Source organism: Lygodium microphyllum, chromosome 3 (genome assembly GCF_053477565.2).
Source record: "Lygodium microphyllum isolate KBCC chromosome 3, Lygodium_microphyllum_v1.1.10, whole genome shotgun sequence".
NCBI classification, from domain to species: Eukaryota; Viridiplantae; Streptophyta; class Polypodiopsida; order Schizaeales; family Lygodiaceae; genus Lygodium; species Lygodium microphyllum.
Genome location: NC_141137.1, coordinates 180,330,446 through 180,402,534, shown reverse-complemented (window position 1 = coordinate 180,402,534; position 72,089 = coordinate 180,330,446). Strand labels below are relative to the sequence as shown.

The 72,089-nt window shown below is 41.3% G+C and overlaps 1 protein-coding gene across 2 annotated transcripts; it reads right to left on the bottom strand.

Annotated features, from left to right (window-relative positions):
* Nucleotides 1-23,943: 23,943 nt before the first annotated feature.
* LOC148039264 (uric acid-xanthine permease-like) lies at nt 23,944-30,081 on the bottom strand. 2 transcript variants are annotated; one of them, XM_087675150.1, is made up of 12 exons: nt 29,363-30,081; nt 28,534-28,603; nt 28,191-28,280; nt 28,033-28,083; nt 27,622-27,764; nt 27,298-27,465; nt 26,859-27,005; nt 26,629-26,748; nt 26,102-26,232; nt 25,618-25,799; nt 24,332-24,796; nt 23,944-24,209 (listed from the first exon to the last, which is right to left on the bottom strand). In XM_087675150.1, the coding sequence occupies exons 1-12, from the start codon at nt 29,738-29,740 to the stop codon at nt 23,944-23,946; spliced, it is 2,211 nt and encodes a 736-aa protein (XP_087531276.1). In that variant the 5' UTR covers nt 29,741-30,081. The 2 variants fall into 2 exon arrangements, with proteins under 2 accessions (XP_087531276.1, XP_087531277.1); XM_087675151.1 differs by having other exon boundaries at nt 26,629-26,700.
* Between the last annotated feature and the right edge of the window lie 42,008 nt (nt 30,082-72,089).

Below are 72,089 nucleotides of genomic sequence, written 5' to 3'. Positions count from 1 at the left end.
TTGATTTAAGTCGATGTACATTAACATGACCAATGCGTTTATGCCAGATATCAATATCTGCAACTACACCGGTCCCATGTGCAAACATTGCTGCACTCAATTCAGACATGTCTGCATCCAGTGTAAACATTCTGCCCTTCTTCTTTCCTTTTGCTATCAAGCGACCTTTATTTTTTATATCCTCAACAAAGCATCCATGAGGATTAAATCTGACCTACAAGCCCTGCTCAACCATTTGACCGACAGAAACCAGATTCTTGGTGATATTCGGGACATGAAATACATCGGACAAGTATTTCTTTTTCCCATCCTGCATAGACAATGGAATTTTTCCAATCTGCACAATAGGATGTGCAGTATCATCACCAATCTCCACAAATCCTGGTTTTTCCATTTCCCTTGCATCCTCCATCCATTCTGCATGACCTGTCATGTGGTTTGATGCACCTGAGTCAACATACCATACATCATTTCTTTCTTCTGCACTTGTCACAGAATTGTTCATGTGCTGCACCATGAACAAATGCTCATTTCTGTCATCACCCTGTCTGCTAGAAGATGCATAATTCCCTTGTTGCAGTTTTCCATTCATGATGTCATTCTGCTTTTTATAGCAGTCTTTAGCCATATGACCCATTTTACCACAATAGTAGCATTCAACATTACTGTTTGCATTTTGGCCTCTTTGCCATCCACCACGACCTCTTTGGCTCCCCCTGCCTCTAGAGTTACCACGTCCTCCTCCATAGGACTGGTTTTCTTGAGTTTGCTACATACTCTGATTTCTACCACGGCCTCCAAATCGGCCTCCTCTACCTCTGCCTCTACCTCTTCCAGCATTTGAGTAGAAGACAGCTTCTTTTGAAGTTCCTCCTGAAGAAGATGCACCACCATTTCTCTGCTCCTCAGAAATTAGAAGAGCAATCAACTCCTCAAAATCAGGAAATCTTTCACGAACTGAAATGGATGTCCGAAACTGTGCATAATCCTTTCCTAGACCATTCAAGGTCACGGAAACTAAATCATCATCTTCCACTGGCGACCCAATGGAAGCAAGTGCATCTGCAATCTTCTTCACCTTCATGTGGTAGTCGTTGATGCTCATACTTTCTCTCTGCACATTATGCAACTCTTGCTTGAGCTGCATTTTCCTGGCTTGTGAATTTGTGCTATACATTTTTGACAAAGTATCCCATGCCTCCTTTGGCGTACTTGCATCCTGAATATGCACAATCATAGAGTCCGAAATACTGATAGACAGCCAGTACATAACTTTCCTGGCTCTCTCATGCCATGCTTTGAATGCCTGCATTTGCTGTTGATTGGGAACATCAGGAAGAACTGGTTCTTCTTCATTTCCTGCAACAAATTCCCAATATCCTTTTCCCATAAGGAAATTCGTCATTCTAAACTTCCATGCTTGGAAGTTGTTCTTGTCAAGTTTTTCAGTGACAATCTGGGAAAGAGAATCAGATGCCATTACAGAAGACTGCAAAAAATTCTGTCACTGCAAAAACCACAGCTTCACCCTCACAAGGGAAAAACTGCAAAACTGGCGAAAGTGGTATTTGACCACACAGTCACTTCCTAGTGACGATTTTGCATAAACAGGAACCAAGGATGATTCTGTAACCCAATGTCTCTGCACACAAGCATACGATGCAATTTCTGTGGTAACTTTTCACCAACCTGTAGAGCAGTGGTCGCAAAGCATAAAATAGGGCTTTCTCCTGAGTGCGTGCAGAAAACTTCCGCCTCCAAAACAGGCCCCGAAATGGCCTCAAATCAAAAAAACAGGGTCGCCAAGGGCAAAAGCCCTCACCTGCAGTATATACTGCCCTCTTGCTTCACCGCGAAGGGCGTCTCAACCTGAGACAATGCACTCCTGCAATTTTCGATTGTGCTGCCTGCAAAGATCTGCTCCCAAAACAGAAAATGAAAGCAACACTGCTCCTCTTACCAGAACACCGCGAGCTTGGCTTGCTTTCTTGAGCTCCTTACCACGAACAAGGCTCTGATACCATGTCAAGATTGTGGGAGAGAAGGAAGGAGTCTCGCTCGAAGCTTTCTCGCTTGCACAATGGGGGAAGACACACAGAGATGGAGGCTGAAAACGTTTTTCTCTTCTTAGTTGTGTGTAAGCCAAAAGAACTCAAGTACAAAGAGAAATAGAAGAACCCTAGATATAGGTCTCAAACCAAACTCAACTAACTAAAGTGGCATACTAACTGAGCCACGAACTAGAGTAGATAAGGATAGCTATCATGTGGCTATTATTCATGGGCGGTGTACCAACCGCATCTGCAACTGACAAGTCGGTGACATAAATACACAATGGTCACCCTGGCGTATCACGAGTGGAGCTCGATATCTCAACAAAAAATGGGGTTTTTGGTGTAAACCAATACATGTGGGATAAAATGCCAATAAAATCTATATTTCTGCTATTCTAAGAACTAAGAGCCATAGATTTGAAAATGTATTAGAAAAATAGAGAAAATTTTGGAAAAATAAGAGATAAATAGGAATATGCCTTAGAAATATATTAAAAAATATAATAAGTGGTTGTGGATGTATGGTAGGGCAAACCATGAGTTTTGGCCTCAATTTTCCCTATCTTTTTGTTACAGTGTGTGATTTATTACTCTTTATACATTAAACCATGGCAAAACAACCTCCATACACTTATGCAACGAGGCAAAACTTAAACGATGAGGGGGAGGAGGATTTTGTGCAACAATTTGAGGGCTGAAATAATACAAATTGTGATTGGTTTTCTATGCATAGCATTTAGGAGAGGGTTTATTTGAAAATTAGGGATCTAGTAGCACAAGGTTTGCCTTGGTGCTAGATTCTTGCAACGAAGCATTTACATATTAGTTGGAATTCATGAAAAGACTGTTTGCATACTAGCACATAGGCTGATTTCGAAACATAACTGTTTGTGCACGATGAGACATCCACTATTGCATTGATCATACATGTGGTATCAACCCTTGGAAATGCATAACAATTGTTTGAATTATAGTTGACCCACGCTTGAGAGGGTGAGATTCCCCTAGTCGTAGGTTAGCCGTTCATTTCTTAGGGGAGATTATTGGTGAGGAAACATGGTATCTCCTGGATCTCGTTGAAAAAGAGAGGAGTCTTGTGTGAATGTGTTTATATGTAAAAGCAGCACATTAAGGGGCCAATCCCCATGATGTAGGAGAGCTGCAGTGGGACCATGACAATCAGCTGATGAGATGCCTCCCGTGTTTGTGATGTGTGCCACTTATTGCCAATATGTGGGGGATACCCTCTTTCAGGGGTTTTGGAAAAGGTGCCATTGGACTCTTATCTAGCTACAAACGCAATATTAGATGTATCTAGTGTGTATTTAGTTATTACAGACACTCCTGGTCCGCAAGGCCGTGTGGTGGTGGAGTTGTCTGTTGTGTGCATGAGGTTTGGCTAGTGCCATAGCCAATGGCGGCCCATTTTTGGTCCCATCAAGGGTGCATTTGCCGGGATCTGCATCAAAGTGGTGGTTTTTGAATCTAGGGTCTATTGGGACCTACTTATTAGTTTATGTCCTTTGAAGAGATCCGTTAAGACGAACTCCAAAAACAGGAGAGAGCCGAGAGGGCTAGACAGAGGGCCAAAATCAATAGGCATTATTATCCTAAAAGGAGTAGTCCTAAACCTATTCAAGGGCGGGGTCTTAGTAACCTTAGCCTGAATCAAATTCTGTCAAGTAGTGGAAGCTCTAGTACTTCCCCCCTCCCAATTAATCTGCCCACTTCAAGTGGTGTGACAGCTTTGCATGTCCCGATTCCATTAGCAAATCCTATCATTGCCATGGCGCAACCTATCGCAATCCCTGCAAGAACGGCAGATTTTCTAGCCCTAGATTTCCCCTACGCATTTTTAATGGGTTAGTGGAAGAGGAAGCGGAGCTTCATATAAGGGAGTTCCAAAAGCTAATGTTTAACTGCCGCATCTAAGAGGAAGGGCATCTAATGATGTTCTTCAGCATGACCCTGAAGGGGAGGGCAGCTATATGGTACCACGGCCTTGAGGTTGGAACCATATAACTAATATTTAACTGTCGCATCCAAGAGGAAGGGCATCTAATGATGTTCTTCAACATGGCCCTGAAGGGGAGGGCAGCTATATGGTACCACGGCCTTGAGATCGGAACCATAACCACTGTGGACTTATTTTATGAAGCCTTTGGAAGGGAGTTCGCCCTTGAGAGGGGTGGCCAATATTAGCTGCCCATGTTGAACTTGACACGCCAAGAATCGTATGAAGATATACGAGAGTATGCCAAGAATATTAAAGAGGTTTTCCATAAATTGGATGCCTCTATCCCTATCCCACCTGCTACCCAGTTACAATACTTCTTGCACAGTCTTGATTTTAACATCTAGGTGCAGTTGAGTAGTGTCACCTTGGTAGATATAGACACTGCCATTAGTCGAGTGCAAGAAATAGAATCCTGACTGTAAGCAGCCTATGCTTCTCGAATCAATCCCAATAAGGGTCCAGCGTCGGGAAATAATTTGCAACTCATTAATGGCAGTGGAAGCCAAGGGATAGGGATGGCCAACCCTAACGGGAGAGGGAACGTGGTGCCCAATGTGCCTTTATTGCCAACTCTGCCTAGTGTGACTAAGCCTATGGCTAGTCAGATGCCTCCAAATGTGGGAGGCCAAGCAGTAAACCCTAACGTCATTCTTGTGGGTTAGCAACCAATGCAATCAATGCGTCCACAGCTTTCTATCATTAGTTGGATATTATCAATAGTTCATAAACGCTTTGGCAGAAAGAACATTGCCATTAACAAATGTGTTGTCCTTCAATTGTTTGTTTATGTGGAATGACCCTTGTAAGGTGGCTTTTAAGGATGTAAAATAGGAACTCGTAAGAGCACCTATGCTGAAAACACCAAAGAGGAGCGAAATTTTTTATATCTTTTCAGTAGCTACCATGCATAGCATTAGTTAGTGTTTAGCGCAGATGTGGGAAGAGAAGTGGTATCATCTGATTGCTTTTGCTAGTCGAAAGCTAGGTGTATCCGAAGTTAATTATACTTATATGGAAAAGTTGTGCCTTGCAATGGCTTTGCGACTAAAGAGTTCAGACACTTCATCCTTTATGAGAAGGTTGTTCTTTATACGAAGGTGGAAGGGCTACAATTGCTAATGAATAAGCTACAACTATCCAACCGTCTGGCAAAGTGGTTAATCACTTTGCAAGAGTTTGATAATGAGGTTAAGAGTAAGCCACCTAGGTTACAGGGTAACGTAGAGTGCCTTGTGGACTTTCGAGAGCCAAAGGAAGCTCAGGCTGAAGGCAGTGATGACTATGACTCATTGTTCAAGATTGACACGGGATCTATTCCATCCTGATATGCGACGATAACGCATTATTCACAGTTGTCACAAGCACGTTGTATCAGCAAGGGGTAGACGATATCTACCGCCGATGCATAATGCCTGATGAGGTCCCTTTCATCTTAGAAGAGTGCCATGACTCTACTTGCGGATGTCATTTTGTTGGGCGGCTAACTACGAAAAAAGCCTTGAGGGCGGTATATTGGTTGCCGGCCATCTTCCAGGATGCATTTGAGTACGTTAAAAGATGCGACATCTGCGAATGATATGATAGCCAAGAGAATAGGAAGTGACCACTCACTCCTATTATGGCGATCCTTCCGTTCGAGAAGTGGGGGATCGACTTTGTGGACCCTATTACTCCATCGTCCATTGCACAGAAAAGATATATTATCGTAGTGATTGATTATTTTACTAAGTGGTCAAAAGCACATGCAACATAGACAGGCTATGCAAAGGAAACTGCCAATTTCCTATTAGAGCAAATAGTATATCGATTTGGTCCACCAAAAGAAATAGTATCAGACCGGGGGACGCATTTTCTGAACAAAGTGATAAAAATCCTGACTAAGGCTTGGCACATCAAGCATAATAAAACAATCCCCCATAACCCACAAGCCAATGGGCAAATCGAGAGTACCAACAAGCAGCTTGTGAGCATTCTGTCTAAGGTAGTTTTAGAAAAGAAATGAGATTGGGACAAAAAGCTGTACGTGGCAATATGGGCATACAATACGATGTTCAAACGAGCTACTGATCACACCCCATTCAAGTTAGTATATGGAGAGGAGTGCATCCAACCTCTAGAGATCGAGTTTCCGACAATAAGATTCGCGTTCAATCATTCCTTGGGTGACGGGGATGTCCTCTTAGAGCGCTTTACGGCTCTGACACACCTCGATGAGATTAAATTGCAGAGCTTGCTACATCAGGAGGTGACCTCCATGACCTAAAAGTAAAGAAATACACTTTTAAGAAAGGACACCTAGTGTTGTACTATGATGCACATAGATAATTATTTCCAAGAAAGCTAGAGTCTAAATGGAACGGTCCTTATAGGATTATCAGGATCAGGAAGAATAAATCCACAACATTATTGACAGATCTTGAGGGTGTGGAGTTTAAGAATAAGGTTAATCTTAATAAGATTAAACCTTATTATTTTTTATTGTGCTAATGATATAAGTGCCTTGCAGGTCTATGCGCGTTTGATTAGACATCTGCAAGGAAACAGCGATAGAGGTTGATGGGTCGACTGATTCCTTATTTTGAGCACCCATACTTAGAGCAGCGATATCATCAGGGAAAGCTCATCTAGTGGAGTAAAGGCTATAAAGTGACTAAGCAAGACGACGAGACATTCGTTTGGGAGATTAAGGTCTTCTGTCACATCACTGTTTATAGATTTTGACGAGCGTCCTTGTAGTCTTTAATGCAGAAGGTGGGATGGAGTCGTCATTTCATCCTCTCAATATGTTGAATTTTGACTATCATAATTACAAATAGGGGAGTTGTGGATGGTTGGCTGTGTAAACCCATTGTGGACATACATATTATATTTTGATGGGACGTCTAGGGGCCCTAATAAAAAAGGGAGTGTTGGAGTAGTTATCTGAGATCCCCAACGTAGAGTTACAATGAAATTAGCTACTTATCTCAAGATAGGATTCACTAACAACATGGCAAAGTATAAAGCCTTAATTATGGGACTGAATATTTCCAAGAAATGTGGTATTCAGCAGTTGTTAGTAAAGGGGATTCCAGAATCCCATCCTTCGTATGTATCATCGAACTACTATAACCCTATTTGATGAATTTGAGAGTGTCTCTCTTTAGCTGATTCCACATTATTGGAATTAGTTTGCAAATTCATTAGCCAATTTTGCTTATGAAGAGGACCTCTTCTTCAATTGTGGTCCTAGTCTGGATGTTGCTCTTGATAATGAGACAAGACCTAGTTGTTTGTGGGGAATGTTATCAGACCACACGTTATATGGCAGGTGATGGTTAATGTGGGTAATGCGAAGAGTAGCTGAGACTCATCCACCACTATTATCCTAGACCCATAGGTTGGTCAATCGACATGTTATGCATATGCCTCTTTCTGTTGTATATGCAGGAGGTATGGGTCACAACTTGATGTATTTAGTTTAGGGCTAAGAGTCCTATTTTTCCCCTTGGAATAGAGCATATTTTCGTATATCTGCCTTCCTCCAATGAGGGATTTATATGAGCTAGTTTGTTTGATTTCTTTAGGCCAAGAGGGCCAATTAGTTTGCAGTACAAATGTGCTATTTCTTCAGGCCAAGAGGGCCCTATGTCTATTTGATGCAAGTACGGTTAATGGTTTGTTGTTTAGTGATTGCATCATACAGGTTGATGAAGTTGTTGGAGGGAGCCTTTGCTGTGGAGAAGCTTCTTGTGGCCATTCTAGGTGGTTTGGTCCCCTTTCCGAGTTTTTTTTTTTCCTTAAGCAAATAACGATACATGTGTAAGGGGGTACATTCTTTTTGTTTGTTCGGGACCAGCAATCAAGGCATGAAGTCTCAGGTTTAGGTTATGCATGTTTGTAGGAGGTCTGAGTAGTCATTGCCTCCTATAAAGACATTATCAGGCACTGAAAGACCTGCTTTCGAAGGGAGTTCTAGTGACCCTGTTCTGCTGACCTGCTAGGTGGCCATTCTAGGAGTTTATGTTAGTTGTGAGGCAGTTAGAGAAGCCTGCACTTGAATATCAAGAGAAGAACAAGTTCTAAATCTAGCTAAAAATACATATATAGAGGCGTGTAAAAAGGGGTTCTAACCCCTATGAAAAAAATAGAAAAGGAAAGAAAGAAAAATCCTTGAGCAGTTGTTTATCACCTTGCGAAGACCTGGTAGGTTCCTAGGGACAAGTCAGACCCAGGGCCGATGCCTTATCTTCCTAGGGGTGGCAACTGGCTGAAAAGCAAAGCAAATAAAAGAATATTGAAACAAAAATAAATGTGAGCATTAGAAAAGGATTAAGTGTCGCCTCGTGAGGGCTTGGTAGGTTCTTGGATACCAAGACAAGACCTGAGATCGATGCCTTGTTCTCCTTAGATCACTATGCTTAGCTCCCACCTTTTTACACGCCCAAGTATGGAAAATAAGAGGCTAAAGGACCAATGTACTAAAAGATAATATTTATTGGTCAGGCTATAGGAGTCCTGGCCTAGTAGGAGCTCCTAGTTGAGTTGTCCTTAGTTAAGTAGGTAGTTCAAGCCACCACTTAGGATGACCTCTTCGATTATTCTTTTTAGCTTGGTTGTGTTGGAACAACAGGTTAGTTACTAGCTTTAGGCTCTTATCAGATTATACTAGGCCTACTCCTTGTGGGTTTCATGCCTTGGTTTTTTCAAGGGGTAGGGTGAGAGCTGTGATGTGTTTCGTTGCTTATATTTTGGATTAGCTTGATGCTCTTTATGATTGTGTATGTGCAGATCTGTTCATGGGATTCGACAGGCTAAATCGCCCTATCTCATGGGTTGCCAATGACAAATGATTTTTGACACCGAGAAGTGCTAAAAAATAGCGAAAAAATCCGAATTTCAAGGGAAAAATAGACTTTGTTGAAGGCGGCAGCTGCAATCAGTATGATTTTAAACGGCAATACCCCAAAAGTGCTTTAAAGACCCACTAGACAATGGTTAGAAAATTTTCATAATTTTTTGGCATGTGAGACAGGAATTTTGGAGATACTCACCAGTGCGAAACTTCGAGACAAATGCCCAAAATTTTTCAGCGGCCAAATCCGAGGTTGGAAGCGGGAGATAGGCAAAACGGGAGGCCAAGGGCCAAAATGGCCAAGTGGAAATGGACTTGGGAGGGGCCAAAGGGCGTGCCTTTTGGGAGCCCCTAATTTTTTATTTTCATTGGGGGGGGGGGGGGGGGGGGGGGGGGTGTAGGGGGTTTCGGCAGCTGCAGAAAACGAACGCCATGAATGGCAACGTTTGGTGGAGGAGGGTTGGAGAGCTTCAAAGCACCCCCCCCCCCAACAAATTTGATACATGATTTCCCTCTTGCCTAAACTCCCTATCGCTTGTCTCTGCCCATGGAATGGATGCCTAAAGATGAAGAATGAAAATTAGTATTTCTCTCTCCTCCCTCTCTCTCTTCCAAGAGGCAATTCATGTGGGAAGAACCAAGAAGAGAACTGGTTGAAGGATGCTTGTCTGGCATGGTATCGGATCACTCCGGGATCGATGGAGGGCTAGATTGGCTATTTGGAGATGGGCTGAGCCTTGAATGAGGGCTGATCTACAGTCTTGCATTAGATTTTAAAACCCACAAAGAAGGAAAAAACCAGTAACTCTAGTTTACAAAGGAAAATTGCTTGTTTTATATATTTGATTGAGCCAATGTTGTTCTTATGGAGTGAAAATTGATAGGCATGCTATTTACTATTTGTTCTATGCTTGCATAGTGAAAAAAATAGAAAACATAAAGTCAAGTTGCTGGAAGTAATTTTTAGAAACCCGTAAAACACGGTTTTTATGAGAAAAATGGGATTTTTGGTGTTTTCGAGTGGGATAAACCAATACACATAGGATAAAATGCCAATAAAATCTATATTTCTATTATTCTAAGAATTAGGAGCCACAATTCTAAAAATATATCAATACTTTTATTAGAAAATAGAAAAAAATGAAAAAAATAAGAGAAAAATAGAAATATGCCTTAGAAAAATATGAAAAAATATAATAAGTGGTTGTGGATGTATGGTAGGGCAAAGCATGAGGTTTGGCCTCAACTTGCCCTATCTTTTTGTCACAGTGTGTGATTTATTGCTCTTTATACATTTGGCCATGGCAAAATAACCTCCATACACCTATGCAACAAAGCAAAACTTAAACGGTGAGGGGGAGGTGGATTTTGTGCAATAGTTTGAGGGCTGAAATAATACAAATTCCGATTGGTTTTTCTACGCATAGCATTTAGGAAATGGCCTATTTGGAAATAAGGGATCTAATAGTATAAGGTTCTCATTGGTGCTAGATTCTTGCAATGAAGTATATACATATTAATTGGAATTCATGAAAAGATTATTTACATACTAGCACATAGGTTGATTTCGAAACATAACTGTTTGTGCACGATGAGACATCCACTATTGCATTGATCATACATGTGGTATCAACTCTTGGAAATGCATAGCAATTGTTTGAATTATAGTTGACCCATGCTTGAGAGGGTGAGATTCCCCTTGTCGTAGGTTAGCCGTTCATTTCTTGGGGGAGATTATTGGTGAGGAAACATGGTATCTCCTGGATCTTGCTGAAAAAGAGAGGAGCCTTGTGCGAATGTGTTTATATATAAAAGCAGCGCATCAAGGGACCAATCCCCAAGATGTAGAAGAGCTGCAGTGGGGACATGGCAATCAACCAATGGGGTGCCTCTTGTATATGTGATACGTGGCACTTATTGCCAATATGTGGAGGATACCCCCTTTAAGGGGTTTTGGGGAAGGTGTCGTTGGACTCTTATCCAGCTACAAACGCAATATTAGATGTATCTAGTGTGCATTTAGTTATTACAGATGCTCCTAGCCCGCGAGGCCGTGTGGTGGTGGAGTTGTCTATTGTGTGCATGAGGTCTGGCTAGTGCCATAGCCAGTGCCGGCCCATTTTTGGTCCCATCATACAAGTATCGAGTTTTCATCCTAAAGGTCAAGCTCAATGATCTTAATTGCCCATATTGCAATGGGTGGTAGTGCCAATGGGGGCTTGTGTGTAGAGAGTGTCCTAGGGAATATTATTTATTTATTTGAATGCCATTAAAAAAGCCTAAGCATTTTTCGTCAGGCATCTCAAGTTCAACATTGCTAGTTTTGCTAACAGCATGCATGTGGAATGGACCTAGACCTTTGAATTTCATTTTTTCCTTGTGTCCTTAATGGATTGCATTAGCAAAAAGTCACCCTTTTCATAAACTTATTATTTGACATGTTCATCAAACCAAGCCTTCCATCTTGCTTTTTCACAAATGCGTGCATCGGTAGGTAGTAATCATGTTTTTGAAAGTCACTCTAACTCAAGCAAGCGCTTAGTCCATGCTCCTCATCCCTCCCATCTTTCCTAAACAACTATTCTTAGACTTGGAGAAAATAATTCTATAGGTAGTCCATAATGTAATGTGGACTTCACATATCTCAATATGCGTCTGACTGCATCCAAATGTGGCTTTCTAGGTACGCATAAACTGACTCACAAGACCAACAGTGTAGCTCAAGTTTGGCCTTGTAATGGTCATGTAGATCAAACTCCCCACTATCCTCCTGAACATAGTATGGTCTTCTATCTCATCCCCAACATCAGCACTCAACTTTGCATTCTGCTCCAATGGGACTGAAAGTGGTTTGCATGCTGTCATACCATACTTGGACAACATATCCAAGCCATACTGTCTTTGGGACAGCCATATACCATCATCACATCTGATCACCTCAATACCAAGGAAGTACCTTAGCTCACCTAAATCCTTCATCTCAAACTTCTTCTTCAAAAATTCCTTGACTTCAGCAATCCCACTATCACTATTACCTGTAATAATCAAGTCATCCACATAGATGACTATGATGACCAAACCTGCATCTCCCTTTCTCACATAAAGTGAGTGATCAGCATCAGAAACATAAAAGCCAATATTGACAAGATACTCTTTGATCTTGTTAGACCATGCTCTAGGTGCTTGCTTGAGCCCATAGAGGGCCTTCTTCAAGGTGCACACATACGCGGGATGCTCTAAATCTTCATAACCTGCTAGATGATCCATATACACTTCTTCCTGCAAATCACCATATAAGAAGGCATTCTTCACATCCATTTGCTGCAACCTCCAACCTTTGGCTACTGCCAAAGCAATCACACATCTGACAATTGCCACCTAGAAAAACTGGATTGAAGGTTTCTTCATAATCAATGCCATATGTCTGGGCATAGCCTTTTGCAACCAGCCTAGCTTTGTACCTACTAATAGAACCATCTGCATTGTGCTTAATCTTATAGACCCACTTCCTTCCAATAGCTTTCTTTCCCTTCGGCAATGATACTAGCTCCCAAGTCTTATTGGCCTCTAATGCAACCATCTTCTCATCCAATGCTGCATCCCAAAGAGTATGACCAACAACATCCTCAAAAAAAGTGGGCTCAACATCCTCAACTAGTTTCACCATATAAGCATAATGGTGAGCTGCATAACCTTCAAAACCAAATCTTTTAATAGGGTATCTGACCCTGCTAGAACTGCGTACCACGGGATCACTCAATGGAGCCTTTACATTATTATGAGCTCTCTATACACCTGGTGTCCTAACAGAAGGAATACCAAGCTCATCATCCAAGCTCTCAGAGCCACTGGAGTCTCCATCAAGAACTACATCAATGCCATGTGGCACTTTATTCTTTCCTTTGTCTTTACATGTAGTGCTACTAGATGCACCTAAAGATGTAGAGCTACTCCTTAGTTTCCCAGACCAAGGACTACCAGATGTCTTCTCTGGTCCACTAAGAGTCTGTGATTCTTGCTTTTCAGTCTGCACATGAGTGTCATGATTATCATCATCATCCAATGCATCACCACTAGATGCATACCAATTGCTCATTTCATCAAAGATGACATCCCTGCTCACTCTGAACTTACATGTGACAGGGTTATAACAACGATACCCTTTTTGCTCTAAAGAGTATCCAATAAAGACAATTTTTTCTGCCTTTGGATCAAGCTTCTTTCGTAGCTCATCTGGCACATGAACATATGCAACACAGCCAAATACCTTCAAGTGCGATACATCGAGCTTCTTACCAGTAAAGCATTCTTTAGGAGTCATCCCATGGACTGCAGCTATGGGAGTTCTATTGAACAGCCTCAGACCAAAAATGCTTAGGCATATTCTTTTCAGCCATCAAGGCGCATGCAACTTCTGCAATATGCCTGATTTTTCTTTCTACAACCCCATTTTGCTGTGGGGTATACCTACATGTGAACTATCTCTTTATCCCATGAGACCTCAGAAAATCACTGAACTCATTCGAGAGGTACTCTCCCCCTCCATCTGACCTCAAGCACTTTACTTTCAAGCATGTTTCTCTTTCAACTGTAGCCTTGAAAGTTCTAAAGTGCTCAAACGCTTCACTCTTTTCCTTCATAAAATATACCCACAGCTTTCTAGAACAATCATCAATGAATGTGACAAAGTATGAACTGCCTCCAAGAGATACATTTTGTGTAGGCCCCCAAATATCTGTATGCACAACATCAAGGATATTTCTGCTTACATCTCTATCATGTGAAAAAGGTTGTCTTGCCTGCTTACCAAACTGACATGGTTCACATACCTTATGAAATTTTGCAACTCTAAATGTAGGCAAACCTGTAACCAACCCTTTGGACTGTATTAATTTCAGCCTTTGTACATTTGCATGTCTAATGCATTTGTGCCAAATTTCAATATCTGCAACAACACCTTTTCCTTTAGCACACATATCAGCATTCATAGTAGGAATTCCAACATCCAGAGTAAACATACGTCCAACTCTACTTCCCTTTGTAACCAACCTGCACTTGTCATTGAAGTCTTCTACAAAGCAGCCCTTTGCATTGAATCTGACTTGCAGCCCTTGCTCTACCATCTAACCGACTGACACCAAGTTCTTTGTAATACATGGCACATGCAATACATCTAAAAGACTCTTTGTCTTACCATCATGCAAGGATAAGGGAACTTTTCCAATATGTGAAATTGGGTGGCATGAATCATCACCCGTCTGCACATAACCTATATTTTGCAAATCCTGCATCTCTCCAAACCATTCTGCATGGCTGGTCATATGATTGGATGCACCTAAATCAACATACCAAACATCATCATGTGTTCCCTTTCCTGTAACAGCATTCAGCATATGCATATAACAAACAGACGTTCATTTTTGTCTTCATTCTATCGTGAAGACGATGCATAGTTTCCTTGCTGCAACTTACCACTACGAATATCATCTTTCTTAGCATAACATTGGGCTACAATATGACCTGTTTTGCCACAGTAGTGACACACAATACCAGAGTTGTTAGAACCTCTGTTCTTCCATCCACCTCTTCCTCTAAAGCTCCCCCTGCCTCTAAAGTTACCATGACCTCCTGAAACCTGCATATCGCCAAATTGTTGATTCAATCTGTTTTGCTGGTTGTCACTATCACGTCCTATACCACGGCCTCTTGAAGAGAACCTACCACGTCCCCTTCCTGAACTGGAGTAGAAAGCTTGGACATGTTCACCACTTTTTTCAGATGTCTCACTCTGCATGTTTATCTCTTTAGTGATCATAAGGAAGACCAACTCATCAAAATCTCGAAATGGCTTTCTGGCATATACGAAAGTTACAAAAGACTTCCAAGCCTTTTCATTGTTAAGTCCACCCAAGGTAGACGACACCAAATCATCATCATCGAGTATTGCATCAATCACTGCCAAGGCATCTGCAATGCTCCTTACCTTCAGTGCATACTCATTGATAGACATCTTCCCTTTCTTCAATGTATTCAACTCTTGCTTGAGTTGAATCTTTCGTGCCCTTGTATTTATGGAATACATACTTTCAAGTATGGTCCAAGCTGCATATGAATTCTCTGCATTTCTAATATGTCCTAGCATATTATTGTCAATTACTGCAGACAGCCAATACATGACCTTTTTGTCTTTTTCATTCCATTCCTTCCGTGCCTTTGTCTCTTCTGTAGTTGGAGGATCACTCACCTCTGGCTCCTTTTCTTTACCTGAAACAAACTCGTAGAGGCCTTTTCCAATAAGGAAGGTCGTGACATGGAACTTCCATGAAGGGTAGTTGTTCTTGTCGAGCTTCTCAATGATGGGTTTTCCACTGTTCTCTGCCATTATCACAAAACTAATACCAAATAGCAAGCAAATATTCTGCAACCCTCGATCTGTAGTGCACAACAATACACTAGACAGTCTTTTTCACTGTCTGCTCAACAATGCATGCAATTTGCAACCAGTTTGCAGATAAACCTTGTGTTTATTCGCTGATAAACACCTTTGAACTTACAGATCTGAAATATGTAACCTGTGCACCTGTATATGGCAGACACAGCTGAAATTGCAAGATACCTCGAACTGCTGTTCGCAACCTTGCGAGTCTAAAACGGGGCCTAATATGACCTCGAATGACGAAAATAGCAGCGACATATCCCTAAAGGGCTTATCTATAGAATACACAATGCTCTTCGCGCACACCAAATCTCACTGCAATCTGAGATCTTTGCTTTGCCCTGCTTCCGGTGCCTCCACAGGCACTGTCCAAGAGAAGAAGTAGAGAATGGAAGAGCTTCTTACCCATTGCTTGCTTGCTCGAATCCTTGGCTCCTCTCCTTCGCTTTAGCCTTCAAAACCAACCTCAATCAGTGGTGCAACTCTAATACCATTTCAAGAATCACGTGGTGGGGGGACTTGCTCAAGATGCTGCGTCGAATATGCACAGAATGCACAAGGAGAAGCTCACTCAAGAGACAAGAAGATAGATGGAGGCCAAAACGTTTTCTTGCTGGTTTTTTCTTCTTCTTCCACACACTTTACAATGTACACAAAGTATAGATAAGATACAACATAAAGGAAAGTGGCCTACTAACTCAAACAATGCATAACCGACTACACTAGTCGACTGGCGCTATAACTATGCCAACTGTAAATAGGTGTAATGACCTGAATATAATAAGTAATGAGTCAGTGGCCATGTGAGAGTCATAATGACCACCGATGCGCTAATTGTAGACGTGTGGACCCATCTAACCAGGTGGTCCATCATTAATGTCCGCATGTGTTGAGCTTGTCATCTCAACAATTGGGGTATGTTTGATTCTCAGAATCGAATAGGGGCACTTGGTCCAATTCGAAGGTATGTCCAATTGGACAGGTCCGTTGGTCCAATTTTGTGGTCCGATTGTTATGATCAAATAAGTTGAGCGTCTGATCGGAAGAAGTGGTGTTCAATTTCTTCTCGTCTGATTCTCATAATCTGACAAAATTAGTGAATCTAATTGGGAGTTGGTGGTCCGATTTTCAAAATCGAATAGGTGTGTCCGATCGAATCGAGTGGGTCTATTGGTCCGATTCTGGAAATCGGATGGGTCTGTTGGTCTGATTCTGGAAATCAAACACTATGGGAAGCGTCTAATTCCACTGATCGAAGTGGGTGTCGATCACATTTTTGCCAAAAATCCTTACTTAAATGTTGTTAGCACCTACAAGGACTTCTAGGAATCAAGGAGTGTAGGGCAAGGGCATCCTATACCTAGATCTCACTAAAAGCCCCAATATGCTCTGATCGATCTGATGTAGGCCTAGACCTGCAAGCTCTCTCTCTCTCTCTCTCTCTCTCTCTCTCTCTCTCTCTCTCTCTCTCTCTCTCTCTCTCTCTCTCTCTCTCTCTCTCTCAAACTGTAAATGAGGTCTTCCCTGGTCACCCAGGACCTTAAGGCCTAGCTGGCTAGCACCTTAGCCTTCCCAATCACTCCATCTTCGACTCTGAGAAATATGAGCACTCTTTTTTTCCATTTTTCCATGTTATTGCCCTGCTCAATATAGTTTTACAGCAATGAACTTCAAGCTTCCCACTCTGATTTCTCCTTCCTATCCTACTCTAAATGCGACAAAAATCAAAACCAAGGTACTGAATTGATTCCTCCTACTCAACTAATCATCAAGAACCAATAATACTTACTTGTAGCACGGATTAAAATCCAAAACCTCCTATCTATCTCAAGCTTAGGTTTGAGGATGAAACCCTTACTTCGATGCTTGATTTGAAGCATGCAAGCACTTAAGCTTGAATTCGTTGTCCTAGCAACGGAACCAAAATGTAGTGGCAATCAACCACCAAGACCCACAAACCACTTATTCTTCAAGTGTTTCAAGCGAGCACTAATGGCTACCTCTCACATAGCTAATGCGCTATCCGTCTCTATGAGTGTAGTGAGCTTACCTTGATGCCCGAGTGAGTTGCTTCCCCCCTCAAGCACTCCGATAGCCCCACGATTCGTGATGCAAGCTCAAGCCTCTTCCTCCAAGCTCCATCCTCCATAACCACGCACGAGATGAGAGAAGAGAGAAGAAGAAGAAGAGAGGAGATGGTGGAGAGCTTCACCTCAAAGATCCCTCACTCTCACACACTTACTCCCTCACTCACTCACTCACACTCCCTCCCTCAAGCACTCACAAGCTAGCAAAAGAAGAGAAGAGAAGAAGAGAAGAAGGAGAGTCCACTTTGCCACACACCAAAGAATGAGCTCTCGTTCACTTTTGAACTTTATATACAAAACCCTCTTTCCCTTGGGCGGTCATCCCCTTTTTACGTGGCCAGCCATAGTCGAGGCCCTTTTTCCATTGTTCTCCTATCTTCCTAGCTTCCTTCCTACCGCCCATCTACCTTTACAATTTGCACAGGGCGCTCTTAAAATAAATCATGGTGCGCCTTGCACTCTTTTACAAAAGTTTTGACTTGCGCTTTTTCTTGTGCGCCTCTCCTTGATTTAGGACTTTTTCACACTTCTTGTATTTCTTGATTTTTCTTGGTGTGCCTTCGTCCTCCATTCAGATTTTGCCTTGGCCTTGTCTTCTGCTTTAGTTTTTCTGGATTTTCCACCTTGTTCGTTTGAGGGTTACCACACCTGGACTGAGCATTAGAATGCTATTAGAGCTATTACGTGTTAGAACTAAAGGCCAGAGGTCTCATGCAACCTAACACACCCTTGAGATTCATTTATAGTCATGATGCCCATAGTTGATATGCCAAAGCTACCAGAATCAACACAAGAAAGTCGGAAGAGCACTCATTAGAAGAAGAGGAAAATGCAAAGCAAAAAGAGGCTTACATAACTATGATGCAAACCTTGAGAGCTTAGTTATAGAAGATAATAGAGCATCCCATACAGTAGTGTTTGATTTTAAAGTCAATGAAGAAAGCAGATTTAGAAGACCACTTTCCTCAAATACAGTATGGTTGCTCATACAAATAACTAAAAATATTTCAATGAGTTGGCTACATCACTTGTCTATCAAAAGTCTTAATTATAGAGCATAGGGAAATAGGGGAGAATACATTAAAAAATTTAGCCTAGAGAAGCTTGGTCAAGTCTATCAAAGTGGTACTATTCTATTTTGGAGTATAAAAAGAGGACCTAGAAAGCCTTTTATTACTCATGAGAAGAAGAATGTGTAGGTTCGTTCTATTTCCCCTGCCTACATTGGCATGGTAAGGAGTACCAACAGAATAGAGATGGTAGGTACAACTTTCTAGATATTCCCAAGATTAAAGCAACTCGCATCAGCATAACCTACCTATTCTAGCCCATAGGCCTAGTGCCCTCCTTTGGCTATTTTGTAAGGGAATTTACCAATTTCCATGATATCTCCTTCATCATCACTTGCAATCATCTTAGACTCCTCATCATGTTTCTACAATGAACAATAACACCCTATGAAGATAGGCTTCCACCACTATTCTTTGATATATATTCATGCATTGATTGAGTGGCTCTACTACTATCAACATTCTATACTTAGTCCTACTAAAAGACATGGTGGGTAGCAAGTTTGTCATGTATATATATTCCTTCTACTCGAGTTATCACTGTAGCTCCATGAATAAGTCAAGGAACACCTTCTTAGCAAGATATGTCTTCAGCATGCACTCAATCCGCTCCTTGAATGATATGTCTTCTCTCATTTAGTCACTTGTATTTTGTTCATTTATTATACCAAAAATAAAGAAATAATAAAAAGAAAATAAAAGAAAAAGCTCATTGCATCTAGGATAAGAACCTAGTCCACTCTTCCACATCATAGCATGAGGGCGCATTATGGACAAGATTCTCATACATGCTTAGATGACCTGACTAGGTCATCACATACATGTGCACAAACCACTACACAAGTAAGATAAGCACACCCTATAGGGAGAGCATAAGTGACTTATCAACAAGTACAATGGAACCCTCTAAGAAACCATCAACATTTATATACTGCAGCCCCATGATCCCTTGAGCATTAGCCAACCAATACTCCTTCTCTCTTAGAAACATCCAGTTCTTTAGCATCACCATTCTAAGCCTACTTCTTAGCCTTTGCATCACCATACTATCCTTCCTCTATCAAGATCCCTCATTGGTCATCTAAGAGCCTCTCACCAATAGCAACAACATGATACTTTTAGAGTGAGTAGCATTCATCTAGAAGGGGGGCTATGTTAACTACAAAGAGAACGTTGCCTATAGTTTTTTTATGAGAAACACTTTTTGTAAAATTTATTCTATTATTTTGTTGAGGGTTGGTCTCTCTCATGTGCAAATTGTAACAATCAAATAGAATCTTGAAGTCATAGCTTGTATTAATCAAATTTCTAATCAAAACTAAGGTCTAGAAGCATAGAATAGAAGGCATAGTCTAAAGGCCAAAAAAGAGCTAGGATGACCAATGGGGCATGAGAAAAACCCCAAAATTTATATATAAATAGGATGAAAACTAATGAAACAACCTATTCATCTACATACAAACTTTGCTCTCCTAGTTCCTTGCAATATTTTAGCCTTGAGAGTGAGAGTGAAGGAGAGGGAGTGTGAGAGCATGTGTAGAGTGAGGGATATAGTTGTGTGAAGCTCCTTATATCCTACCTTCTTCTTCTCCATCCCAACTTTTAGTGAGTGCCTTCAAGAGTGGGAGTGCCTAAGTTGAGGGTGCAAGGGTGAGGGACATGAAACAAAAAGCCCTCTTCTTCTCTTCATCTCCTTGAGCTCATCATAGGTGTCTCTTCTCCATTACGAAAATAAGAAAGCAAGATCAAAAGTGAAGGAGTGTGCACTTGGATTGAGAATGAGGCAAGAAAATATAATGACTACAATAAGTATATGTAAGCATTTTCTCACATTGCTAATATGGTTTTGTCATGTGCGTAGACTAGGTGAGAGCTAGTTATGTACTTCGTGTGTGTTGAAACTCTTAAAACAATAACAACATTTCCAATGGTCTCAACCAAAAGCTCATAGAGCATGACAATTCATTTTACAAATGTTTCTCTTATGTATTATTCCCTGTGTGTGTGTGTTCTCTCTCTTTTTGTACTCTGTGTGTGTGTGTGTGTGTGTGTGTGTGTGTGTGTGTGTGTGTGTGTGTGTGTGTGTGTGTGTGTGTGTGTGTGTGTGTGTGTGTGTGTGTGTGTGTGTGTGTGTGTGTGTGTGTGTGTGTGTGTGTGTGTGTGTGTGTGTGTGTGTGTGTGTGTGTGTGTGTGTGTGTGTGTGTGTGTGTGTGTGTGTGTGTGTGTGTGTGTGTGTGTGTGTGTGTGTGTGTGTGTGTGTGTGTGTGTGTGTGTGTGTGTGTGTGTGTGTGTGTGTGTGTGTGTGTGTGTGTGTGTGTGTGTGTGTGTGTGTGTGTGTGTAATATTTGAGCACATTTGTTTCAAAATGCATGTATTGTATGTCATTGTTTTAATTATTGTTGTATTATATATCCTCGTATAATGTATCATTTACACAAAACAAACTTCTCTGCAAAGGTAATTCTTTTGACTTTCATTTTGTGAAAAGTGGTTGCATTAATGAGAAACTTTATTGGGAATTCATAAAAGACTTCTAAAAAGCATACAACAAAGATACATACTCCAAGGAAGAGTTAGGACATACTTTCAACATGTCTATCTTTTAGGAATATTGCTATATTTTGCATGGTTGCAATTTCATAGTTTAGGTCCACTCCATGTTTTCCATCTTGGTTTGCATGCATTGCAAACAAGACATTAATTGCAACCTTTTCCTTTCAAAATGATTATAGTATAAAATTTTAAAATTATGCAAGTGTTTGTCAAATCAATGGGAGCAATGTTCTACATGTGGTTAACAGATGTAAGTGACAACATTTACTTACATGCCTTGTTGTAGCTTGAGGAAAAATGTTGTCATATCATGGAAGACACCCTGCAAAAATGTGACATGGGATGTTCATTGCTTCATGCAAATGTAGTTTAAGAAGCACATGTGATTGGGGATGAGGAGATGCATGGTTTTGAAGAGAGAATGCAATGTGGTCCCTCTTTTTTAATGCAAAATAGGGGATTGTATTCCATTTTACATGACTTGCCTAAGTTGGATAATCATCTTGCTATAAATTTACTACTGTTAAAAAATCTAGAGGTGCTTTTTATCTTGCTATAAATGTAATGGTGTTCGAAGATCCAAAGGTGTTTTCCATCTTGCCCTGAGTTGGATAATCATCTTGCTATAAATGTACTAGTGATCAAAGATCCAAAGGTGCTTTCCATTGGAAGTCTCAAGAAATTGTGCATGCATGGCTTTGCATTGGTATGGAGTGTGGAGATTAGTATTGTGCATTCTTGCATGTTTGGTAACCATTGTTGTCAAAATGGTAAAGTTAGTTTGCCATCCTTGCAAGAACTACCTTAACTTTTTGTGAGCTGTATTTAGATATAGTCATCATCAGTATAATTGTGAATTTAAAAATAACATTCAAGGATATAACATTTTCTTTGTTTCAATGGAAATACATGTACATATGAGATTTTAGGTTCTGATAGAAATGGATATACTTCTTGTTTGTATCATTTGATGTATCATCACATTGGTCCAATATTGTTTATGGGCAACCAAGAATCAAGATCTTGATTTGTGCAACTATAGGTACATGATACAAAGCATGAACTAAAAAATAGATTTCAGTTACCTAAACTCTTGCAAGAGCTTCAGTAAGAGATGATGCTACACAACTAGAATACCTATGCTCAAGCTTTTTACTCTATTGGGACTCTTTTGTCAACAAAGTAATGCCATGGAGATGAGGTGATAATTACAGTGGGTTGTTCTACCTCAAGGCAATACTCAATATCCATTATAAATGAGATTGCTACAATTATACTTGGGAATGGTGATGAGGATGAACTTGGTCATCATGATATCAATGTTTTCACCTAAGAGGGATGATGTGTACAAATGTCTAATTTACATCGAGTATATATGCCGATGTCGTATGTCTTGCTTTTGCTAAATGGAGAAGATGGATGACATACAAGTATTCCACCTAATAACATTGCTGAGAATGTGCCCTTGGAGCACTTAAAAAACATTTGTGTCATGTAGATGTAGTTCTATGCATACAACCTTCAAGTGTGTAATGATTCAAATTTGTATTTGTTGAGAGAAGGAAGATTGTTGCAACAATTTATAGTGGATGTTTTGTAGTTTTGAGCATTGTAGGCTTGCATGGTGTGGTCAAAATACATTACATAGAACTATATGGTATGTGATGTTAATGACTAATATTCATGTCATGGACAAATGTTGGCAAGAGAATTATTCTGCCTTTCTATTCTAGGGGTGGTCCAAGGTTCATGCATCAAATGTATCAAGGTAATATAGGAATTTTATGTGCAAAAGGAAAGGCTAACCTTTTTATAAATTTGACATGCAATCCCAATTGGCTAGAGATTGAACAAGTGTCCTTGTGGGCAATCAACATATAATTGTCCTAACTTTACTAAAGTTTTACATCTCAAGCATGTGGATTTGATGCACACACTATTTAAGAAACACATTTTTAGAAGGGTTGTTGGATATGTTATTGTTATAGAGTTCCAAAAGAAAGGCTTGCCTTACTCTCATACTCTGTTGATTCTATTAGAGTGTTTAAATCTTCAATAGTTGAGCATTATGATAGAATATTGTGAATATTGTATACAAAGAAGTCTTACAAAGAGTGTAAGCATATCATGCTTTTTGCAATGAGTGTTGTATTTAATTGTGTCAAGCATTATTGTTCTTTCTAGATTCATTTTATCAATCTTTGTTTACTTTTCTCCCTTTACTTTTGCACTGAAATGAAGACCCTAGTGTTTGGTTTACCATCGTGCATCTTTGACCCAAATAATATTCAGAAGAAATTTCAACCTTTGGCACAAGATTCTAAAATGCATAGAGCGTCTCAAGAGTCTTCCATTTGTTCAAAGATTTAAATGCCTTTTTATAGAGATTATTTTATGAGCAATATTTATAGTTAACGTTACTGTAGGGCATCCCCTCTCCATGATCATGCTATCTCAAGTCACACTCAAGAATGATTCCTCCTCAGTGGCGACAATGGGAGTGTCATAACCTATGCTACTTGCTTGTGTTGCATCAGTTGAATATAACATGGGTCTCCATCAAGGTATCTAATTACCTTCATTATAATTAGTTTTATTCATTACTCCGTTCATATTATGCTGAATAGCTAATGTTTTGATGTGTTATTGTAGTGCATAGCATATTTGGTAAGGACCAATAATAATGCTTTGGCTGAAGGTTCATTACTTGTGTGCATGGAAATGAGGACACTTGATGTTTACTCATAATATCACAAAAAAAGTTATTTAATGATCGGATGATACATTATATTATTATAAAACTTTTAAAAATTGGGGCGTGCGGACGGGCTATCAGTTTACAAGCACTCCATTAACCCACGCTTCGCTCAACGTTGGAACTTCTTAGAAGGCTCATACGAGGGGAGGGGGCGCGGGGACCTTGCCAGGCGAGGAGGGGGAAAGGGGGTTGCGGGGAAGGGAAGAGGATTTGTCTTGTGGGTGAGTGCGTGGGGTTGTGGGGCTGCGCAAATGAACTGTGGAATCCGGGTCTTCTTCGCGTGCTTGTGAGGTCCTTTCTTTGGCATTTTCGAAGGGCAAAATCAAGTTTAGTGCAAAGGCTGTGAAGCCCCCGACAGAGAAGCCGTTGGAAAGGAATAGAATGATGGAGTCTCGGAACCCTGCACAAAAGAAAGACGTAAGTGGGTCCGAGCAGAAATGTCCTATGAATGGATAAATGCGTGTATGCATTATGTGTGTGTGTTTGTGTGTATATGTATATGTAGAGAGAGAGATCCTTTACCTCGGTAGGCTTCACTCCAGTGTGGTTTCACGGGCCAGAAGTTGCCTTCATTGGGGTACCCCGCTTGCCCAGCTACGTTCACCCAAGCAGGAACTAGATTCACCCCCAACCCTATTCCCAGGGCGAATGTGGCAATGAATCGGTTCCTGCGTGTTAAGCCCTCCCTCAGATTTATCACATGGATGCCCGACACGACCACGCTTGCAACTAGACATGTTGTGATTGCTCCCAAGATGCAATTGGGGATAGACACAAAGATAGCTGCAAATTTTGCAAACACCCCCAGCAGGAAGAGCCATATGCAGCATGCATATCCTGCCCGGCGTGACGCACATCTGGATAGAGAAATAACCCCATTGTTCTGTGCATAGGTGGTAAGCGGAATTGATGCCCCTATTGCTGCCCAGAACGAGTTCAGTCCATCTGCTAACAGAGCACCCTGTATTGACCTTTCAAATTCGGCACCTGCCAAACAAAATTAAACACTGAAATCAAGAGTATTGCAGCTTCACCTCTTGGTTCTCACAATAAGTGCCTTGGATGGCTTCTTCACACCCTGAAACTGTCTGTTACATGGCAGAATGCAACACATTATATTAGTGGGATCGGAAGCTATATGAGCAAACTGAGTTTGAGCTTTCTTATAAAGTTGAGCATAGTGGTGCCAACTTTCGTTAGTGCAAGCTTCTGTTTGAGGCGATAATAGGATTGGGGAGAAACTCATTGATAGCTCATACTGAACTTATGGCACCATGAGTACCGAGAACGGACATTTTGAGGATCTGCCTTTGCTGTGCTCTATATGTGGAGATTAGCTTGCGTAAGGATGAATGCTGTAGCTTTGAGGTGCAGGCATGAAGTGTGTAAAATCTACAGGTTTTCTGCAGATGTTTTCTTGCAGTTATGGGACTATTTTAAAACAAGGGCTACCCAAAACGACGTTGTGTATTGGTTGCCAGTAAAGGTTCCCATATGTATATCGCAACCATAACAACACATGGATGGTTATTCTTGGAAGTAAACAGCATTTTGTAAGACTGATGGGAAGTCTTGCTCCATAAGAAGGAACGCACACAGATATACTCACATATATACTCATACATACATACATATGTGCACACATGCTTAAATGGATGTATCTATCATTGTTAATCTCTGTGCGTGCACACACACACACACACACACACACACACACACACACACACACACACACACACACATTCATGCATGTATGTATGTAGACACATATAGATCTCACACTGAGAGAGAGAGAGAGAGAGAGAGACCATAGGGCTTCAGCCCACTTGCTTCTGTTGTGGCCGTGACATCTCCAATGCATTCTGTAGCAGCCACAATTGAGGCAACCAGCAAAGGCAAGACAGCAGGTGCATAGAATTTTAAAGGAAACTTATGCGTCCAGAGAAAGGTCACCCAGTGAGCTGAAGACACCTGCTTGCCTGTCACATACCTGTCACAGGGTAGTTCTTTAGCTTACCAGTTTCACATCGTAGTAACCCAGTATCAGGTGATAAATTGCACTTCCATATTGGTTCCAGTAACAGAAAGAAGCAATCGAAAGTTAAATCCAGCTCGTGACACCATTTATGTCAGGGGTAGGTAATATGGCCAACCAAAGGGACTTCTATTCAATCCACTACAGGAGCATCCTTATGGTACTACTGAAAAATATGTTCTAGATATTAGTCCTACAGGTGTCATGTCTACAACATATGAACATGTTTCAAGTGCAGCAAAGTATGGGACCATCACCTTAGAGTCTGACATACTGTGCCACTGCAAATGGCAGCAGCGCATTGTGGCTGACTACAGACAGTAGCATTTGGATATGTTGATCCTGGTATTCCACTTATTGTATTCGTGGTAATGTTGTAAGTGACTCCCTGGACAGTGAAACAATAAGTCATGAAACATTTTCAATGTTCGGATCAGATATCTATTCTGTGCTTACGTATCTTGCTCGACAATGCTTACAATTTAGGAAAGCTGGTTGGTACAATGAACTGTTTTCAGTCTACACAATGGTATCATATGTAGTTGCAGAGTATATATTATGTATAATTTTGGATGATAGCTGTATTGATTGTGGAAAGTTGAATATACAAAAGTTAAGCTCATACTTGTCCTGATTTTATGATACAAATGCAGTAGTTATCAGAAGAATCTTTACTTGACTTTCATTTGTACAATTTGGTTTGATGCTGTAAGACATTTTAAGAAACTTGCATTTGGTGGGTGGTTATCACTTCTTAGATCTGGGGTGTGACTTGATATCTTACCTGTGGTAAGATATTGTAGCAAACGGCAGGTTGACAAACTGGTGCTGCACAGTTTTCTTGGCAATGCATAACCTTTACAGCCGATGCCACTATCATTGAAATGATTAAGGCAAGAATAACCTATTTACCACAATTATTTGAAATAAGTCAGCTCAATCTCAAACTATTTTATGACTGACTTGCCAACTCAAGTGGGACTGGGAACTGAGCAAGCCTGCCTGTAATATTACCTGAGTATTTCTCATAAATGGTGAACCAAACATCTCCAACAAAATGAATGAAAGGAAGACCACCAGACCTAATCCAATATAGTATCTGTGCCCAAAAGGTAGCACTACATCCCCATTGCCCGTGCATGAAATTTTGCTCGTCAAAACCTGCAGACAGGTTCAAGGAAAGCTGTACAGCTATGTAAAGGGTACTGTTTTGAAAACTCACAGGAGCTAATTTTGTTAAATGCACATTTATTCAATGAATTTATCTGTAATTGTTATGCTTTGAAACTGTTACCAGTTGGGATTTCTCTTTGGCACATTTTGTGTACCATATCCTATGGTTGTCACTTGTCCTTCATTCAAACCTTCTCCTCAGGACTCGAGTTATTTACATGATTTAAATGTCTAATTGCTAAGCACTTTCATTGAGAGCAAGAAGTGGCTTTCTACCTACCTGGCTTGCACAAGCTTGACCACCGCCCCATAGGTCAAATCCTGTGCCTACTAGCGAAACTCCAAGAAGAACAAGGCATGTTCCTGTTACTACAGGTGGAAAAATGCGTCGTATGACCTTCGGAGAAAGAAAGGAGAGTGCAGTCTGGAACCAGCATACCACCATCACCTGTGTCACATGCACTGCAATGTCTTTACTTTGCTGGTGTATTTCTAGAAGATGCAGTCTGAATCTGTGTGGCATATCAGTTTAAAAATTGATTGATATTCAACTCCTCCTCAAGGCTTTTCTGGTTCAATAAGGGTCCGAAAAGTAAATGCTTACTGTCCCAAGAATGGCTCCATAGGCCTGTTCTTGTGAGTTACAGGGCCCCACAAGTGGTTGTGTACATAGCTGACAAGAACCACCGACTCGACAACTTTCACCATTGCATGAACATGATTGTAGATTCGTCAGAACTTGGTTTGCTGTTTGTATCATAGCAGAAGACAAAAAGTTCAGAAGCATTTTCTTATTGTGAGTCAAGCCAACAGTGGCACACACATGCACAATACCAAATATGAAAACGTTTATGGAGGGTATGTGGGTGAAGGCATAATCAGCTCTTACTTTGCTCTCAAGGGAAGAGACACTGTGTGGTACTATTATATTTTTTCAATTCAAAAGACAAAGAGCTGTCATGTGATACGGCTTTCTATTTCAGAGAGAGAGAGAGAGAGAGAGAGAGAGCTTTACCAACAGGTACGTAAGCAAATGATGTACCCATGACAGAGAGAAGACCAGATCCTGAAAGTTTGAAGATTAAGACTCTGAGCGAGATTTCAAAATATCATAGTCTTTGTTGAGATTAGGGACAATTCCTGGTGCAGAATGTTTGGAAGTACTACACTAACCTATGACATACTTCGTGAAGGGTAATCTGAATTGGTACACTTGAATTAAAGATGCGAGTGATGTGACTATCAATGCTGATGATACCATATCTGCATGTGGCAATATGTTCTCATTAGGAGCACATATGTAACTGTAAACGGCAGTAGTGTCATTGGAAAGAAAATACACATTGTCATTAGAGATACATGCAAAACTGGTAAAAATCCTAAAGCTACACTCAGATTTTCAAAATGTGACATCATGCAAGGATAAATGTATGAAGTGGGCAAGCATCCATCATAATGCACACATTTATGTAACAAGAGGAGAAAACTTTAAAGAGCAAAATACAAGAAAGCTTACAAGCTTGAATTTTAGGAGAGAATCCAGCAGAACTTGCGATTACAGCTGGTGCAGTGATGATACCTGCCACCTGGAAAAAATTCAGGGACACGAATTGCAAGTTTGTCAACAACTTCATCATAGCAAAGATCGCTTGTTGCGAGTTGGAAGCTTCAACGAGGATGCAATCTGGTGGTAGTGTCTATTATATTGGAGAAGACTGCAATTAGCGTTACTTATAAGCTTTGATGAGTTTAAACGAATGAGTTCCAAGCACAGCTTTCGTTCAGCCTTTGCAAAATGGACCATGCTCTGATTTTCAAGGCTGGTGGATGCATCTGCTGTGGGCTTTGAGAGATATTACAGTACAATAAATTGACTAAAGACACCATTACAAGCAATAATTTGCACTGTGTGGGTACCGGCACCTTACGGGCCTAAGGATCTTGGAAAGGTGTAATTCCTTTCAATTCAATCCAATATGAATCGAGAAACAAGAACACTTACACTACAGTAGATTGATTAAAGACGTCATTACAGGCAGTACTTTTCGTTTTATGGGTGCACTTTATGGGCCTAAGGATCTCGAAAAGGTGTAATTTAAACAAGCATGCCAGATGCAGAACATTAGTACCGGTTTACAAACAACCCTTCTGTTTTGAACTTTTAAAGCACTACCCACATTCACCTGGCAGCTTGAAATTTACCGTCAATTGTTAATTGCCAACACAGTCTGAGATTTGGCCTACATCAGAGTTATTGAGAATAATGCTTTGTTTTATTGGTCTTTGCAAGGTAATAAAATAATATTCTTAAAGTAACAGGATATACAAGAAGAGAGCTGAAGTACCATGGCCAGAGCATGCTGCAGACCCATAACTGCAGCTACAAGCAGGGGGATCTTCTCGTCCTTGGTGAAGAAGGGTGGAAGCTTCTTGGCTCGGGGCAGATAAGGGACACGAGGTGTACACAGGAAACCCCAATCGTAGTCTCCGACAAGCCATCCTTTTAGACGGTCACAACTAGAACCCGGAGCTGTATCAGGAGCTGCACTGATGGGGAGCTCCAAGCTGTCTTTCATGGAGATGCTATCAATGAGGCCGATAGATACATTTCCGAAGCTCTTCTGGTCCTCTCGAGAAGAGGACTCGTGACCAGGGGGGTTTTCTGCTGAAACAGCAGAATTTGGTCTGGCGAAACCAAGGCCATGGGAGCTGCCATGGATCATGGTTGTGGGAGCTCGAGCTAGTGGCTTGCGTCGTTCTCAAATAGGTACAGTTCCAAAATCCAAGAGTCCCGAAAGTTGAAGATGGGTATGCCGCTTGCTTGCTTGCTGCTGCAGCAGCCTCTCGTGGTCTCCTTGCGATTTACTTCTCCTGTCAGTACACGAGTGAGTATATACGTTCCTGCCTCGGATGGCCTTGCATTACATGTACCAACTGTGAGGCAGCAGGAAGAGAACAGGTAATCTATATGTTTCTATGGCATCCCATCCATTATTATCATGATCGTAGTCGGCCGGTGTTGGAGGCGTATCTGAGCATTCTCCTTTCTCCCGTTCACGCATCACCATCTGGGCAAAGCATGCACATGGACTCGTCTAAACTATATACTTAATAGATTTTGGCCTGATCAGTTTTCCTCTTTTGTGGACCAGTCAATCAATCACCTTGCAATAAGGAAATTCAGGCAGGCTGCACGTCAATTTGTGCAGGTATCTCAACTGCTGAAATTTGAAGACTACCCTCAGTGTCTTCTTTTAGAGGATCAAAAACCCAAATCAAAGCTTAGTCTTCCCGCTTCAAACCTTACTCTAAGATTGAGTCTTCAAGCTGCGCCCCCCCAAAAACCTCAAAGACTTCTCTTAAACTTAGTCTCCAACTTCTAGCAAAATTCAAGGGCCCTTTAAAGTTCCATTCAATGTTCAAATAATATGGGTCTGTTCACACCAGAGCTCACCGCTCAACCCTTGTGGCTCACACTACACTCGGACTCTTGAGAGTTAAATTAGGCCTCCAACTATAGAGTGAAGGTAGGTCTTCCAATCTTGAAGCCTGAAACTTACCTTGGTTGTCTATTGCATTCCACATAACTTGAAAGCCTTCCCCAACAGCTTTAGGAGCCAATGATTCCTTGGAAAGCTTCAATTGATAGTACTTGTCGAAAGTCTATTGCAAGTTGCACATAAGGCCTCTTGCTCTAGAGCACTATTGGTTTTCGGATAGAGGGGTGATGCATTCTCCTTGTGCATTTCATGTAAACGAAATATGTCGTAAAATATTGATTGTGCATCCAACTCCAATTAACTTGGGGTAACTCTTTAAAGCTTGAGTGATTAAGCCAAACTATTATTGAAGTATGCTTTCAATGGCAATGCCAATAAAACAAGGCTAAGGGTGTCACATTGGGCAAATCTTGTGGGTATTATTCTACCTTGATGAGGGTTCGTTTCATGTTTTGATACATAGGGCTTAATGACAATACAAATTCACATGTACTTGCAACAATGAACTAGAGATAGAAGAGATATATATAGTTGGTTTTATGGCTTTGATCTATTCCAACTACCATAAAATACAATTACTTTCTTTACTCAATAAGAAGCTTTTTAGTTGAGGGCCTTTATTACTAGGATCCCAATGACCTCATACCCCAAGCCCTCGAGAAAGGCACAACTCTTTGGTTTACCCCTAGCCACAGATCAGTTGTGTGTTTTTCCACATGGCTAGGTTGATATAACAGTCTTCATATTTTATGTTATAACATTATGTATCAAAGAGTAAGTAATCCTTATGTTAAGATTTGTTTGTACAAGACCTTTTGAAAACAATGTGCCACAAATGTTTGAGCACTTTGATGATTTCCCTAATACATGTATGATCAAATCTCATTACTTAAAAATTTTTATCAAAGTGGTGAGGGTAGCTAGATCCTTATGTCATCATCAATAGTGTTCATAATAACTATCAGTAACAACATGAGCATCACTTGCATGAGATTAATGGTAGGCTAGTAAAGCAAATGCCAAAAGCAAGTTCATTTTGTTGGGTATTGGTCATTAATGCTACAAAGGCATGGAATTTCCAAGGGGGACCTTTAGGCTATCTTTGTTTATAATAGATAATTGAAGAGGACTAGCCAAATAAGGCTTGTTGCTCTCTTATTTTCCAAAGTCATTTAGTGATTGTATCTTATCACAAAGGATGCCCTCTCAAATTTGGAACATCTCTTCATTGATCGATGAAATTCTAAATGGAACTAGACATGGTTTGTTGAGTATTTTTCTAGATTTTTTATGATAATAGATACTTTGTAAATGTAAAATTAGAGAGAGAGAGAGATGATTTATCAAAATGAGATATTTCATAGTTAAGCCCGTGATTTTAAAAATTACATTAGTATTAATCTTAGCATTTTCTAATTGTGTTTTTGGACTATAGAGATATTTTGTAGTTTACAAGCAATTTGGGGGGATAATTTTGGGTCTTTCCTTTTTTCCTCTTCCTTTGAACTTGTTTCTTGTCTTCTTGTAGTCTCACATTCTCTTTTTATCTTTCCCTCTCAACCTTCACTCCATCTTAGAGTTCAAGTTTTCTGATTGGTGGTTTATGTGTATTATTTGAAGCTAATAAATCCAGCACAATGTTTATCTTCTTTATGGTTTTAAAGGTATTCTTTCTTTTGAAAGTAGGTTGGAGAAGTATGATTGAGTTCTTGGAAATTCTACTCAAACAATAACATTGGAAATTTAAGCTCAAAAATTTTGAGAGACTGATTTAAGATAAGCACAATTGCTTTGAAGTGCCCAAGTTCATTTGATGAAATTAGAAATAACAATCTTTTGTTAATGCAATATTAGGAACTTGTTTTGAAAATTAACTAATCAATGTGTTTGAATGATATGGTCCACACATTTCTTACAACACAATAAAGAGAGCTTGAAGGAGAAGGTGAAGCATGGCATAAGAAGTTGCATAGTTTTAGATAAATTCCTATTATGATTTCCACATTGTGAATTACAGACTCATGAGCTTCTATGAAGGAGGGACCACATACCTAGCTAGATATGGTTAGGGATAGGATATTTCTAGCTTGAGGTGAGGTTTGATAATCCCCTGTTCCCAACTATACCTAGTTAGTGTTGAGATATTAAGCTCTACATGAGCTGGCATCCACTACGTACCATGATGTGGCATGATATTATTTACTGGCAGGTTAGGTGACCAACACAAGTATATGCTAATGATTTTGCACTTGGACTACACCCACGCAGTCCATCCTTGGTTATAACATATTCATTGTGTCACCTCTTCTTTCCTAGTGGGTTCACACTTAGTGATTGTGTGTATATACATTGTGGTACTTTTATATTAGTTATCATGCTATAGACTTAGTCTTTTTGTGTGAAAGAAAAAGAAAAAATAAGAAGAAGATTTCATCCCTATCTCTCTGTGTTCTTAAGTCTCTATTTATTTTTATGGATGTGTGCTTCTTGGGTGCTTCACTTCTCTTCCCTCGTTTGTTTTCATTGTATCATAGCTATCCCATGGCTTTGTTGAGATCGATTGAAGATTGAGGTGAAGGTGTTGGAGCATGAAATCAAAAAAGCAAGTAATAAGTAAGAAGCTCTTTTACCTTGCTCGATTTACCTTAAGTTATAGCCACAAGAGGCTCTCGAGGCTAGCAGGGATGCATTCTCTAATTGCAATGAAACTTGGTGAGCAGAAAAAATAGTATATGTACTAGAAATAAATCCTTTAGAGCTTCCTCACTATGGTTTTTGGGATCTAAGGTCATTTCAGCTTTCATTTTGGACCTACAATTGGTCTTGATACCAGTTTTTGGATATACTATAGTTTCGTTGTGTTAACCATTTACATGTGTATATATTTTTGTGCAGGTAGTGAAAAAGGTTGCATGTTTAGTTGTAATGCACGATATCAACTTGCTTGTATATTGTAGTTTTTTACAAGGTTTTTTGTTTTGTCAAAATGTTCGATAACTTCAAGCAGATTGTTGCTGAGAAGCTTAATAAGAACAATTATCCTTCATGGAAGTTCAAGATGACAAATTTCTTGAAGGGCAAAGATGCTTGGAATTACATGGAAGGAGTCATGGCAATAACACCTAAAGTTTCTACACGAAATGCTACTGTAGAACATGCAAAGACTAAGAAAGATTGGGAGTAGACACAGAGTAAAGTTATGTATTGGTTGCTGTCTATTAGTGTCACAAATAGCATGATCAACTATTTGTAGGAATTTGAAACTCCTACTATTACATGGAAGAATTTGGTAAGGTTGTTCGAAGTAAATACAAAGGTCAGAAAGCTGCGACTCAAGTTATTAGAGTTGAACCAAGTGAAAAGAGAAAACTTGTCCAACCATTGATGATTATGCCTTGAAGATCAAGAGTATTGTGGAAGCTCGTGGATCTATCAATATGGTAGTTGATAATGATGATGTTATGTATGCATGCTTAGGTGGACTTCGAGATAAATACAAGGGATGATATCCTTGATTTTACATACTTGATTTCTATGCTGATACTTAAGGAGAAAAACTCGGCTTGAATTCCTATTCTTTTCAAAGCAAAAATAAGTTTGAATATGTGTTTTACTCTACTAGTAGATGTAGAGATTGTGGACAGAGGCCAATGTGGTGACCATGGTCAAAGTTATGATCCATAGTAAAATGTTAGTAGTCATGTTTGTCATGCCTTATCATCTCCTACTACCTACGAACCTTAGCTTGAGTCAGACGAGGACTTTTGGAGCTTTGAGAGATCTGTCATGTGTTTTGATGAGAGAGGCTATTCATTCTAAAGTGGCTATTTGGGTATATTTCTTTTGTTTGTTAGGTTCTAGTGTGCTTTTCATGAGCAGTTTTTGCATTTCCCAAGTTGTCCACACTTGTTGGGCATTGTCCTTGCCAATCGGGTTGTTTTATGGCCATTTAGTATTTTCTAGATATTTATTATACCATGAACAATGTTAAGTATTTATGGCATTTTTAGATTTTAGTAGACCGGTTTAGGAATTTTGTGGCGATTTTAGTAGACCGGTTTAGGAATTTTGTGGCTATTTATAGCCACTCCTTGTTGAGTGTTGACATGACTTGTTTTTTGGCTGATTTTTGTTGTTTTTGAGAGCTGAATGGTTGATTTTATGAGATGATTGATTGGTTTAGAAGTGGTTTGAGAGTCTTTGGATGATAATGATTGTGTTTTGGAAGTTCATGATGTTTATTAGTGGTTCTGTGATGTTCTGATAGGTTTTGATTGGTTTTGTATACCTTTTGTTTTGCTCTGTTTTGGTCTGTTTTGTTCTGATTGTCTTCTGTAAGGAGGGATGGAGTATTGATTGATGAAGATTGAGATATTGTGAAAGCTTATTGAATGATTTTTGAAAGTTTGGCATGGTTTAAGAAGGAGTTATGTGGTTTTGATGACCTTCTATAACCTTATGTAGGTCTTCTGTAGAGTTTCTGTTCTGTTCTGTTCTGTTCTGTACTGTAGCTGTTTTGGTACTGTTCTGTGACTATTCTATATGCTTCTGTATGTGTTCTGATGGATGAGAGTGTAGCTTGGGAAAGTTTTTTAGCCTTAGAAAGAGATGAATACAAGTGCAAAAGAGCTGAAAGAAGTCAAGGAAGTAGCTGTTGAAGATTCAAGTGAAGACTAGAGTGAAGTGACAGTAGTGAGCTATGAAAGGACACTGTAGTGGCTTTGGTGACTCTTCATATCAGACATACCTCTCGGGAGAGGTATCCACGACCTAAGAGGGATTATTGAGAGTGATTTTTGAGAGATTGTAGTGAGGATATGATGTATTATTGATAGAGAGAGAGAGAGAGAGAGAGAGAGAGAGAGAGAGAGAGAGAGAGAGAGAGAGAGAGAGAGAGAGAGAGAGAGAGAGAGAGAGAGTCAGAGATAGCCAATTCTACTCAAACAAAGTGATTGTATGTGAGAGATTGAGAGAGAAGACTATGAAGATATTGAAGATGAATACTATGTGATGTATTTCCATTCAAAGATGGTGTATTCCTTTGCTTTTTTTGTTCTATTGATGGATTTTGTGAAGATATTAAAGAATATGGTTGATTCTATCAAATCCGTGGAAGATCTACATGATGCTGCATGAAGATTTGTTGTGCTTGGTGTTCTTTTCTTCATTGTGATCATATGAAACATAATAAACAAGCTTGTTGATGTTACAAGATAGATTTTCTTGCAAGAGAATTTTCTTTTCCTTGGTGTTCCTCTCGGGGCTTCATGTTTTTGGTGCGCAGCCGGGAAAACTTGCCATCAACAAGCACCAGAAGAGACTGAAAATGAAGGAAATGGTATTGCCAAGAAAAGAAGAATTCAATGGATGTTTGTAAAGTTCCTTCTTCCACTAAAGAGTTGGAATTCCTCATAATCAAAGCCACTTTTCACAAGAAGTTCATCCCACAATGGCAGAAACACATCACCATCATGATGCATGCTCTATGTGGTGGACAGTTTCCTCTTCCTATTGAAGCAGCAGAAACTTGCATCTTAGTGGCAAATTGTTTGGGAATAAACTGAAGAGCAGAAACAGAGAGAATGACCATCAATGGAAGATTTGGCATTCATTGAGAAGATTCCAGACAACATCAAGTGGGAGATTGTGAAGAAGCTTCAGGAGTCTTGGTCTGTAGAGGTTCACAAAGACAAGAAGGAAAAGAGTTGGAATTTGTTCGTGGATGCTCAACAGCAAGATACATGGGATGCTTGGTGTACTGATAATCTTCTATTTGTTCAATTAACAACCCACTGGAAGTTGGTAGACAGAGTGTTTTTCACAACATACACTATTGAAACCATCAGAAGCTGGCATTACTATGATGATGGCACCACCACAATGCTCAGACGTATGCATTTTGACACCTTCAGAATCGAATACCTTCCTCTGTGAAGTGGAATGAAAGAAGAATTCAGGGACAATGAAAGAAAAGAAGTAGAAGAAATGTTGGCAAGAGAGTCCTCCAGAGACTGAAGCCTTCTGTTAACCCTCTGTGGAGCACTAATAACTTAGTGGAGCCAACCCCTTGATGAATGACGCAATAAAGAGGCAAGCGTTAGAACGAGTCCAGAGGTATGTGAGAAGAGAGAAAGCAAAAATCAAGGCTGAGAACGAGCTCGCAGCAGAAGCCGCCTTTGACGCCCTTGCGAAACTCTTTACAGAAGTCCCAATGGCACATCAAGCCCTTCCTCCTCCTGCTGGAGGTCCACTTCCAAGCCAAATCCGTCCTGGAAATATTGATGACAGGCCAGCAAATGTAGTCCCATTGTCAGTTTTTAAGGGAGAGTACAATGAAGACCCTGATCTTCATGTAGCAGAGTTTATGGTAGCATGTGTGGCTAACAATGCCAGAACCCCTGAGCATTGGTTGACAATATTCCCCGCCACTTTCAAGGGTGTGGCGTTTCAGTGGTATGAGAGACAAGCAGCAGGAACTTTTGGCACATGGGACGACCTGAAGTTGGCCTTCCTCACTAAATTCAGGCGTGAAGGTTTTGAAGAACGGATGAGAGAGGAATTTATGAATCTAAGTCAGTCCTCTGGAGAAAGAGTAGAAGCCTATGTCTCACGAATGGAATCCATCTTGAAGAGATGGACTAACCATAATCTAGATAATGGCATTCAGAAGGGGGTGTTTCTCAGAGGATTATAACCAGAAGTCCGTAAGTTTGTGGAGCTGCAAAGATCAGCCACCCTACAAGCTGCAACAGAAGGTGCAAGACTGTACGATGAAGTGGAAGCTAGATTAGCGATGAATACAGGAAGAGGAGTCCTATCTCCTCTGATGCCAGGAATGATGTATCCACCAAATGCAGTTCCTGGGACTGTTCCCTATCCCTACCAACAGATGCCCCCGGTATCACAGTACAGTGCATCAAATCCACAGTGGCCACAATCCATGCCTCAAATGATGGTTCAACCACAACAACAATGGTCCCAACCAATTTCCTCAATGCCAAATCAGCAACAACAGTGGAATCCTACCAACTGGAGTCAACAGCCAACAGTTCAAATAAGAGCTCTGAATCAGAACCAGAACAGAGACCCCTCTGTACCAGCCCAACCGGTTTATGCAGTGATTACAGAGACTCCTCAAAACACTCCTGCCAGTGCCTCAGGAGGAGAAAGCTTGAAGGACTACTTATCCAACTCAATTGCAAACATAAAAAAGGAGTTGATGGATGTGATTACAGAGCAGCTACAGACGCTAAAAGTGAATACCGCTAGCATATCCAACGTTGCAAGAGCAGGAAGAGATGTGATGCGGTCAAATACTTGGTGTGGTAAATGTCATCAAGCAGGCCATTTAGCCACTGAATGTATACAAAAACCAACCATTCCTGGAGCTTTCTGTTCCTACTGTTTGCGGAAGAATCATACAGAGGACATTTGCTCTCTGAAGGAGATGCATAATAGGAGGAGGAAGGAAGAAGACGCAAGATTCAACTTGCTGGAATCCAAAATGACAACACAGGATATTGGACCCAAGCCTAGAGAGTTTGGTCCTAATTTCGGACCCAGAAGATTTCCCTTTCAAAGTTACAGAGGAAGACAGTCTGGCGGTGGTCAGAGATCAGAAGTGGAGTGTTATAGATGTGGAGAAAAGGGACACATCTCACCAAATTGTCCAAATCCTAGAAGGTCAGTGGATTACAAGCCCTTATGCAGTTGATGCAAAGGAGAAGACCACACTGCAAAAGATTGTCCAAGCCCAGCCCAAGTGAAAAATAGTGCTACTGATAGTCCGGCCAAGGCTCAAGAGCCTACCTCCAATTTAGTGGAATTGGAAGTTGCTGCCATCACGCGTGCAAAGCAGAAGGAATCACCTATCCAGAAAGAAAATAACCCTCTAGCCAGAACAGTGAAGTTCAATCTTCCACCAGAAGAACAGAACATAACAGAGCCTGACAATGCCGTACAGAGCCCTACAGTGCCACAGAGAGTTACAGAGACAGAAGCAGAGACAGGACCAGAGGTCCAGGAGACAGAAGAGGAGGAAGTGCCACAAATGAAAGAAGAAGTTCCTGTAATTCCTCTGGTGGAAGAAAGAGGGAAAATGAAAATGGGTGTTGCCCCATTCCCTAACCGATTAGAGAAGCCAGTGGATCCTATTAAGGAATACGATCTGGTTAGAGATCTAGATACCTTTAAACCAAACCTCACATTCTGATAATTATTGATGTTGTCTCCCAATTTCCGAAAAAGGTTCAAAAGTATACTGACAAGAAGACGTAGTTTAAGGATTGCTTCCTCAACAGCAACAAAGTCCAAGAAGGCTCCAGAGCCTGTAAAAGAAGTGGATGTGGCTAACGCTTTCCTAGATTCGGGTACCCCAGAGACTGGCGTGTGGATAGAAGGCTGCTTCATTGCAAATGCACTGATTGATGGTGGTTCATCAGTAAACATTATGACAGATGTGACAATGAAGGATCTAGGCCTACAAGGTGTGCAACCAACCCAATGGCTCATCAGACTGGCGGATCAGAGCAGAATCAAGCCTTTGGGCTTTCTTCCATAAGTGAAGACTACAGTGGCTGGAAAAGATTATTGGCTAACCTATCTGGTGGTGAAGCCAAACTCTTATGGTACATCCTACCCTCTGCTACTGGGCAGACCATGGCTTTTTGAAGCCCGAGCAAGGACGGATTCGTTCAAAGGAACCTTGACTTTGGATAGAGGACCCAACAAAGTGGTGCTGAAACTGTATGGTTCTCAAAAAGGACATGGATCCACCTCCTTGGAATTATCTTCTGACTCCCCTAATGAGGCTACGGATGGAACATCAGTAGACGAAGATGCTGTCAAACAGATCCTTCCTAAGAAAACAGTGGCACGTTCCTTAATAGTGGATACTGTAAGCCGACTTCCAAAAGATGCAAAGCCATTATCAATGGGTGAATACTTCCTGCATGAACCGGGAATGACTTCTGAAATCACTTCTGATAGTGAGATAGAAGCATGGATGTATTACTCTCCCTGTTACATGGCCATAGCAGAAGCCGAGACAGAGGCAGAAGATGAAATAGAAAACCTATTCTTCTCTTACAGAGCTCCTACAGAGACAGAAACAGAGATAGAAGCAGAGACAGAAGCAGAGCCAGAAGCAGAAGCAGAGACAGAAGAGGATGGATATGATATGGACGAAGAAGGTTATGAAAGTGAGCTAGAAGAGTCTATCCCACCTGAAGAGGATATATATGAAGAAGAAGTTCCAGAAGCATCAGAAGCAGACGAGCTCATGCTACGGGACAGAATGGTGATGGTACCATTTGGTCTGGTAAATGGATCTTCTTATATGCAAAATTCTTATAAGACGTGGGTTAAGAAGAACAAGCCGTCTTTCAGCAATGGCTCATGCCGTCCTAACCCATCTTTGCCAAAGAAAGATGATGATGATGCACCGTGCCAACAAGCACCAGTCCCACCAACCCAACAGGCATCAGTGGGTCCCTGTTATGTGACGTTCCTGGATGTGTCATCTTCAGAAGAGGAGTCTTCAAGCCAAGAGGTAATTAATTGTGAAACCAAACCTGAAACAGCTCTAATCCCATTTCAACATCTCAAGGAGCAACCTAAGTCTCCGCCAAAAGAAGAAGTTGGTTCTAGTGGGACATCAGAAGAGGATACCACTCCCTTGAAGGAGTCGGATCTGTATCCAGAAGCAGTCCGTGGGACCTTCATCCGTGAAGTAGAAGGTGAAAGACAGTTAACCTTTGTGGATGCAGATGGCACTGAACGCCACTTGAAGGTGGGTAGCAGTCTCCCAGAAGAGGAGTTGTCAACCTTGTACAACTTGTTGAAAGAAAATTTGGACGTGCTTGCATGGTCCTACAAAGACCTAAAGGGGATTGATCCCACAATATGTCAACATCATATTGACTTGGAGCCTGATGCCAAGCCAGTACGGCAACGACAGAGGCGAATGAACCCGAATTATTCCACATTGGTGAAAGCGGAGCTGCTGAAGCTTCTGGAAGCCGAGTTCATCTATCAAGTGGCAAATAGTGAATGGGTTTCACCCATCGTGGTTGTACCCAAGAAGAATGGCAAATTGCGAATATGTGTTGACTTCCGAAAGCTCAATTCTAAAACAAAGAAGGATCACTTTCCTATCCCTTTCACAGACCAACTGTTGGACACAGTGGCAGGACATGAGCTTTATTCCCTTCTGGATGGATTCAGCGGATACAACCAAGTGCAGATAGCAGAAGAGGACCAATCCAAAATAAACTTCACCATAGAATGGGGGACCTACGCTTACCGAGTGATGCCATTTGGACTCTGCAATGCCTCTGCTACTTTCCAGCGAGTCATGATGGCTGCATTTCAAAATCATCTACACGATTGCATTGAGGTATATTTGGATGACTTCTGTGTCTATAGTTTGATACGTGAACATTGGGGACACCTAGAACAATGCTTCGACCGATGCCGGGAGTATGGGATTTCCCTCAACCCTGACAAATGCATCTTTGGGGTCTCTTCTGGAGTTCTATTGGGCCACATTGTCTCTGCACAAGGGATATCAACAGACCCTGCAAAGATCGAAAAGATCGCAGCTCTGACAACACCTACCAACGTCAAATAGTTGAGGGGATTCCTAGGCCATGTGGGTTACTATAGAAGGTTTATAGCCCATTTTGCAACAAAGGCAACCTCCTTGCACAAGCTTCTGAGGAAAGATGTAGAGTTTACTTGGACGGAAGAATGTGACAAAGCCTTCCACACTCTGAAGCAGTGTTTGATTGAGGCACCTATTCTGCAATCTCCTGATTGGACGGAGTTCCATGTACATACTGATGCATCTATTGAAGGCTTAGATGCAGTCCTATGCCAGAAGGGCTCCTCAAAGCTGGATCAACCAATCTATTACGCAAGCCAAAAAGTCACTGATAGAGAACGGAACTATACAGTGACAGAGCTTGAGTGCTTGGCAATGGTGTTTGCCCTAGAGAAGTTTCGCCACTACCTCCTATCCACCCACTTTAAATTTTATGTGGATCATGAGGCCTTATCCTTCCTGATGAACAAAGCAGATGTGAAAGGACGAATGATGAGATGGCTCCTTTTATTCCAGGAGTTCGACTTTGAGGTGATTACTAAGCCCGGTCGTTTCCATGTTCTGGCTGATCATCTGTCGCGTATCCCACAAACTGCAGACAAGAAGCAGGATGACCCAGACCTCCCTGATGCTTCCCTATTCCTGGTAGAAACTGTAACCCCCTGGTATGCAGACATTGCCAATCTACTGGCAACCCAACAGTACCCTCTTGACATTTCTAGTCGGGAGAGGAAGAAGCTTATGCTAGAATCAGCCCCCTACACCCTGTTAAGCGGTGCACTATACAAGAAAGGCAAAGATGAAGTGCTCAGAAGATGTGTTGCAGAAAATGAGATTGGGATTGTTCTGAAGGCTTGCCATGACGAGCCATGCGGAGGTCACTTTGCAGGAGAAGCTACAGCCAGGAAGGCTTTGCTAGCAGGTTATTGGTGGCCTACAATTCACAAAGATGCCTATGATTACTGTAAAAGATGTGATGCTTGTCAGAGAATGGGGAAACCCACGAAGACAAGTGCCATGCCACTGCAACCTATCCTTCCCCTGAAGCTGTTTGAGAAGTGGGGCATCGACTTCGTAGGTCCAATTGATCCTCCTACCAAAAGGAAACAGAACCGATACATCCTCGTATGTACGGATTATGTTACAAAGTGGTGTGAGGCTAAAGCCCTAAAGCGGGACGATGGTAACAGCGTGGCCCTGTTCATGTACGAGAATATCATCACCCGTTTTGGCAGTCCCCTAGAGCTGGTAAGTGACAGAGGCACTCATTTCCTTAATAAATTCATGGAAGAGTTGACAGAGTTGTATAAGATCCGCCATCACAAGTCCACTCCTTATTACCCTAGAGCCAACGGCCAAGTTGAAGTCACCAATCGCATCCTCTGCTCGATTCTGACAAGAACGATTGCCGCACATCGTCGTGATTGGGATGATCGACTTACAGAGACCCTCTGGGCGTACAGAACCTCCCATAAAGCAGCAACAGGACAAACACCTTTCCAGTTGGTGTATGGTATAGAAGTTGTTTTCCCTGTTGAACTGGAATTACCTTCTTTGAGAGTGGCTATCAAAGAGCGTTTGGGGGGTGATGATTCACTGCAACGCCGTCTCCTACACCTGGAATGTTTGGACGAAATTCGTAGGATGGCTCTACAGTGCATGGAAGCCATGCAAGCTCGACGCAAGGCTTACCATGATAGCTTCATCAAGCACAAGGAGTTTAAAGAAGGTGATTTGGTCCTAGCCTATGATTCACGATTTGGCAAGTTTCTTGGCAAGCTCCAACAGCGGTGGATGGGCCCATATAAGGTACTTGCCGTCAACCCTAATGGCTCTGTCCAAGTGTAGACCGTTGATGCCTCTGATGATCCCTTCCTGATCAATGGATATCGCCTGAAGAAGTACTTCCCTCCTTGGGGATCTTGACAATCACAGTCACTTAATCTTTTCCCTCATTGGCGCGGCACTGTACTTATGATGCTATTTCTGATAGCCGTTCTTCAGCCAGACCTGATGAGGTGGATGCAACCCTCTGTCCCCTCAACCCTACCTTCCAGCCTTGATCTCTTATCCTCTATTTTCCACCAGCGACAGTGGCGAGGTTGGTTTTGACAAATGGTCTTTCTACCATTTCCTTACTCAATTCGAAGAGAGAAAAAAAAAAGAGAAAAAAATATACATATCGGTCATGGGAGAAAAGGACTTAGGTCCCTGTCATGCTGACCTATTCTTTGAGAAAAGGTGGAAACACCCTCGGGAATAGGGGAAAAAACAAAGAAAAAATATTTTAAAAAGAAAAAAAAAGGACAAAAAATAATAAGAAAAACAAATATGTTATGAGAGAAAAGGAAGCAATTCCCTGTCATAGCAGGCCTCGTTCCAAGAAAAGGTGGTAAACACCCTTGGGCGGGAAGCTGGCTGTGGAAAAGGTGGCAACACCCAGCAGTCCAGAAAGTGGATTCATTAATTAATATCCCTAGGATCTAATTTCGAAGCTACCTCCCTTGGTACGCTGTGTCTTGGGTCTTTCTACAGAGTGTCTACCTGTCCTCTTGCAGACGACATGTCCTATCTAACACAACGTTCGATTTGATGGCTACCTCCCTGGGTACGCCTCTTCAACAATTGACGACGCGATCTTCATCGACAACCCCTTGAGTGATGTGAGCTTTCATCCTAACCGGATAGGGAAGTGAGTATGGTTGCTCTCTGTAACTATCAACAACGAGTGAGACAGAGGGTGGGGCGAGAGACTAGTTTTTCCCTTCAAATCAAATGAGAAGTGAGAAGTGTGAATGAAGTGTTGCACACACGGGATGGGCCTCTCAATGCACAAAGCACAATTTGTTCTGTGCACTGCACCATAAGGTTCCCTGGCCTTCCTTCTCGCACCGTATGCCGGCATAGGGCGGGATGCACAGTTGCACCATCAAATGCGTACAAGGCATACAATTTTTGCATAAGTGACTGTGAGGATAATATCAATGGGTTTCAGGAACGGGTTGCTCTCTGTAACTATCAATAGAGCGTAAGACAAAGGGTGGGTTGAGTGTGACTGGAGTTTCTTTAATCAATCATCGAGAGGTGAGATTGAGGGACGTTACGACACTTGAAGTCAGGTATGTTCCCATTTCCCTATGCACCCATTGGATGGGTCTTTGCCATCATCACAAGACACATCACCCTGTTCTGTACACTGCACTGTAAGGCTCCCTTGCCTTCCTTCTTGTACCTATGCCAGACGGGTTGGACGCACTAATGCACCATCAACTGTGCACCCTAGCATACTCCCTCTGCACCATTCCCCCTTGTCGATTCCTCAACCGGGTACGCGATATGGGTTTCAATCCTTATTCCTCGAGTGATATTAGTCTTGGGGCGAGTGACTGTTCTTTCATTTCATTTGAGTGACTGTGAGTGGAGTGTAGTATTCCTTATCATCGACAAATTTTCCTGTGATTCCTTCCATCAGCTACTTCCCTGAGTGCTGCTGCGTGGTCCCTGCCATGACAGATGTGTGCCGAGAAGATGCCTTGGTACCTCCAGCAGCAGCCGACAACAACACAGGACGTGCCATCGATACTCAACCTTGATTCTTAACAAAATGGGTCAAGTTTTTCTAACCCTACAACTTCTGTTTCTCAGTGATGTTCATGTTTTAAGTGTGGGGACGTTAGTGGATGGTCTGTGGCGTGGTCCTGGGTCCCTGTTGCTCGGTTAACCCTATCCGTTAAGGTCTTAAGTGTGGGGATGCGTCCCTGCGCGTCTACATTGCATACCCTTCTGCATATGCCTTACCCTGCTGATGCATGTATGCCATGACTTTCTTTTACCCTCATGGGGTACCTTCCCATCCACCCGGTTATGTTCCACCCACCCTTGGGGCTGTTCCCTTGCAGTTTTCCTTCATTCCCTGTTTTTGAGGTCCTGCCATGTGAATGCACCCTACGTTCACCAAAGTTCACATCCAACCTTATAGCCCTGTTCCTCTCTTTGCAATGACCATTTTTCCTTTTTACCTACCCCTGTTCTGGTCCACCATTTTCGAGTTATTAATTTTTGAAGCATTTTACGCAGATTAGCGGGTTTTTCATGTGAACGTGCTTTTCTTGCTTCGGAACCGTGATCTGACATCATAGCCCTGACAACCACTTTTCCCTTGATATTTTTCTTTTTATTCCGAGTCCTTTCGATGCACGGTTTGTCCACTATTAATTATCCGGTTTTTAAAGACTTTTTCGTGCGTTTTTTTGACATTTTTCCATGCGAACCTGCCCTGTTTGCATCAGAATTCCAATTTGATTTGACCGCCGTGTCCCTGTGTCTTCCCCCACCTTTTTCCTTTTTCCTCCCCCCTCTTTCGACTTTTGGATTTTTACTTATTAATTTTTCAGTGAGTTTTCGGGTGTATTTTTGGTGTTTTTCACATGTGAACCCCTCCTACTTCCACCGAAACTGCAATTTAATGTGATAACCCTGTGCCACTCCTTCCTGCGGACATTTTTTCTTCTTACTGCATGTCATTCCGGCGAACGGTTCGCCCGATATTAATTTCCGATCCCATTTTCAGGTTTATTTTTGGGTTTTTTTCACGTGAATGCGTCTTATCTTAGTCGGAACTCTGTTTTGAGGTGATAGATTGTTGGGCACATCTTTCTGCACAGTTTTTCTTTTTCTTGCACCTCGTTCCGATGCACGGATCTTCCGATATTAATTGTTAATTGCGTTTTTTGATTCGTTTTTTGTGTTTTTTGCACGTGACCGCCCTTTACCCCCCGGAACCTCCGTCACATATTTTCCTTGTTTTCCCCCCGTCGTCCTGCCCCCTTTTTGTTTATACGCTATTTCGTTTTGACGTCCGGATTGGGAGATATTAATTTTTCTTTAATTTTACGTGTTTTCGTGCGACTCGTCCCGCGCGTGAACGCGCTTGTTTTCAATTTTATGCGTCTGAACGCCCCCCGGCTGCGTCCGCATGCCCCATGCCGTCCTCCTGGTGCTCTTTCGCTCCCGTCACATCAAATTTTTTTACCCCGCCCCGCGCATGCGCGCGGGACGGGGGGTACGCCTCCTTTTTGGGTCCCTAACCCTAACCCTAACCTTTACCCTACCCACTAACTCTACCCCTACCCCTAACCCCTACCCCTACCCCTACCCCTAACCCTAACCCTAACCTTTACCCTACCCACTAACTCTACCCTTCCCACTAACCCTACCCTACCCCACCCACAACCCTACCCCACCCCTTGTGCACCCCCCATATGGCCTACCCTATCCCTACCCTGCCCACTGCCCTTCCCACCCCTACCTTTCCCTATCCCCCCTCCCCTCTCACGACCCCTTCCCCTCCAACCGCCTCCTTCCTAACCTCCCTCTCCCTCATCCTCTTCTCCCTCCCTGCACGCTCCTCCTCCTTCCTCTCCTTCGTGCAGGCCCACCTGTCCCCGCCCTCTGACGTCGTAGCGCTCCTCGACGTGTAGGCCCTCCTGCCGCGCCCGCTCCTGGACACCCTCTCCACGGTCGCTTGCCCGACGTGTGCCCTGGACGCCCCCCCTGACGACACCCGCCCTCTGCCGGCTCTACCCGCCGTACCCACCACAGGCCGGCTGTGCCCGCTAACGAGCCTGCCGCCCTGACGCGTCCGCCTGCCCACGGCGCTGTCGCCGCCTCCTGCCGTGGACGCCGTCACCGTCGCCCACGGCGCCGTCAGCAACCCGCCCCGCCCGTCGGAGCCTCTGCCCCGCCCGTCGCAACCTTCGCCCCTGCCCGCAGCGCCGCCTCGCCCTCCCGTCGCCCCGGCCGTCCAGCGGCATCGTCAGTCGCGCCGCCACATCTCTCATCGCCCGGCCTCGTCGCCTGCTCCAGCCTGCGCTGCCACGTGCTCCACGTCAGCCTCCTGCCGTCCTCCCTGTTCAAACCTACCCCATTAACCCACCCCCCCACTAAACCCCCTTCCCACCCATTCCACCCTACCCCATTAACCCACCCCCCCGCCCCCCCCCCCCCCCCCCCCCCCCCCCCCCACTAACCCCCCTTCCCACCCATTCCACCCTACCCCATTAACCCACCCCCCCACTAACCCCCCTTCCCACCCATTCCACCCTACCCCATTCACCCACCTAAGCCCCCCTTGCCCCCATTACCCACCCAACCTACCACCACCCCCACCAAAACGCACATCCCCCCCCCCATTAACCCATCTCAGCCCCCCTTTCCCTCATTGTTCCACCAAACCCTCCCTTACCCCCACCCAAGCACACCCAACCACACACCCACCAACCCACCCCTCTGTAAGCCCCCAGTCACACCACCCAAACACACTGAACCCCCCATCTAAGCCCCCTTTTCCCCCCTACAAGTAGAACCGCAGAATCCTTTCCCAGCCCTGGTTCATACCCAGCAGATCACCGACGAAAACCCTTTATAAGCCCTTGCCATACGCGCGAGTGGTTGATTGCAGTTGTTCGTGATTGTTCGTGTGCGGGTGCGGGAGCTTGTTAACTGGTTGCTGACACGCAGCTGCCACGCAGCTTATTGCTAGGTATTTTCTCAGATTTTTTAATTTATACACCCGCAAACCCTTTTCCAATTTACCAAAAAAAAAAAACATTGAAAAATACAAACAAATCATTAAAAAAAAACCACTTTTCAATTTAAAATTCCAACATCTTTCAAAATACCTAAAAATATGATAAAAATTCATTAAAAATGCTAAAAAATTCCAAATTAATTTCTGAAAAATTCCTAACACTTTCCTTAACATTTTTATTTATTTTTGGCATATTTTTCTCAGCTGTCATAATCTTTTATTTCACATCGAAATTCCTTCACAATAAAAAACACAAATCCATAAAATAACAAAACATCTTTTTCCTCCAACAAGAACTAAACATCTTTAAAAAAAAAAACTCCAGATATTTTTGGATTGAGGAGAGCGCATTCTTTGCATTTTCATACACACACTACCAGGTATTTCCCTTTTATTTGTTATGTTTCCAAAAAAAAAAAGCTCCCCCAAAACCCACGATTAATATAAAAATACAGAACCACCAACAGAAGAGAAAAAAAAAACACAAAACAGAAAAACAAACAAAAACAAAACAAACACCTAATTAATTAACACAAATGAAACCTCAACACAACCATGGCACGTGCATTCGCGCTAAACATACACATTTTAATTAAAATAAACCCGCCGTTCACTTAGCACGCGCTAAGTGCGCTAAAGAGGTACTTTAATTTTTAATTAAAATGAACCAGCCGTCACAAGAGCACGCGCTGGCAAAAAAGCGCTCCACATCACCTTACTTTGTAATCAATGAACTTGCATTTAGAGACCCAGTCTGGGTATCGAAGTCCGGGATTCGACATAAAGCACCGTTTTCACCTAATAATTGGTAATTGAATTTATAATAAGGAACCGTCGTTTTCTTGCTAAGGTTTATCACTTAATAAAACTTCACCCATTTCTTAATACTTTCTTAAAATAAACCCTTTATTAAATTAATTCCCCCTCACTGCACTTAAATTCCCCTTTTTAATGAACCGTTTTGTAGGATGGGTATGAGCAGTCATTGGAGTTATTTCCATAGTCAAACACTGGTTTATCAACGATGTCGTCTTGATATGTGTCGGATGTGGTATTGTTTTGGTTTCCTGTCTTTGTTAGGCTAAGGGTACGGTATGCAGTTTTTTCTTTTCTTGCCTGATATGGGGTTCTCGGTGTTTGTCTGATGCATAGCATGAAGCTTTCGGTCACATTTGTCTCAAGGTCATGTCGAATTTTTTCTAGGATGTGGATTGCTTGGGGTTAGTTGGTCGAGTCACGTTTTATTATTTTGGTTGTTCTCTTATCCTTGGATTTTTGTCTGTTGCTTTGCAGGCATTCTCCTTGATTGTCTGTGTTTGTGGTGTGTGTGTAACCATCTGAATGGCGCCTTCTCATGCTCCTCCCCCTATCCAGTACGTCCCATTAGTTAGTAGGGATTACTCTTCCCTACTTACTTTTGAGCCTCTCACGAAGGCGGGACTCGCTGCTTTTGTGGCTACTTCTTTTCCATTGCTTCCAGAGGATCCGTCGTTATGTGATGAGTTTCTGGCCTCTTACAGCAAGAAAACAGACCTAGTCTAAGGAATTTCTATGACTTTGACACCTCGCGGCCTAGGGAAGGCTCTGTCTCTTCCCTCCAAAGGTGAACCTTTTGTTACCACTCGTCAGCTTTTCTCTAATGAAGAGATTCTGAAGCTGTTGCAAAAGCAGACAAGGGAAATGCTGGATGTTAAGAAGGTGATCAACTCTTCAGGAGTTTCCTTTTCCATGATCACTGATCCCGTATGGAAGATGATCTGTCAGTTTCTCCAGGACAGGTTTATGCCTGCCAAAACGCCATCCCAGTACTTGTCCAAAGAGCTTTTCATAGCTTCCAGGATGGTGTTGAAAGGAGTTGCTATTGATTGGAGCACTTACCTCCTCACTAAAATGGATCAACATTTCGTCAAAGTCACCAGGGATAATGTTACCAATGTCACATATGGATCATATTTGTCTGCCTTCTTGACCTATTCAGGTTTACAGAAGACTATGCCTCCACCTCCTCCATCAGATCCGGTACCTCCTCCTTCACCTTCAGATGAGTCAGAACCCATTGATATAGAGGATGATGATTCTCCGCCTCCCCTGGTCATCCAGCGCAAACACTTGAAGCGGGTAGCAGATAAAGCTCCTTCAGTACTTCCTTCAGTGCCCATCCCTGCTACCTCTGGCAGTGATCTCCCTGGGTATCTCACTTGTAATAACCTGTTCAGAGCACATCGCGAAGGATCCTTGGACATCTCAGTTCCCTCCCTGAACAGTCTAGTCTCAGGAGATGCAATTCCTTTCCTCTGTAAAGATATTTAGAGCTCCATTGAATTGTCAGTGACAGCCTGTGTTCAATAGCTGTACGCGTCCTTTTATGAAGAACTCGTGTAGTCTAAGGACCAGTTGCATCAGGCAACATCCGAGTTAGCTTCTGCTAAGGATACCCTAGCAGATTTGTTTAAGCAAATGGAACAACAAACCCAATTGGTTGCCACCCAAAGAGATGAGATCTCTTCTTTGAAGATCCAGTTACTAGAGGTTCAATCCCAGGTTACTAGCCTTTCAGAGAAGAAGGAGAGAATATCCAGAGAAGCGCAGGCGTTCCAAGCTATCTTAGATGACAAACTTTCAGCTTTACAGATTGCTAATGACACAGTGGCATCCCAAGCCTCCCAACTCCAGCAGTTGCAAGATCAATTGGCGAAGTTGCACGCTGTTCCTCCAAGCCCTAATGTTCCCTTGATTCCTTCTCTTTCCCAGCAGGACTTGGCTGCTCTTCAGAGACAGGCTACTTTGTGTCCTCTATTCCAAGATAAAGTGGAAAGATTGCAGTCCAGAATGGACTTGTTATGGTCTACATTTGAGCAGTTTCAGGAATATGTTCCACCAGACCATTCTTTCTTTGTCCACTACCACTTACAGAAGTTGGTCTTCTACATGAAGCTTTCCACGATGGATTTACTTCTTCCAGAGGATGGATGGAGTGGGGCTTGGTCTACTGAGTTGCTGACAGAGGTAGTAAGAATGGTATTTGAAGATTCTGTCATGCCAGATACCATGTTGATGTCATACATGTATCTCCGAGGAGACTTGTTAATTCCAGATGAGGTGGATATGGCATGGTATGTGGGGGATGTGGTATTACAAGCTGTTTTGTATGTCAACCATTTGGAGTTGCGCATAGCTGACATGTTCTAGAGTTATTCCTCCAAAGTGGCTGATTATCATGATAATTCCTGGCATCCCATGATTGATTCTGTGGTCCTGAATCAAAGACAAAACACAGCTCCTATCTCTGCCCAGAGTACTAATCAACTGAGGATGGATCTCTTAGCCTATCTTTCAAAATAAAATCCGTTTGATTCTACCTTCTTTAATGCCTATCATAGAAGATCTCTCTTAGGACCTTCTGTTCCTACCCTCCTCTATTACCAACAAATGGCTCACCGCTATGCTATATATCTTTCCCTTTGTCAATCTAATTCCACAATTATTTTACCCATTCTTTTCCAACCTTCATCTTTCCCTCAAATTCCCATTTTTACATACTGTTACTTTATTAAGGATAGGGTATTTTCCCCTTCTCCACCCTGTCCTTCTCCATCCATTTATGCACCCTCTACATTTCCTATTTATCAATTAACACCCTTCCTTAGTGATTCCCTCCAAATTTCTGCCACTCCTTCTTTAACCTTTTCTTCCTTTTATGATTTTTCCTATCCCTCACTTCATCCACTTTTCCTTATTCCATTACCCTCTCCTAACACTTCTATATCTCAACCACCTCAGTTGGTTAGTGACTATGACGGGTTTGATAATCAGATTTTCAGAAGAAGGGGATGGAGTTCGGATGATTCCCTTACAGGATCTCAGATCAATCGGCCAATAATTCCAGGAGAATGGACAGCTTCCAGTCAAGCTTATCAGAACTATGTTCATTTTGCGCAGCAGTATTTACAGTCTGCAGATCCTTCAGTGAGATTAACTGCTCACTTTGCTTGGTACCTGGCGTATATGCATAGGCACTCTCATAATGATTCCAAGCCTATTCCAAAGTTGTGCATGAATGTCAATGTGAGCATTGATTCCCAACAGCTGGATATTTTGTATTTTCATGCCCTTTGTTTGCCTAGCAGATACTTGGTCCTGTTGGAAAGGATGTGTTGTCTTCAGCTTTTTCAAAATCCTCCCAAAACCTTTATAGATGAATCCTTGTCTATGGATCGTTTCCGACAACATTAATCTTTTAAGAGGGATCATCTTCATTGATACCTTTCCAATGTATGGTGGATGCTTTTTAATGAAAATCTCTCTTTTTGGAGGAGTCATTCAGATGGTTGTGTTGTATTAGTGTTTGTGTTGTGAGTTCCTTTATGACAAACGAGCGTGGTGGTTTTCTATTGGATTGGATTTCGTGTGCGAGCTACATTTTGGAGAATTGTGGTGTTGGGGTCGTGGTTGCAAAGTTGAAGTTGATGCTGACGAAGAAGAAGCAAACTCTTATATCCTTTACCAATTTGTTGTGATTTCCTAGTTTGATCAGAAGTGTTAATGTGTAACGGGTTTTCCTTTCTTTGTAATTTTATATCAGAAACAGGTTATAAGTTGGGGTCGTGGTGGATGGATTCTTTTTGCGAAGATCATTGAAGATTAACGTTGTGATTTTAAATGCACTTGTATTCCCTTTTTCCTGGGTCGCAAGGACGCTTCCTTATTAAGTGTGGGGATATGTTGAGTGTTGAAATGACTTGTTTTTTGGCTGATTTTTGTTATTTTTGAGAGCTGAATGGTTGATTTTATGAGATGATTGATTGGATTAGAAGTGGTTTGAGAGTGTTTTGGATAATAATGATTGTGTTTTGGAAGTTCATGATGTTTATTAGTGGTTATGTGATGTTCTGATAGGTTTTGATTGGTTCTGTATACCTTCTGTTTTTCTCTGTTTTGGTATGTTTTGTTCTGATTGTCTTCTGTAAGGAGGGATGGAGTATTGATTGATAAAGATTGAGATATTGTGAAATATTGAATGGTTTGTGAAAGTTTGGCATGGTTTAAGAAGGAGTTATGTGGTTTTGATGACCTTCTGTAACCTTCTGTAGGTCTTCTGTAGAGTTTCTGTTCTGTTCTGTTCTGTTCTGTTCTGTACTATAGCTGTTCTAGTACTGTTCTGTGACTGTTCTGTATGTTTCTGTATGTGTTCTGATGGATGAGAGTGTAGCTTGGGAAATTTTTCTAGCCTTGGAAAGAGGTGAATACAAGTGCAAAAGAGCTGAAAGAAGTGAAAGAAGTAGCTGTTGAAGACTCAAGTGAAGACTAGAGTGAAGTGACAGTAGTGAGCTATGAAAGGACACTGTAGTGGCTCTGGTGACTCTTCATATCAGACATACCTCTTGGGAGAGGTATCCACGACCTAAGAGGGATTATTGAGAGTGATGTTTGAGAGATTGTAGTGAGGATATGATGTATTATTGATAGAGAGAGAGAGAGAGTCAAAGATAGCCAATTCTACTCAAACAAAGTGATTGTATGTGAGAGATTGAGAGAGAAGACTATGAAGATATTGAAGATGAATACTATGTGATGTATTTCCATTCAAAGATGGTGTATTCCTTTGCTTTCTTTGTTCTATTGATGGATTTTGTGAAGATATTGAAGAATATGGTTGATTCTATCAAATCCGTGGGAGATCTACATAATGCTGCATGAAGATTTGTTGTGCTTGGTGTTCTTTTCTTCATTGTGATCATATGAAACATAATAAACAAGCTTGTTGATGTTACAAGATAGATTTTCTTGCAAGAGAATTCCCTTTTCCTTGGTGTTCCTCTCGGGGCTCCACTCCTCACTTGGCAGTCATTCATATCATCATCATCTTTCTTTCTTAGTAGGTGTATACTCCATCTCTATCATCTTCCTCTATCTCTCATGTTGTCGTCATTATTAGCCTAACTTGATGCCTTCACTAACGCTATCGGCCTTGTGCAAGGACTGATTAGTCCATCATCATTGCATCAACATTTTTCTTTAGTTAGTGTAGTATGCTTTCCTCATTTTTTGCTTCCTCTCTCTCTCTCTCTCTCTCTCTCTCCCACACACACATAGTGTATGTGTGTGTGTGTGTGTGTGTGTGTGTGCACGCACGCTTCTCTATGTGTTCATGTTTCTCTTCTGTTGTGCACTCTCACATGGTGTCATCGCCTAATTGAGGACACTGTTTGGAGATTTTTTATAAAAGAGTAAGTTTTTATTGCAAAGCAGCCTAGATTTTCAAAAAGTAGTTTTTTAGCCTGCGTTTACTGCATTTATAGCTCATGAATAGGTGTTCCACTACTTGTTTTCACCCCTATACACCCAGGCGACAGTCTTCAGGGACCAAACAATAGCCTTTCTACATCAGGTGGCATAAACTTTTTGCATTTTGTCCAAAACAAAAATTTGCATTTTTGCAGCGTTTCTTGGTACAAGTGCCGCATCTTTCTGCAAGTGACAGGTTTCTCAAGCTTATCGATAGGAGCAATAGTTTTCTGTGCAAGTGACAGCCTCAGGGTGGCAATCGACAATTGTTTCTCTGTCAAATGTAGCTTTCTGGAAGATTGTAGGTTAGAAGTCATCTTATAACTAGTTATTTACAGACTCAGAGGAGGATGAGGTCTCTATTCCTTCCTCTAAGAGACAAATAGATTTTTCTGCTTGTTCACACGACAAACAAAGGTCTCCTAGCCCATTTGTATGGGATCCCTCTCCTCCCCATTCTCTCCTTGTTTCATAGAAGGCCCATTCTACTGGCCTTCATGTGCCATTCATGGCACCCTCGATACACGTGTTTGTACTCTCTTCTTTGCCCAAAGAAAATCAGCTAGATGGTTCCAACTACTCGCTTTGGTAGTGTAAAGTGGATTATGTCCTTGATACCTTCGATCTTTGGGAGTTTGTTACCCACCCTATTCCATGTCATATGGAGGATCCCACCATTGGATCATCAATGGATCATGTAGCCTTATGGGATTGGCTCAACCTAGGGCCCAATCTTTCCTCTTTATGAGCTTACATGAATCTTCCTAGTGATTGTGTGTAGTTTGTGGCAAGTAGCGAAAGTGGGGACAAAGCTTGCTTCTTTGTACTATCACAAAATATTTGCCCATCGGATTACTCTCGAGAAAAAATTATGGATGATGAATCTCCTTCTATGAAGAATCATACGAGGAGGTTGGAGGACATGAGGGATGAGCTTGCATCCCTTGGTAGGATGATCTCTTCAGAGGATATAGCTATGATTCTTTTGACTCAACTGCCATCTCCTCAATTTGACGTCTTTTGCAATAGCCTTCTTACATCGAGAACCCATGAGAAGCTTCTATCGGAGGGGCTTTCCCTAGTTGTTTTGGAGCATGATGAGTGCATCAAAGAGGTAGCTAGTGGATCCACCTCCACTAAAGCTTTTTTTGCAGGTTTTGGAGGGGGGAAGAAGAAGAAAGGAAAGTCAAAGGCTAAAAGACCAGAGAGTTCTTCAGGCTACTCACCTTCATCTAGGAGCAAAAGATGCAGTTAAAACATTTGAGCCTTCTATCTCTACTACAGTGGTTACCCATGAGTCACTATTCCTTCATATTGTTAACTTGGAGGAGCCTTCTTCACTGGTTGCTTCATCTTCTGAGCAGCCTTGGTTGGTTAATAGTGGAGCTTCTGCTCATACGACTCCACGATGTGATTCGTTGCAAGATCTATGCCCTGCTAACGGTTCAATCATTGTTGGTGGCATTGTATCACTATTTACACCCTCCTTTTCCCTTTTCTTATGTAGGGTCCTTTGAGGTAGTTGTCTATTGCTACACCCATTTTTGCTTGTGTACTATCTTTTCCACATGTTCCTTCCCATCCCCCACTCTCTTCGGTGGTTCTCCCATATCTCCCATCCCTTTTAGAGGGGGACGATCTCGATGATGTGGCCGAGGATTTTCTGGCTCCTAGTGTTTCAAAGGGGGACTTTCCATGATCATGAGGAGTATCATTTGCATTCCTCATCCACATCATTGAGATCGTCAGCCATCCTCTTACCATCCTAGGATTTGTCACTTACTTGGCCTTCCGCAACATCCAAGATTTGAGAGGTGCTATTAGTAGTCATGTTTGTCATGCCTTGTCATCTCCTACCTATGAGCATTAGTTAGACGATGAATTTTGGAGCTCTGACAGGTCTCTCTCTCTCTCTTTTTCTGCTTCTCTCTGTGTTTCTATTTCTCTTTTGTTGCACACTCTCACACAAAACAGAGGAGGACGATCCCAAGGAAGGGGGGCTCAAAGAGGGCAAGTTACAAATTTTGCTGATAATAGAGAGTACTGGTATTGTGGTCATAAAGGCCACAATTTTAACAATTTCTTCAAAAAGAAGATTAAATTTAGAAATGAAAAAAAATCAAGAAGGTAACTATGCATCCAACAGAAACAATGATGACAGAAGTGAATAGTAGTTTGTTAAACAACACCTTATGAATACTATGATTGTTGATGGTTCATCAAATAATGATATATGGTATATAGATTCATGTACCTCTAACCACATGACTTCTCATAGAGAGTGGTTTAGAGAGATGTGTAGTCGAAAGTCTTCAGGCTATGTGGAGATAGGGGATGATATAGCTCATTCCATTCCTCATGTTGAAAATGTTTCTTTGAGTATGCATGACGGCAAAACTTACTTGACTAATGTGTTGCATGTATCAAATGTTACAAAAAACTTGGTTTCTATTATTGTCAAATGGTAGAACAGGGATTGCAGATTCAGTTCACATCTTATGGTTGTTATGTAGTAGAAGATCTAAAAAATGATTGCATGTTGATTGCAAAAGGGAAACATGCTGATAGATTGTTTACTCTTGATACAAGTCTACCTGAAATGGATACTACCATGTTTACACAAAGTTCAGGTTTTGTGGCTGATATTGAATTTTAGCATTAAAGAATTAGTCACTTGAATGTGTAGCGGCTTAAAGACATGCAATCAAAACACATTGTGGATGGTTGGCCCATGTTTAGGGTTGATGGGATACATAAAATATGTGAAGCGCGTCAATTTGGAAAGCAAGTAAGGCATGCATTTCCACATGAAAATTATGTATGCAAAAAGCCACTTGAATTGATACATTCTGATGTGTGAGATCTTACAAAGATCACAAATTTGAATGGTTGCAAGTATTACATTTTCTTCATTGATGACCATACTCGCAAAGTATGGATTTACTTTATGCCTGAGAAAAGTGAGGTGTTCACTCACTTTAAAAGCTTTAAGGTTTTCATTGAGAAGAAAAAAGGGTTGCATATTAAATGCCTAAGGTTCCATGCAAGGGGAGAATATCTTTCCAATGAGTTTTTTGATTTTTGGTAGAAAAATGATATACAAAGGAAATATACATATAGAGATACTCCACAATAAAATGAAGTTGTTAAGTGAAAAAATAGGCATATTGAAGAGGTGGCTCGTGTAGTGATGCCAGAAAGAAACTTGCCTCATTACTATTAGGCTGAAGTACGGGGTGGAATATTAAGTATAACATCTTTACTATACAAGCATAATGGTGAGTTGCATAACTCTCAAAACCAAATATTTTAACAAGATAACTCACCCTGCTAGACTTGCTAACACTTGATTACTCAATGGAGCCTTTACATTACCTTATGACCTCTACATGCGTAGTATTGTGACTAAAGGAATACTAAGATTATTATCCAAACTCTCTGAAAAACCACTAGAGTCTCCATCAAGAACCATATGACTAGTATATACATTACTACCATCTAATACTTTTTTCTTCCCTTTATCATTACCTGCCACACAAGTAGATGTACCTGAAGATATGGGACTGCTTCTATAGATTTAATACTAGATGATGTCTCTGGTCCACTAAGAGTCCATGTTTTTTGCATTTTTATCTGCACATGATCATCATGATCGTCAACATAATCCAATGTACCTCTAGTAGATGTATACCAGCTGCTCATCTCATTAAAAATAACTTTCTTGCTTACTCAAACTCACCAGTAATAGGGTTATAACAATGATACCCTTTCTACTTTATAGAATGTCCAATAAAAAGTATATTTTTAAGCCTTTGACTTCTTCCTTAACTCATCAAGCAGATGAATATAGAGTCATACCATGAACTACAACTGTGGAATACCTGTTCATAATGTACACATCAATATGAATAGTCTGAGACCAAAAGTACTTGGGTACATTTCTCTTAACCATCAAGCTTGTGTAACTTCTGCAATATGTCAGCTTTTCCTTTTTGCATCTCATTTGGGGTATACCTGCATGTAAACTGTCACTTTATCCCATGAGATCTCAAAAAGTCCCCAAACTCATTAGAGAGGTATTCTCCCCCTCCATTTGACCTCAAGCACTAAACTTGCAAGCCTATTTCTATTTCAATAACAACCTTAAAACCTTTGAAGCGCTCAAATACTTTACTCTTTTCCTTCATGAAATATACCCAAAGTTTTCTAGAGCAATTGTCAATGGATGTAACAAAATACTTACTGCCACCACCAAGAGATACATTCTAAGTAGATTCCTAAACATCTATATGCACAACATCAAGTATATTCCTACTTACATCTCTTTTATGCAAAGACGATTGCCTTGCCTGCCTTCCAAATTGATATACTTCACAAATTTTATATAATGCTACAACTTTGAACATAGGCAAGTGCATAATCAATCTGACTTACAAATTTACATGCCTAATACATTTGTGCCATATTTCAATATCTAAAACCACTATGCCTAAAACCACACCTTTTTCTTTAGCATACATAATAGCATTTATGGCATGAATTCTAGCATCCAAAGTAAACATGCAACCAACTCTACTTACTTTTGCAATCAGCTAGTACTTCTTGTTAAAGTCTTTAACAAACAAACCCTTTGTATTAAATCTAACCATGCAGTCCTTGTTTTATCATTTAACCATTCTTTGTGATGGATGACACATATAAAATATCCAATAAACACTTTGTGTAACCATCATGTAAGGATAGTGAAACTTTTCAAATATGTGAAATCGGATGATATGGATTATCATCTATCTCTTCATAACCTTGGCTTTATAAATCTTGCATCTCTCTAAATCATTTAACATGGCTGGTTATATGAGTAGATGCACCTAAATCACCATAGCATATATAATCACATGTTCCTTTTCATGTAACAACATTCATCATATGTTGCATGATAAACAAATGCTCATTTTTATCATCATTATGTCTCAAAGATGATACATAATGATACAAATATCATCCTTTCACAATAATGATAGATAATACCAAAATTGTTAGTTTCTTTGTTTTTCCATCCATCTCTTCCTCTAGAGCTCCCTTACTCTAGAATTACCATAGCCTCCTAAAATTTGCATATCATCAAACTGTTGATTTAACTTGTTTTCCCGGTTACCACAAGCACAACTTTTTGAAGAGGATCTACTATGTCTTCTTCTTGATGTTGAGTACAAAGATTGGATATGTTTATCACTTCTTTTAGATGATTCACCTTGCATATTGATCTCTTTAACAGTCGTGAGAGAGACCAACTCATCAAAATTTAGAAATGGCTTTTGCATATACATAAAAGTTGTGAGAGTGTCCAACATAAGAAGGAACACACACACACACACACACACACACACACACACACACACACACACACACACACACACACACACACACACACACACAGAGTAGAAAATGAAGGAAGAAATACTGCACTGATTGAAATGAATGCTGAATACAAAGCTGTGGATTGATCAGTCCCTGCACACAAGCTAGAGCGTCAGTGATGGCACCAGATTAGATTGATGATGGTGGTAGCACCGAAGAAGGAGGAAGATGACGGAGTTGGAGTGTGCACCTACCAAGGAAGGAGGGAAGATGATAATACAACTGACTACCAAGTGGGAAATGGCTATAAATAGCCAAAAAATCAAAAAACTGGTTGACTTGAAATTTGAGGCCAAAAATATGCTAAGGTCTGCATCACCTACCAATCACCTCGGGGTCAACTAGCTAAGGTCTCTTAGAAGATGAGAGGCAACCACTGAAGAAGGCTCCTCCAAGTCAACAATATGAAGGAACACTAACTCATGGGTAATCATTGGAGTAGAGGTAGAAGGCTTATGTGTTTTAGCTCCATCCTTCACTCCCGAACGAAGGTGAGGATACTTCTTCCAACATTTCTCCTTTGGATGTGTCGCCTTCCCACAGTATGGGCATTTAGGATTCTCCGAGTTAGAGTCAGAACCTGAAGAGCTCTCCTGCCTTTTAGCTTGTGACACCTCTTTCTTTTGTGTCCCCCCTCCCAAATCTACAACAAAAGCTTTGATATGGAGGTGGATCCACTGGCTACCTCTTTGGTGTGCTTGTCATGCTCATAACAAGCGGGGCAAGCTCCTCCCATAGAAGCTTCTCACGGGTCCTTGATGTAAGAAGGCTGGTGTAGAAGATATCAAAATGGGGAGATAGTAGCTAAGTCAAAAGAAGCATGGTCATATTCTCAGAAGAGATCTCATGCCAAGGGACACAAGCTCATTCCTCATGTCCTCCAATCTGTTGATGTGATCCTTCATGGAAGAAAAATCATCAACAATGAGCATCCATAATTTCTTCTCGAGAGTAATCCAATGGGCAAATGTCTTCTGATGGTACAAAGAAGCAAGCTTTGTCCACACTTCTGCTACTTTTCGCAACCTACGCACATGTAATAGGACAGAATCTTGTAAGCTCATAAAGAGGAAAGATCAAGCTAAAGACCTATCTCTATAATATATATAATTGTACTTGCTTACCAAATATCACCACAATTTGAGATTTTTGCTCTACCCTACTTTTAGTGCCTCCATAGGTAGTATCTAAGGCAAATAGAGAGAGAGAGAGAGAGAGAGAGAGAATGGTAGAGCTTCTTACTAATTACTTTCTTGCTTGAATCCTTCCTCCTCCTTCACTTCAGCCTTCAAAATGAGGCTCTCTTAGTGCCACCAATGTGATACCATGTTATGAATCCTATGGTGGAGGGACTTGCTATGTGAGGATCATAATGACTACCAATATGCTAAGTGTAAATTTGTGGATCCATCTAACCAAGCATTCCACCATCAATGTCTACATGTTCTGAGCTTATCGTCTCAACAACTTGTAGGAGTGTTAAGATTGTGGGAGAGAAGGAAGGAGTCTCACTTGTAGCTTTCTTGCTTGCACAATGGGGGAATGCACACAAAGGTGGAGGCTGAAAACAGTTTTCCTCTTCTTAGTTGTGTAAGCCAAAAGAACTCAAGTACATAGAAATAGAAGAACCCTATATATGGGTCTCAAACCAAACTCAACTAACTAAGGTGGCATACTAACTGAGCCACGAACTAGAGTAGATAAGGATAGCTGTCATCTAGCTATTATTCATGGGTGGTGTACCAACCGCATCTATAACTGACAAGTCAGTGACATAAATGCACAACGGTCACCCTGGCATATCACGAGTGGAGCTCGATATCTCAACACTCCCCCTCGAGCTCAATCCCAATTACTGCACACCAAGCAGGTCTCTGAACTTGCGCAGCTTCTCTGCGCCCAATGCCTTCGTAAATATGTTAGCTACCTGATCCTCTGTGCTGACATAAACTAGATCAATAAGACCTAGTAAAACCCTCTCCCGCACATAATGATAATGCACCTCAATGTGCTTTGTTCTAGCATGATAGACTGGGTTATTTGCCAAGTGTATACTACTCATGTTGTCACAATAAATGACAACTGGCCCATCTGTAGGCTAATGCATATCATAAAGTAGCTTATGCAACCAAGCTACCTCACATGCGGCCATTACTGCGCCTCTATACTCAGTCTCTCTGCTCGACAAGGCAACTGTAGGTTGTTTCTTGCTGCTCCAAGTGACTGCAGCACTCCCAAAAGAGAACACATATCCACTAGTAGATTGTCTACCAGAAATACTACCAGCCCAATCAGCATCAGTGTATCCATCCAAGTGTATCTAAATCCCAGTCTCATAAAATAGTCCATACTGTAATGTGGACTTCACATACCTGAGTATACGTCTAGCCGCATGCAAATGCAGTTTCCTTGGAGCCTGCATAAACTAACTTACCAATCCAACAGCATAGCTCAAATCTGGCCTAGTAATAGTCATATAAATCAAACTTCCTACAATGCGTCTGTACATAGTAGGGTCTTCGAGAAGCTCACTTGCATCTGTGCTCAACTTCACATTCTGCTCCAAAGGAACTGAAATAGGCTTAAGCCTGTCATCCCATATTTGGACAGCATGTCCAATCCATACTGCCTCTGCAAGAGCCATATCCCACTTGGTGATCTAATTACCTCAATGCCCAAGAAAAAACACAGCTCTCCCAAATCCTTCATCTCAAACTTATGCTTCAATAGCACTTTCACATGAAGGATATCTTCATCACTTTCACCTATGATAATCAAATCATCAACATAAATGACAAGCAGTATAATACCTTTCTCTGTTTTTCTCACATAAAGTGAGAAATCTGCCTTGGAAATCTGAAAGCCAATAGTGACAAGATACTGTCCTATCTTGTCAGACCATGCTCTAGGTGCTTGCTTCAAGCCATATAAGGCTTTCTTCAACCTGCAAACAAACTCAGGATGAACAGCATGCACATAACCTGGTGGCTGCTCCATATAGACCTCTTCCTGCAAATCACCATTCAAGAAGGCATTCTTTACATCCATCTGATGTAAAGACCATCCCTTTGATGCAGCCATAGCAATGAGTGCTCTTATGGTTGCCATCCTTGCAACCGGATTGAATATTTCTTCATAATCAATGCCACATGTTTGTGTGCATACCCCTTGACTACTAATCTTGCCTCGTATCTGTTCACAGAACCATTTGCATTGTGCTTCACCTTATAAACCCACTTACAACCAATTGCATTCTTATCTTTAGGCAAAGGTACCAATTCCCATGTAGTATTTGCTTCCAAGGCATCCATTTCTTCATCCATGGCTTTCTCCCATTTTTCTTTTCCTATGGCTTGCTCAAAAGAAGTGGGTTCTGGTTCCTGTATCACTTTGACCATATAGGCATAGTGAATGGTTGTAAATCCATCATATTTTAGCCTATCCACAGGATACCGAGCTCTGGTAGACCTGCGCAAAGTAGGTTCACTCCCAGGTGCTCTCAAAACATCCATGGTCTTCCTTACTCTAGGTGTAACAATAGAAGGAATACCCAACTCATCATCAATGCTCTGTTCTGAGCCACTGGATTCACCATCCACATAAGAGTGACCTGCATTCACATCAAACATGAGCTGATCTACCTTCTCTTTTCCTTTTCGTGATACCTGCATATCACTATCTGCATTTCTTTGAGAAGATTCTCCTGATCTCAATCTGCCTGTCCATGGCGAAGAATGTGAACCTGCATACCACTATCTGCATTTCTTTGAGAAGATTCTCCTGATCTCAATCTGCCTGTCCACTGCTAGAGGACGCTCGAGGTCCACTAATATCTTGTGACTGCTGCTGTGAATTCTTTGCAGCATTACCATTTTGTGCATCTACATTATCAATCACATTTATTGGTTTATACCAGCTACTCATCTCATAAAAAATAACATCTCTACTCACTGTAAACTTATGAGTAGAAGGGTTATAGCATCTATATCCTTTTTGCTGCAAAGAGTAACCAATAAAGATGCACTTCTCAGCTTTTGGATCCAACTTGGATCTCAACTCATCTGGCACATGAACATAGGCAATGCAACCAAAAGTTTCAAATGAGAAATATGTGGTTTCCTACCGGTATACCTCTCCTCTGGAGTCATGCCATGTATTGCTGCAGTGGGAGTCATGTTCATTATGTAGACTGCTATAGCAACTGCCTCAGCCCAGTAAAAATTTGGTAGGTATACCTCTCCTCTGGAGTCATGCCATGTATTGCTGTAGTGGGAGTCCTGTTCATTATGTAGATTGCTATAGCAACTGCCTCAGCCCAGTAAAAATTTGGCAGGTCTTTTTCATTGAGCATGGCACGAGATACCTCTCCAGTATGTTTGTTTTTTCTTTCTGCAATTCCATTTTGTTGTGGGGTATGACTACATGAATATTGCTGCTTTATGCCATGCTCCTGCAAGAACCTTGTAAACTCATTTGAGAGGTACTCTCCCCCTCCATCTAACCTTAGGCATTTTATTTGCAGGCCTGTTTCTTTTTCAACCATAGCTTTAAGAGTTTTGAAATGCCCAAAAACTTCACTTTTCTTTTTCATAAAATACACCCAAACTTTTTTGCTATAGTCATCAATAAAAGTGACAAAATAATGACAGCCTCCAATAGATGCAGCTTTAGTAGTCCACACATCAGAGTGGATTAATTGCAATGGCTTCTTACTCTCTTGGACATGTCTAGGAAATGGTTTCCTTGCCTGTTTTCCAAATTGACAGGCTTCACATACCTTATGCATTTCTGCAACCTTGAATTTAGGAAATCCTGCAACAATATTTTGGGCTTGCATTGATTTAAGTCACTGTACATTAACATGACCAATGCGTTTATGCCAGATATCAATATCTGCAACCACACTGGTCCCATGTGCAAACATTGCTGCACTCAATTCAGGCATGTCTGCATCCAACATAAACATTTTGCCCTTCTTCTTTCCTTTTGCTATCAAGCGACCTTTATTTTTCATATCCTCAACAAAGCATCCATGAGAATTAAATCTAACCATCAAGCCCTGCTCAACCATTTGACCAACAGAAACCAGATTCTTGGTGATATTCGGGACATGAAATACATCCGACAGGTATTTCTTTTTCCCATCCTGCATATACAAATGAATATTTCCAATCTGCACAATAGGATGTGCAGTATCATCACCAGTCTCCATAAATCCTGGTTTTTCCATTTTCCTTGCATCCTGTATCCATTCTGGATGACCTGTCATGTAGTTTGATGCACCTGAGTCAATATATCACACATTATTACTTTCTTCTGCACTTGTCACAGAATTGGTCATGTGCTGCACCATAAACAAATGCTCATTTCTGTCATCACCCTGTCTACTAGAAGATGCATAATTCCCTTGTTGCAATTTTCCATTCATGATGTCATTCTGCTTTTTATAGCAGTCTTTAGCCATATGACCCATTTTACCACAGCAGTAGCATTCAACATTGCTGTTTGCATTTTGGCCTCTTTGCCATCCACCACGACCTCTTTGGCTCCCCCTGCCTCTAGAGTTACCACGTCCTCCTCCAAAGGACCGGTTTTCTTGAGTTTGCTGCATATTCTGATTTCTACCACGGCCTCCAGATCGGCCTCCTCTACCTCTGCCTCTAGCTCTTCTAGCATTTGAGTAGAAGACAGATTCTTTTGAAGTTCCTCTTGAAGAAGATGCACCACCATTTCTCTGCTCCTCAGAAATTAGAAGAGCAATCAACTCCTCAAAATCAGAAAATCTTTCACGGATGGAAATGGAAGTTTGGAACTGTGCGTAATCCTTTCCTAGACCATTCAAGGTCACAGAAACTAAATCATCATCTTCCACTGGCGACCCAATGGAAGCAAGTGCATCTGCAATCTTCTTCACCTTCATGTGGTAGTCATTGATGCTCATACTTTCTCTTTGCATATTGTGCAACTCTTGCTTGAGCTACATTTTCCTGGCTTGCGTATTTGTGCTATACATTTTTGACAAAGTATCCCATGCCTCCTTTGGCGTACTTGCATCTTGAATATGCACAATCATAGAGTCTGAAATGCTGATACACAGCCAGTACATAACTTTCCTGGCTCTCTCATGCCATGCTTTAAATGCCTGCATTTGCTGTTGATTGGGAACATCAGGAAGAACTGGTTCTTCTTCATTTCCTGCAACAACGAATTCCCAATATCCTTTTCCCATAAGGAAATTTGTCATTCTAAACTTCCATGCTTGGAAGTTGTTCTTGTCAAGCTTTTCAGTGACAATCTATGAAAGAGAATCAGACGCCATTACAGAACATTGCAAAAAATTCTGTCACTGTAAAAAACACAACTTCAGCCTCACAAGGGCAAATCTGCAAAATTGACGAAAGTGGTATTTGACCACACAGTCACTTCCTAGTGACGATTTTGCATCAACAGGCAACAGGGATGATTCTATAACTCCCAATGTCTCTGCACACAAGCATACAATGCAATTTCTATAGTAACTTTTCACCGACCTGTAGAATGGTGGTCGCACAGCATAAAATGTGGCCTTTTCCTGAGTGCGTGTAGAAAACTTTTACCTCCAAAACAGGCCCTGAAATGGCCTCAAATAAAAAAAACAGAGCATAAATTGCCCTCTTGCTACATCGCAAAGGGCGTCTCAATCTGAGACAATGCACTCTTGCACTTTTCGGCTGTGCTACCTGCAGAGACTTGCTCCCAAAATAGAAAAATGAAAGCAACACTGGTCCTCTTACCAGAACACCGTGAGTTTGGTTTTCTTTCTTGAGCTCCTTACCACGAACAAGGCTTTGATACCATGTCAAGATTTTGGGAGAGAAGGAAGGAGTCTTACTTGTAGCTTTCTTGCTTGCACAATGGGGGAATGCACACAAAGATGGAGGCTGAAAACAGTTTTCCTCTTCTTAGTTGTGTAAGCCAAAAGAACTCAAGTACATAGAAATAGAAGAACCCTATATATGGGTCTCAAACCAAACTCAACTAACTAAGGTGGCATACTAACTGAGCCACGAACTAGAGTAGATAAGGATAGTTGTCATCTAGCTATTATTCATGGGCGGTGTACCAATCGCATCTGTAACTGACAAGTCGGTGACATAAATTCACAACGGTCACCCTGGCATATTACGAGTGGAGCTCGATATAATTACACTCAAATTTGCACTCCATGGAATCTCAATAGACCTACTAGAAGAGGACTCTTTTGGCCCAGTCAATGTGTGTGATTGTGAAGCCATATTTTCTATAATCACCTTTTCTTTTACATCATTTGCAATAACCTATTTTTTAGCAGCATAGCAATTGCTAATCTCATCAAATACAATATCTCTACTTACCTCCAATTTGCATATAGCTTGATTATGACACCTACAATCCTTTTGCTCAAGTAAATAGTCAATGGATACACACTTTTCAACTTTTGGATCCAACTTCTCTCTTAGCTCATTAGGAACATGTATATATGCAATGTATCCAAATACTTTAACTTGTGATAAACTTGATTTCTTGATAGTAAACTTATCCTCTAGTATCACATCATGCACTACAATAGTGGAAGTCTTGTTCATAATATATATAGCTATAGACACAACTTCAACCCACTACTACATACTTGTTTATTTCTCAACTAGAATTTTACAATGATGGAAGTGAGAGAACCCCTCATTTTTCTCCTTCATGAAATATAACCATACCTTCATTGTATGATCATCAATACAGTCTACATAATACTTACATCTAGCCATTGATGCAATATTTGTAGGATCCTACACATCGAAATGTACAACATCAAGTAAATGTTTGCTTACATGCTATCATGAGCAAATGCATGCCTTGTCTCTCTTTCAAGTCGGCATACTTGAAACTTTTTTTATATTAGCCACTTTGAACTTAGGTAATCTAGTCACAATTTCACATGATTGGATATTCTTTAACCACTATACATATACATGCCTAATACATTTATGCCAAATTTCAATATCAACCACAACTCCAACACCTTGTGCAAACATAGTTGCCTTCAACTTGAGTACATTTACATCCAATGTAAATATCCTTTCCACATGCTTGCCTTTTGCAACCAATTTATGTTTGTACGTGAAATCCTCTACAAACCAATTATTTTGATTAAAATTTACTTGAAATCCCCACTCAACCATTTGGGCAACAAAAACCAAGTTCTTTGTGATATTAGACATATGTGTAGCACATCAACCAAACACTTAAATTTTTCATCTTGCATAGATAATAGGACACTTTCAATATGAGCAATAAGATGTATTATATTATTACATGTTTCCACAAAACCAAGGATTTAAAGATTTTTTATTTCTCTAAACCATTCTCCATGAGACATTATATGGTTAGAGGTACCTAAACCCACATATCATATATCATCAACCATTATTGCTAATGTATATGCATTTACTACTTTCATCATGTGCTGCATAACAAGAAACTTCTAATTATCAACTTGATTATTGGTAGATGCATAGTTGTTATGCTATCTTCTCCCATTTCTTGTATTTCCACCTCTTTTCTTTTTTGGACAGTCATATTCAATATGATATTTTTGACCATAATTATAGCATTCTATGTTATCATAACATGCATTCTATTTGCTATATCCTCTATGCCTTCCCCTACCTCAAGTATTGGGGAGGAGAGCAAAGACAATATAAGAAATTGTAAGCTTTGAGTCTACTCCATCCTGCTCAGACTTGTAGGTATAGCTACCATGAGCTCTAGATGATGTTAAATTGTTTCCATCATTGGTGTAAGTTGTGCACGATTTCATCGATTTTCATTGTACTTGATCTTGCCTTTGAATTTGTTTTTAGGACTCATAAGGCCAATTTCTAGTTGGGTGAGAGAGAGAGAGAGAGAGAGAGAGAGAGAGAGAGAGAGAGAGAGAGAGAGAGAGAGAGAGAGAGAGAGAGAGAGAGAGAGAGAGAGAGAGAGAGAGAGAGAGAGAGAGAGAGAGAGAGAGAGAGAGAGAGAGAGAGAGAGAGAGAGAGAGAGAGAGAGAGAGAGAGAGAGAGAGAGAGAGGGAGAGGGAGAGGGAGAGGGAGAGGGAGAGGGAGAGGGAGAGGGAGCGGGAGGGGGAGGGGGAGGGGGAGGGGGAGGGGGAGGGAGACGGAGAGGGAGAGGGAGAGGGAGAGAGAGAGAGAGAGAGAGAGAGAGAGAGAGAGAGAGAGAGAGAGAGAGAGAGAGAGAGAGAGAGAGAGAGAGAGAGAATTGGCTATAGAGACATGGAGAGAATCAATCATAGATGAGCATGGAGAGAATCAATCATAGATGAGCATGGCTTAAAACGAGAGCCACAAGGCTTGAGAGCAAGATGCCCGTTCAAGTTGTAAGGCTTAAGCCTTTAGGAATTGGACCTTAGCCATAAAAGAGAGAGAGAGAGAGAGAGAGAGAGAGAGAGAGAGAGAGAGAGAGAGAGAGAGAGAGAGAGAGAGAGAGAGAGAGAGAGAGAGAGAGAGAGAGAGAGAGAGAGAGAGAGAGAGAGAGAGAGAGAGAGAGAGAGAGAGAGAGAGAGAGAGAGAGAGAGAGAGAGAGAGAGAGAGAGAGAGAGAGAGAGAGAGAGAGAGAGAGAGAGAGAGAGAGAGAGAGAGAATTGGCTATAGAGACATGGAGAGAATCAATCATAGATGAGCATGGAGAGAATCAATCATAGATGAGCATGGCTTAAAACGAGAGCCACAAGGCTTGAGGGCAAGATGCCCGTTCAAGTTGTAAGGCTTAAGCCTTTAGGAATTGGACCTTAGCCATAAAAGAGAGAGAGAGAGAGAGAGAGAGAGAGAGAGAGAGAGAGAGAGAGAGAGAGAGAGAGAGAGAGAGAGAGAGAGTATTGGCTATAGAGACATGGAGAGAATCAATCATAGATGAGCATGGCTTAAAACGAGAGCCACAAGGCTTGAGAGCAAGATGCCCGTTTGAGTTGTAAGGCTTAAGCCTTTAGGAATTGGACCTTAGCCATAAGGCCTTAAGCCTTAGCATACCATCTAAAGAGCTGTAAGGCTTAAGCCTTAACAAGACGTTCGTTCGAGAGCCACTTCAAGAGTTATAAGGCTTAAGCCGCCTTAACATTTTATGACCTTAAGGATTAACATTTGAGTGCCTTAGCTTTGTATAGAAATTAACAAAGAACTGCTCAAGAGCATGGAAATCAAGTTGTCCGTCCATTCGAGAGCATCTGAGTTGACATTTGAACAACTAAAAGCATGAGCCATAGGGTTAAGGTTTAAGGAGTTTAGTAATGGGCCTATTGAGCCATAAACGTTTGAGTCACAAGGCTTTAAGCCTTAATGAAGTGCAAGGCCTTATCCAAGAGCCTTAGCCACCCATAAGACTTTAGACCTTAACATTTGTCTAAAAGGCCAAAGGCATGATCCATGAGGATTGAATTGCAAGATGACATTCATTCGAAAGCCACAAACTTTTAGAGCAAGGCATTCGAGCCATAAGGCATCCAAGACATAAGGTGCTTCCGAACCATAAACCATGAGGTGTCTGAGCCATAAGGCAACTATCCAAACTTTATTCTCTATAAACCTTTCAAAATGGTTGATTCTTGAGTTGACCAAAAAAATAGGCTGTCCGAATTAGGCACTCTCAAAGGCATATAACCTTAAGCACAAAGACAAACAAGGGCCAAGTTTGTTTTCCTTTTGTGTTGATCCTTTCTTTCTTAGGGCAACCCACATTTCACTTGGAAAATATTGAGATTGCACTTGTCCAAATACATTGAATCACCGTGTGAGAAACCATGAGCACTTGAACCGAGAGTCAAGAAAATCAGACTATAGAGCCAATCCACAAATGTGTGAAACTCACTTTCAAATCAAAGGGATTTGTAATCCCTAGACGTGTAATAAACTCAAGCACCTTGATTATGGGAGTCAATATCAATTTCTGAGTGTATCTTTGGACATTCTTGAGCTTTGGTGATTAGGTTAAGCTTTTAATGAAAATGAAATTACACAAAAATTAATTAAAATTTATGATTGGGCATCCCTAACATACAAAATCACACAAAAATTAATTGAAATTTTTGATTGATCATTCCTAACATGAAAAATCACATTTTGAAAGCGTGTTTGTGTACCATTCAAAGTTAGTTATATTTGAGGGATTTTCTATTGTGATAAGAAGCATGTGTATGTGTTAAGTCATTCAAAAAGTGAGGCAAAAAGATTCAAGCAATCACAAAAAACCAAACAAGTAAATGGAACCTAGAAACCACATGAATTTGAATCACAACAATACTCAGAAAAGGGGAAAATAACAACAAAATAGACCCATAAAGTACATAAGCCAAGTGTACCATAGTGGGACAAGTGCCTAGACAAAATGTTTCTTACAAGAGAATCCATTACTCTACCAAACCTCATTAGCATAATTGAAACCTTAGTTATAGAAGAGTAAAAATTGACCATGTTAGCATCAAGATCGGATGCTAGCGATCTAGGGATTCACCCTTGAGAGTTTCCAACTAAAATCCAATAGCTCCTAGTACAGTATGAGAAAAAGGTGCAAATAGTGCATGCAGGTAGACCAACACATGAAACTACCATTGAGATAGAAGAGGAAAGAAGGCTACAAAAGGACTTGTGCAACAAGTCCTAAGATTTATACAAGCATAATGAGTTGATAGGCAAAGGAAATAGGCCAAGCTTAGCCAAATGCAATGCATCTTGTCATTCACAAGGCACATGGGATTAGGGGTTAATGCTGACCTAGAATGAGCACTTGAAGTAGACCTCACTCCAACCAAACTTCGAATCAAGGGAATGGTTGGATAATTTAGTCAATGAGTGGAATAGTGCTGCACTAGTTGCTTCCTCAATCCTAGCTAGGTTAGGAGTTGCACTCGATACCAAAAGCGAGAGTAAAATCATGATAGTCACAAAACAATGTGAAAAATACAAGGCAGGAGATGACCCATACAGTTTCGTGGAACAATTTGAGCAGGTTTGCAAGGCCAATATTCTTCAAGACCCTGGTCAATGTGCACAAGATTTTGGATTTTACCTATGGAAAAAGAGCCAAACTTGGTTCACCAACCTATATAAAGTTGAGTGCAACAAGTTCAACACATTGAAATAACTTTTCATCAATAGATTTTTTAAAGCAAGGTACACACATAATTTGATTGTCAAACTGATGAACACCAGTCAAAAGGACAAAGAAGAGATCTGTGATTATGTCACCCATGTCAAGAGCCTTTATAAGAGAATCTCAATGACTGAGCATCTGAACGAGAAGGCACTCTCCATTGTGTTTATTAATGGACTAGAGAATGAAAAGCTCTATAAAGCCCTAACGAATAACTCAACGCTACAAAAGGGACATGCTAGCAAGGGCCTTTGAAGAAGAAATATGCATGGATGACTTGCTGAAGAAAAGAAGCTCAAAGTTCATTCAACCATCAAGTGCCACTTCTAGCTATGGTGAGAGAACCATTGTTCACAATAAGTGATCTATCCTTGATGTTTAGAATATAGGGAAGAGTATCGACCAATTGAAGGAGATAGCAAACCTGAAACTAAAACTGGACAAGCTCTAAGGAGGCAATCCAAAGACCTAAGTTACCTCGTGTGTAAGGCATCCATTGTGGGGAAAACCACCTTCCAATT

What these genes read in the sequence shown, in the direction of transcription:
- LOC148039264 (XM_087675150.1), bottom strand. Translation starts at nt 29,740, where the DNA reads ATGATCCATGGCAGCTCCCATGGCCTTGGTTTCGCCAGACCAAATTCT. An exon ending in GCTACAATATCTTACCACAG is followed by an intron (nt 26,233 to 26,628) that starts GTAAGATATCAA and finishes TTCACTGTCCAG; the next exon opens with GGAGTCACTTACAACATTAC. An exon ending in CTGGAGTGAAGCCTACCGAG is followed by an intron (nt 24,210 to 24,331) that starts GTAAAGGATCTC and finishes TCTTTTGTGCAG; the next exon opens with GGTTCCGAGACTCCATCATT.